This window comes from Myotis yumanensis, unplaced genomic scaffold, assembly GCF_028538775.1.
Source record: "Myotis yumanensis isolate MYYU_CA2020_CCGP unplaced genomic scaffold, mMyoYum1.0.hap1 SCAF_23, whole genome shotgun sequence".
Classification (NCBI taxonomy): Eukaryota; Metazoa; Chordata; class Mammalia; order Chiroptera; family Vespertilionidae; genus Myotis; species Myotis yumanensis.
Window position 1 is genome coordinate 11,872,794 of NW_027223774.1, and position 70,433 is coordinate 11,943,226.

Consider the following 70,433-nt stretch of genomic DNA (forward strand, 5'->3'; position numbering starts at 1 on the left):
TGAGGAAAGGATATGTAACACACACAATAAGTAAAATAAAAACACTACATTCCCACAACCCAGACACACGGAGGTGTTAACCAGGGGTGGATCTTAGTGTTTCTCCAAGCATCCTTCTAAATCTTTTCCGTGTGTGTATATACACACAAATGCACACACGGTGTGTGTTTTTTATCGAAATGAAATAAAATTTTAAATATCATTCTTCTGTTTTTTTTTTAATCCTCACCCAAGGATTTTTTTTTCATTGACTTTTACTTTACTTTATTTTTTGAAATATATTTTTATTGATTACAGAGCAGAAGGGAGAGGGAGAGAGAGATAAACACCAATGATGAGAATCATTGATTGGCCGCCTCCTGCAGGCCCCACACTGGGGACCAAGCCCACAACCCGGGCATGTGGCCTCGACAGGAAATAAACCTTCAGTGCCCAGGCCAATGCTCTGTCCACTGAACCAAACTGGCTAGGGCTCAATTGATTTTTTTAGAGAGAGTGGGAAAGAGAGGAAAAGACAGAGAGAAAGACCTATTGGCCTCCTGCAGGTGTCCTGACCAGAGTGGGGGTAGGAGCCTGCAACCAAGATAGTGGCCTTGACTAGAATCGAACCTGGGACCTTTCGCTCTATCCACTGAGCCAATGTTATCCTGTACGGAAAACCATCCCTGCTGTCTCTGTGAGTCCAAATGTCCTCTTCTTATAAGGACACCGGTCCTATTGGATAAGATCCCACCCTAACCAGGTCATTTTAAGCCAATCACCTCCTGAAAGTCCTATCTCCAAATACAGTCCCATTCTAAAGAATTCAAGGTTAAGGCCTCAATGTGTAAGTTGGGAAGGGGACACAATTCCGGCCACAAAAAGTCTTAATCGACTATTGTTAAACATGTTCCAAACATACGCTATTATAATGGTACTGGTTAAAAGAGTTCTTCAGAAGCCTGTGTCTGACAGTTCCAATATTTTGCTGTTTCATGGTCATTATTACTGATGTTTCTCAATATGTTGTTCTTGTGTTTGACTGTGCAGGGCAGTGTAGTTGATCATTTGTTTTTAGAAATAATTTTGGATGAAAGGTGATGGTATCGTCCCATAGAGGGGATTTAGGTTTGTTTCTGCCTTGTGTCTGCAGGGAGCTGCATCTCAATCCAATTTCAGAAACTGATTATTTTTCTGGGCCACCTAGAGAATGGGAAACTGAGGCGGGGCAACTTACTACTAACTTCTCTTCTCTCTTTATTCCTAGGACTGAGCCCTTCATTGAGCTCACACCATTGCCCTCCCACTTGCTATTGTCACTCACTGGCTCACAGAAGACACCCTTCCCCTGGAAGACAGCACCGCCCTGGCCATCCTCACCCCTCAGCTGTGCAGCGGGACCCTCCTGCTTGCCTCCAACCCTGCTGCCGGCACCACACCAGCGAGACCCTCCGGCCTGTCTGCGATCTTGTGGGCAACCCTGGAGACGACGGTGACCACGTGTCTCACCAGTGTACCCGTGTCACTGCTGGAGAGTCCCCTCTCTTTTATATGACCTTCTGGGGGAAGACAAGGTGACTATTGACATCAGCCTGGGCCTGCCTTCACACACCCTCTCAGCCTCCCAGTGTCTCACCACGTCCAACCACCTACCCCTCCTCATTTGGTTTTCCCTGGCTGGCTGCTGGCCCTCTGTGTCTGCCCTCCCCCTGCCTTGGCCTCTCAGCTGTCATCCATCACTGCCTCTGACCCTCTGCCTGAGACACTGCCTGAGTCCCACCCCTGTCGCTTCCCTTGGACCCCTCACCTGATCCCTCCCGCCACCACTGAACCTGATCCTACCCACACGGTGTATATCATGAGGCCCTTTACCTTCTATACATGTTCACCCTGGAATTAGAATCAATCCTGTGGTTTTGGTGTTTATTATTATGTTAGTGTTTAGAAACCTTTGCTTGGTCACACAGCATTTGACCATGCTCATTTCAGCCTGTGTGTGTGAGCACATTGGGCCCCAGCCGGTACAGCCGGATCAGGAGCTCCTCATCCTCAGCACAGCCAGGTGGATGGAGACAGGGACGTTCCTGGCTTGGTGGCCCATGTCCTGGCTGGGGTCTGGGTCTGGGAACCCAGGGAGGGTGGTGACTGTAAGTTGGAGAATGTCCTGGCCTTCAGCTTCCACCTCTCACAGAGCCGGTGAGGAACTGTGGTCACTCAGGGCTGAGTGCCATGAGGATTCAGGGGACATGGGTGCAGGGCCCCCTCAGCAAGCGGCCCTCATCCTGAGAGGTGTTCAGACAGACTCTCCTGTTGGCCTCCATCAAAGCACAACACGATGGAACTTTCATTCACCCTGGCCTCCGCTCAGAGTTCTGTGGTCCGTTGTTCCCAGTTGGCTTCAGAGTCAATCCAGCAGATAGGGATCCTCTACAGGGCGGGGCTCCCATCTCTGCCTGGATGCCTGGGCCCTGTGTGCGCACGTGCGTGTTTAGCTGGAAGCCAGAGATGAGATGCTGGGGTGAATGAATTACAGTTGCAGGTGTAGGGAGGCCCCAGGTGTGTAGAGGCTCCGTGTGTCTCTGGGATGCTCCTCCCAGATAAGTCCTGCTCACAACTCAGTGCTGTGTCTGGGAGAACAGAGGCCAAATGGGCCCCTGGTTCAGGGACTCCACATCCTTTCAAGACAAAGTGCTGCTGCATGTGGTTTGCCTGCGGTGGGCGGGAGCTTGCCCACACCACTGGGTGAATGGGCGAGGGTGTGGAAGTGGGCACTTTCCCACCTGAATGACAATGATCTGGCTGTGAGTGGGGAGGGCGCCCTCGCCTGTGGTGCGCATGCGCGGGTCTCCGCAGCTGGCGGCAGGTGGCGCTCAGGCTTCCTCTCCAGGGAAGCCCCAGGTTCCAGTGACTCAAGCACCTGGAGAAGATTCTGGGACCCTGAGGGCCTCTGTCCAGGGTCCTGGGCTTCCCTTCTCCCGCCCTAGGCCCAACCCTCCTTCCAAGCTGGGCGGTTCCAGATCCTCCAGGTTCTGGGGAGTCTTTTTTTCCCAGCCCTTTGGATCATCCGGTGGACACCAATGTCCTCCCTCAACCCGGCCCCTCCCTGTGTGCTGTGGTTCGGAGAGTCCAGGACTTCAGGAAGGGTTTCCATGGCTCTTTGGGGTGAAAGTGGACAGTGAAAACTTCCCAAAATAGGCGACATGAAAGTGGGTGAGAGGGCCACGGTCGGTCCAGGCGGGACACGGGTTTGTTGATGCAGAGGGCGGGCATATCCAAGGGCCTAGAGTCAGGGGGGTTTGAATACCTTTTAGGGGTCATTAGACTGGGGTTTTGGTTTTTGACTTTTAAATCAGGTTATATGTACACTTTTTAGAGTGGACACAGAACATGCTGGGAAGGGTAGACCTCAATAATGTCAAGCGACGTCTCAGTTGGGGAAACATTGTGTTTTGCTTCCAATTATTTGCTTCATGTGTGTACTTTTATCAGTGAATCTTTTTCAGTGAAAATATTTCAAAGATGTTTTTTAATTTTCTTACAAAACGTTTGGCAAAAGCATTTAACAGTAGACATGGAAAGTGACATACTGATTGGAAACTCGGTGAGCAGAATAATTTACTCCCCAGGGACTGTACATGGTGAGCATCCCTTGCCCTTATTGGGCATTTCTAAGTTTTGATTAAAGAAATATTTTTGCATCTTTCAAGATTTTTTAAAATTGATTTCAGAGAGGAAGGGAGTGGGAGAAAGAGGTAGAAACATCAATGATAAGAGAGAATCATTTATTGGCTGACTCCTGGATGCCCCACCACCACCACCACCGCTACAGGGCATGGAACCCGCAACCCAGGTGTTGACCAGGCATTGAACCATGACTTCCAGGTTCATAGGTTGACACTCTACCACTGAGTAACACCAGTCAGGCTTGTTTGTAAAAAATTCTCACCAATGATATGTTTTTACTGGCTTTATAGAGAGTGGGAAAGGTGGAGGGATAGAGAGAAACATCTCTTGTCTCCCGTACGTGCCCCAACCCGGGATGGAACCCGCATCCTTTTTTTGTATGGGACAGCCCTCCAACCACCTGAGCCACCTGAGCTTGTTTACTTTACTTTTTAAAATATATTTTATTGATTTTTTGCAGAGAGGAAGGGAGAAGGATAGAAAGTTAGAAACATCGATGAGAGAGAAACATCGATCAGCTGCCTCCTGCACACCCCCCACTGGGGATGTGCCCGCAACCAAGGTACATGCCCTTGACCGGAATCGAACTTGGGACCTTTCAGTCCACAGGCGGACGCTCTATCCACGGAGCCAAACCGGTTAGGGCGTTTACTTTACTTTTGACTGTTGACTTATAAAAGTCCTTATTATATTCTGAATAAAATTCTTTTATTGGGCATGTGATTCGCAAATATCTTCTCCCTTAGAGTGAGTTGTCTTTTCACTTTCTTGATGATGTCCTTTGAAGATTTTCATTTTGATGAAATCTAATTTGTCTATTTTTACTTTTTTCTCCTCTGCTTTTTGGTGTCCTCTAAGAAACCACTGCTTTACTCTAGGTTACAAGGATTTATTCCTAGCTTTCTTGAAGAACGTTTTAGTCTTAGCCTTTTCATTTAGTTCTTTAATCCATTCTGAAGCAATCCTTTTCTCTGGTGGGAGGAACAAGTCTGATTTGGTTCTTTTGCATGTGCATGTCAGTTGTCCCAGCAGTATTTGTTGAAAATACAATCCTTTCTCGTTGAATTATCTTGGCACCTTTATGAAAAGTCAGTTGCCTAGCCCTAGCTGGTTTGGCTCCGTGGATAGAGGGTTGTTCTAGGGACTGAAGGGTCCCAGGTTTGATGCCGGTCAAGGGCACATGCGCAGGCTGCGGGCTCGATCCCCAGTAGTGGGGTGTGCAGGAGGCAGCCAATCAATGATTCTCTCTCATCATGGATGTTTCTATCTCTCCCTCTCCCTTCCTCTCTGAAATCAGTAAAAAAAAAAAAAATATATATATATATATATATTTTTTTAAATATACTTTATTGATTTTTTACAGAGAGGAAGGGAGAGAGATAGAGAGTTAGAAACATCAATGAGAGAGAAACATCGATCAGCTGCCTCCTGCACATCTCCCACTGGGGATGTGCCCGCAACCCAGGTACATGCCCTTAACCGGAATTGAACCTGGGACCTTTCAGTCTGCAAGCCGACGCTCTATCCACTGAGCCAAACCGGTTTCGGCTATATATATATATTTTTTAAAAAAGTCAATTGCCTATTCATGTGAGGGTCTATTTGTGGAATCTCAATTCCATTATGTTGCTGTCATCATTATGCCAGTCCGCACTGCTCTCACCTATGGTAGCTTTACAGTGAGTTTTTTTTTTTTAAACATATTTTACTGATTTTTTACAGAGAGGAAGGGAGAGAGATAGAGGGCCAGAAACATTGATGAGAGAGAAACATCGATCAGCCGCCTCCTGCACATCTCCCACTGGGGATGTGCCCACAACCCAGGTACATGCCCCCGACCAGAATCGAACCCGGGACCCTTCAGTCCGCAGGCCGACGCCCCATCCACCGAGCCAAACCGGTTTCGGCTTTACAGTGAGTTTTGAAATGGGGACGTTTAAGTTCTGCAATGTTTTCTTCTTTTTCAAGCTTGTGTTAGCTATTTTGGGCCCCTACATTTCCTGATGAATTGGTATCAGGTAGCCACTTTCTACAGGATAGAGAGCTGGCTTTTGATAGGGATTATGGTGAATCTGTAGATCAATTTGTAGTTATTTCCATTTTAACAGTATTAAATCACCTGATCCAGGAACATGGAAAAATAGTATTATTTCATAAAATAGGTCACATGACATCATTTAAATAGCCTTTTGTGTGGTAAGAATGTAATAAACTATTCCCAGTTCTCGTTTTCTGTTGTGGTCAAGAAGGTGTTAATATGTAAATTAACTTGGGACATAAATCACCTTGTCCAGGGTAGTTGTATTGTATGTTCCTGAGTCTTCACTTTGCTCTGTATTTTCCTCCAATTCACTCTAAGGGAAGTTCTTGTGATGACCTCTGTCCCCAGAGCTGGTCCTGGGATCCAGCTGTTAGGTTGGATCTAGACTCCTGCTTATCCTTTGGCTCCTCCTCCTTGTTGAGGCCGCTTCACTCCACTTTCCCAGCTCACCTACAGGCTTGAGAGGATCTGGGGGAAACGTTTAAGGTCACCATCTACCTGTGTTCTTGTGTATCACTGTCACCTCCCAGTTGTGTTTCCCTAAGTCACTCCAAGAGGAGGGAGTTGGGTCTCTCTTTACTGAGACGTGGGTTTGAGTTCAGGTTATGGCATCAGCTGAACCTGTGCATAATGTGGCCACTTCCAAGAAACTTGCTCAAGGCTGGGACACCCATTCACACCAGTGCCCCACCTGGGGCCTCCCCTGCACCCCCCCCCCCCCCCCCCCGCCACCACACCTAGTAGGTAACTGTGGCAGGTGAATCAGAGAAGGAAACCTGGGGTTTCCACCTGCCACAGGCTTCCCCAGCCTGCATTCCTGACCTGCTTGGAGCAGAGATGACATTCCTCACATTCTTGTCCGTCCCCAGGGAGGGGCTCCCTGAAGTCAGGTGGAAAGAACACCCGGGTCCTGCCAGGAGGGAGGCTGTTTAGCTGCTGGGCCACATGAGGCAGTGGAATGACTCATTTCCTTCCATACTTCTCTAAGGTTTTGCTGAACATGGCTCAGTTGTTTCTTTTAATATAATTCTTTTTATTGATTTGAAAGAGAGAGAGAGAGAGAAACATCAGTGATGACAGAGAATCACTGATAGGCTGCCCCCTGGGTGCTGGATGGAGACCACACAGGTAATGTGCCCTGACTGGGAATCACACCATGACCTCCTGGTTCAGAGGTGGACACTCAACCACTGAGCCACACCGGCAGGGCCAGTCCAAATTTTTTTAAATAAAAAAAATGTCAGTCTTTTCAGTGTGACAGTGTTGTCTCGGGCATGTCTGGAGTCAGCACGGAGCACGTTCCTCCTGCCAGAGAACTGATCAGCCGCCAGCCCCTGTACTAAGGCCCCTTGTGCTTACATGGGGGTGAGTGGTTTCTGTCTGCTGGCAGGAGCCCGTTAAGCAGGAAAGGATGTGGGGAGCCCCTCCAGGCGGTGATCAGGAAAGCCCAGCTGCAGGGACTGGCCTCAGCCTGAAGCCTGAAGAACGCAGGGGGCCCAGGAGCACCTCCCTGCAGCAGCCAGCACAGGGCAGGCCTGTGCCCTGGGAGTCCCCCTGCATTCCTGACATGCTTGGAGCAGAGATGACATTCCTCACATTCTCGCCTGTCCCCAGGGAGGGGCCCCCTGAAGCCAGGTGGAAAGAACACCCCAATGCTGCCAGGAGGGAGGCTCCGCCTGTGTAGCTGCTGGGCCCCAGGGAAGCCAGCGGGGAAGCCTGTGGCAGGCGGAAACCCCGGTTTCCTTCTCTGACTCACCTTCCAGAAGCACAGGCCTGCCAGCAGCACCTGGAGCTGGGGGCACGTCTCACCTGGGGTGCGTCCAGCAGAGCCTCACACCGGGCGGCTCCCCTTTCCAGAGGGGCTGGGCCTGGGCCTGAGGGAGACGCCTGGCTGGTGCTGGGTGCGAGTCCAGTCCAGACCGTGCCTGGAACTGCACAGGGGCCCCAATCCAGGGTCTTCCTTCCATAGAGGGAGCTGGGCAGAGGGGTTTCAATATCTCCTATTTCCCATGAGACCCCGAGTGACCTCTGGTCTTTGGAAGGTACAGTGCCCCCAACTACTGGGCCCTTGGCTGTGGCCATGGCAGTGCTGTCCCTGACATCACAGAGCTTAAGTCCAGTAGCGGTAGCCGACTGGCAGAGACCACTGAGACTGGGCAGAAGAAGCTGCTAGAGCACTTTTGTTGTTGTTGGTGGTGGGTTTGGGTGCCTAGTAACCCTGGCTGGATGCAGGACAACCCCTCAGGCAGGAATTTATATGAACATCAGGAGGAATGACACAGCACTAATTTATACACAATGAGGTTTGTTATGCTCACAGGAGACAGCAATAGGACTCCCCAAAGGAGAAGGGCTCCGGTTTCCTCTGGAGTGAAGTAAAGGGGAAGGGGGGGGTGATGGGGGGGAGCATTGGGGGAGGGGGTGTTAACCTTGGGTCTATTTTGGCTGGGAGTTGGGCAGGTCTTGCTTTTTATGGTTGAACTTCCCTTGGGATGAGGGGAGGCAGCCCAGAGGTCTTCCTAATGGCTGACCCAGATGTGGGGCTGAAGGAGGGAGCATGGGCCCTGAAAGCTGCCAATCAAACATCCAACAGGGAGTCTGCCTCTTGATTCCAGGGAGTGAAAGTAACTCTGTAAAGAGTGTTTGTTCCCTTGGTTTCATGTCTCCATTGATGAAGTTCCTTCTGTTATTCCCGTTTTTATTTATTTTATTTATTTTTATTTTTAAATATATTTTATTGATTTTTTACAGAGAGGATCAGAGAGGGATAGATAGTTAGAAACATCAATCAGAGAGAAACATCGATCAGCTGCCTCCTGCACACCCCCACCGGGGAAGTGCCCTCAACCAAGGTACATGCCCTTAACCGGAATCGAACCTGGGACCGTTCAGTCTGCAGGCCGACGCTCTATCCACTGAGCCAAACTGGTTAGGGCATTCCCGTTTCTATATCCCTGTATAAATCTGAACTCACTCTCAAAATGGTCTATATAGTGACCAGTAGGCCTGGGGGCGGTGGCTCTAGATAGTATTTCTTCCAGGTGGCTATTATGTGTCTCCCAAAAGTTCATTTCCTCTTCTTCTTTTAATGCTCATGCAAAAATATTTTTTCCATGCATTTTTGTACAGAGACTGGGTTGGGGGGGGCGGGGGGGGGGGAGATAAACACAGATGTGAGAGAGACACATGGATTGGTTGCCTCCAGCAGGTGCCCTCTGACCTCGAATGGAACCCCAGACCCTTCCTCTGGGTGCCGTTGCTCTAACCACTGAGAGAAACAGGCCAGGGCTTCTTATTTTTAAGAAGATTTTATTTGAGACACACTGACTCCATGTGCCAGGGAACAAAATCTCAAATATTCTTATTTTGAAACACACAACACTAGAAGGAGGAGAGGCCCAAGTCCTCTTTTTGTTGTTGTTGTTGATTTTGTTAATACTCACCTGAGGATATTTTTCCACTGATTTTTAGAGAGAGTGGAAGGGAGGGGAAGAGACAAGGAGGGAAGCATCAATGTGAGAGGGACCCATTGATTGGTTGCCTCCCGCACACGGGATCGAGCCTACAACCGTGGTGCACGCCCTTGACAGGAATCAAACCCGAGACCCTTCAGTCCACAGACTGAGGCTCTGTCCACTGAGCCAAACAGCTGGGCCCACATCCTCTCTGATGGTGCAGAGTTGGACCCACATTTCCCATAGAAACAAGACAACTGCTTAGGTACAGTCCACAAAATAAAATCAGTTTCTGAGCAGTGTTGATGGGAATCTATACACATTTAAAGTGAATTCAAATACTTTTTTTTTATACTCACTGGAGGATATTCTTCCATTGATTTTTAGAGAGAGTGGAAGAGGGAGGAAAAGACAGAGAGAAACATTGACGTGAGATAAACACATCAATAGGATGCCTCCTGCACCTGCCCCGACCAGGGCCCTGGCCAGGGAGAAGCCTGCAACTGAAGTACGTGCTCTTGACCAAAATCAAACTCGGGACCTTTCGGTCCTCAGGCCAACGCTCTGTCCATTGAGCCAAACCGGCCAGGGCCCAAATACTTTTTATTTCCTAAGAAAGTCTTTTAATTTTTTTTTACAGCAAAATTGCCTTAAGGCCAATTAGTTACGGGGCAAAAATGTTTGCAGTAAAAATGGTTGCAGCAAGATGTCTATGCAAAAATACCAGGCACGTTATTTCTTGACACCTTGGGAGGAGACAGAGGGAGGGTTCAAACCTGGGCCCTCTGACCCCAAGGCCTCAAGCTGTTGAGTGAGAGTCTCTCAGTGTCCACACCTCTCAGGACCAGCCATTGCCCTCCAACCATCAGAGCCCCCTGACCTCCTGCCCTGGCCCAGAGTCTGACTCAGCTGTTCTGGGAGACCAGGCTCCATGCTCAGCAACTCCAGCTCCAACCTTGCCCCAGGGAACATGCTTCTTTCTCACCCTGGCTCCCTGCTCCACCTCACCCTCTTCCTGGCACACACCCTGGCTGGTGCCAAGCCTGCTCCCAGCCTCCCCAGAGGAGCTGGCTCACATAGAAAGACCAAGGTTCCCAGCATCCTCATTCACTTTGGATTCTGAAAGAATTGTCAGCTAACGAGGTGGCCACGGAGGGGGCAGGAGAGTGTGTGGGGTCGCAGTGAAGGGGCGGTGTGTGGGGAAGGAGAGACCCTTGGGGCAGCAGGACATGGGAGCCATGGAGGGTGATGGTGAGTGCCTGTGGGCCCACTGATGGAAGGGGGTGTCTGAGGGTGTGCCGGATGGGGGTGAGGAATGTGGGGGTGGACAGGGAGGGTGGTAGGTGTTGGGGGGCATCAGGTCTATGCTGGCCTTAGGAAACATGTTCCATTTTCTGTGACAGTTCATATAAGATGGCTGCTTGGTTATGGGTGCCCTGGGTTCTTGCAATCTTCCAGGATACACATCAAGGGAGGTCACCCGAAACCGATACCACAAAGGTTTATTTAAGCTCCTGCACCGGGAAGCCAGCACTACAAAGGGAGAGGAGACAGGCTGCTTCCCGTCAGAGCCTGGGGAGAATGGTGAAGAGGCTGAGGTGGCAAAAGTGCCCGCAAGTATGTAGAGCAGGGGCTGTGGGCGCTTGCACTGTGGAACTACATGCTTCTTCTTGCCTGGCGCGTCCTATTAGCATGTTAAAGCCCCATCCAGGATGTGTGTTTTAGTATTTAAATGAGGGACGGTCACCAAAAGGACAGTGTTTGTTGCATGAGGAGCTGAGCCCTGAAGTGAATCTTGTAGAGGATCTTATAGAGGATCTTGCAGGCTCCTTCAGGTCAGTCCCTGGTTGGCTGTTTGTCCTAAGGGGAGGGAGGTCCTGAGGGGAGCAGCCTGCCTGTCTCAGTGTTATTCTTAAGCCTTTGTAAGCGTTCACCGATGATGCCAATGAGCCTCGAGTTTTCTTGATGAGAAGTATTTAAACATGGCCTGAATGTCCTATCACCTATTTAAGAGACTATGGACATGTTATTTTTTTTCTTAATCCTCAACCCAAGGAGAGTGTGAGAGGGAGAAAGAGAGACATGGATGTGAAAGAGCCCCATCCATTGGTTGCCTCATGCAGTCCCACCAACCTGGGAGGGGATGGAGCCAGCAGCCCAGGTACATGCCCTGGACCAGGAAATTGGCATTTCTTCCTGCCATCAGCCCCTCACTGGCTTCCCCTTTTGTCCAGGACCAAATGGGCTGAGCCTCCCTCCTGGCAGCAGGAGGCAGTTATCTCCATTGGTTCCCAGAAGGCTCTCCCAGGGGAAAGCAGGAGTTGGGTGGAGAACCAGCTGAGGGGGAAAGAGGCAGGTGAGCAGGATGTCACTGAGGAGGAGGGGCTGGGACTCCTGGGCCACATGCCAGCCTGCACAGGCAGCCTGCTCCCTGCCACAGCCAACAGGGAGCCCCCAGTCCAACCTCAGGGTTTCTGGCCTGATCTCTGCTACCTGCAGCAGGGCGTTAGGGACCATGACCTGGATGGGCACCCAGACCCTTCCTTGTTCTTTAGAAGGAGGCTGACAGGTTCCCTGGCAGGTGTGTGCAGGCTCAGGCTGGGGCTCCAGAGGTGCCCAGGACAACACTGTACAACAGGGAAACTTCAAAAATTTAAAAATTAGAGTCTATGCAGCGAAAGCATAGAGAAGCCCCCAAGGACATGAGCCATCCCACCTTCCTTTGTGGGTGGGGCCACCACAAGTAGATACCAGGTGTGGTGGGGACCCTGGGGTGGCACGGTGCCCCGTCCATGGACATGGGTCTTTGAGGTGGCACATTGTGCACAAGTTCAGATGATGTCCACCCTCACTATAAACTGAGCACAGACCCAGCTCTGTCCAAGGAGATTTCAACTCCCTCCTCCCAGGGGGACATAAAGAAATACAAGTAGAAGCTGACGGTGATGCCGGAGAGGACAGGTAGATGGATGGCCTTGAGTGTGTCCCCCTCATCCTCTCAGGCCTGTCCGTGAGCATGGAGAGTGGAGTAGTGCTGCCTGGACAAGGAGGAGGAGCCACAGACACACAGATACATTGGAATCCATCAAAGGTAAGGTTTCACTTCAAAAAGCACCATCAAGAGAGTGAGCCCAGTTGGTGTAGCTTAGAGCACAAAGCATCTTCCCCTGGACCAAGAGGTTCCAGGTTTGATTCTCTTTCAGGACACATGCCCAGGTTGCAGGCTTGACCCACAGTAGGGGGCATGCAGGAGGCATCCCATCAATGTGTATCTCTCATCGATGTTTCTATCTCTCTGTCCTTCTCCCTTCCTGTCTGAAATCAATAAAAATATTTATGTATATAAAAAAGAAAGTGAGCCCTAGCTGGTTTGCATCTGTGGATAGAGCGTCGGCCTGATGACTGAAGCGTTCCTGGTTCGATTCCGGTCAAGGGCACATGCCCAGTGGGGGATGTGCAGGAGGCAACCAATCAATGATTCTCTCTCATCATTGATGTTTCTTTCTCTCTCCTTTTCCATTCCAGTCTGAAATCAATAAAAGTATATATTTTAAAAAAAGAAAGTGAAAAGACAATTCCCAGTATGAAAGAAAATATTTGCAAATCATATGCCTGATAAGGGAACTGTATCCAGAATATAGTAAAAACTCTTCCCAGTCAACAATAAAAAGCCAAACAACCAAGTAATAAGTGGGCAAAGGATTTGAAGACGTTTCCCCAAAGATGACAAACAAACCGACACTCAACCCATGAAGAGACGATCCACATGCTGAGTCATTAGGGAAAGTGAATCAAAACCACAAACCTCTTCACACCCACGGGTACAAGTGTGCATTCATAGCACAATTACTCTTAACAGCCTCAAGTTGGAAAGGACCCAAATATTTATAAGCTGGTGAATGGTGATGTGCGGGCCTCCGCTGTGGATGCCACAGGGTAGGAACACCTGGGGCCCTGGCCTGGGCCATTGGTCCTTGTGGCCAGTCCCGCAGGCATTTCCTGGATGGCAGTCCCGTTGTGGATGGACCAGCCCTCGGAGTTATTATGATTGCAGGACACGCCTCCGCACAAGCCATCAGAGAATCTTAAGAACAGGATTTATTACTCACAGATGCCGGAGGGCACACGGCAGGCCAGAGGGCCGCACAGCGAGTGGAGAGAGGGGAGGAGGGTGGACCTGCGGGTCTGCCTCTATTAGGCTCCAGGGGTGGGGTGTCTAGGTTTGGAGGGTTCACTGTTTATTGGTGAATTTAATGCAATAAGAGCAGGAACTAGAGCACAGGGTGGGAGGCACAGGGGTCACCAAGCTGTCAGTTACCAAGGTTACCCAGGACTTTCTACAGGGGATCCTCATGGGTGTGAGCCGCCCGGTTCCTTATCTGCTTGTTTTGCTGGTAGCTGCCTCCTACACCTGGCAATTGTTCCTGGTAGATGACTGTCTTGATTTGGATGACATTTACAATGCCAATCATTAACATTACAATCAAAACATTAATGCCAGGCTCAGGCACTTGCACCACAATGAATGAACAAGATGTGCTGTGTCCATACAATGGAATATTATTGTCACTAAAAAGAAGTGTAACACTGATACATGCAACAACACGGATGAACCTTGAAAACCTGACACTCCATGAAAGACACAAATGACCACCCAGCACATGATCCCACTTAAATGAAAAGTGCACAGACTGCTTGTCTGCCGTCTCCCGGCGTCCCATGTGAGACTGGATCTGGTGGACCTGCTTGTACGTTTGCTGGTACAGCGGTTCCATGTCGCCGGCCCAGGCGGGTCCGGCTCTGGCTTCCTCCGAACCTGATTCTGCTTCTTGAGTGTGTCCCTCATGGGTGTGAGGAGTTTAAATCTCTATTTTATTTATTTCCATGTGGAGGATTCTGGAAAGGGACAGGTCTGGACTTAGTCACACGGAGTAGAGAGAAAGGTAACAGTGGCCAGTCCCTGAGGCTCTGGCCTCCTCCTATGGGGCAGGGTTGACCCTCAGAGCCCCCCAGTCAGTGGGGGCGGTGGGGGACTTAACAGCTTGGAGATGGTTGAACCTTCAACCAAAGGCCATTTCAGCTCTAGTGCCTCAGTCTGGGCCGCACCCAGGACACCAGCGTTTCCCAAAGGGCGGAACAGAACGTGGGGGGTGGGAGGGGCAGGCTCCTCTGAGCCGGGTTTGGGGAGACCCCACTCAGGGATCCAGAAGTCCCTGTATTTTCTGTTCAGTTTTCATATGGTTGTTTACAAATAAAATTAATACACGGAAAATAGTTTTCATTCCTTTCACAAATTAGAATCTGGAGAGGACCAGGCATTTGCAACCTCTGTCCAGGGTCCTGGACATCCCCCGTCCAGGCCAATTCACTCCCGTACAGGCTGGGGGTCCGGGTCTCCAGGGTCCCCTGTGATCCTCACCGCGTGTCCTGTGTGCCGCTCCTCCCTGAGCCCCGTCCCTCTTTAGGGAAGTCTGACCTCACACATCACAGAGCCCGACCCTGTGACCGCGGTTCCCGCCCGTGTCTGTGGCTGGGTGAGCCCTGGAGCTCAGGGAGGAGTTTCCACCCGCGGTTTGGATGAAAGTCAATTGGAAATGCTGGCACCGCTTTGGACGCCTCCCAGACCGTCTTTAGGAGGCAAGTCAGTTCTTCCCGTGAGAGTTCCAGCCTCCCACACCACAGCTCCCTGGCCGGCGGGGACACGTGGAGAGCCAGCCCTGGGGTTGGGGTGCAGGAGAGGCACCTTTTCCTTGCCCAGCGCTGGGGACTCCTCCCTGGTCTCACTCACAGCGCCTGCCCGTCCTGCGCCCGCCTCCCGCCAGGGGGCGACTGGCCTCACCTTCCTCTCCTGGGCCAGGCAGGTGGTGGGGGACAGATTCAGCGCAAAGCCGCTCCCTCCCTGTGGCCGCGCCCCCCTCCCTGTCCTGAGCCCTGGTGAGGTGGAAATAAGAACTGGATCCCGGTGACCCGGATGCAATTGTTATTCAGTGAAACCCCAGATCATGGGGAACACCTGACATTTGTTCTTACATGAGAAACGCGGACATTCCTTGTGACCCCGGGAGCCAGAGAAAGGACCCCATGTCCACCACTTAGGACCCTTCCCAACAGTTCATGAGCCAGGACAGAACAGGTAAAATTGCAAAGTTTATTAAGTGCCCTGTGTTTGATACTGGGTGGAGAGAGGAGCCGAAGGTCATGGGGTTCTGCTTCATGGTATTAGCTGTAGGGGTTGGGGCCCTCAGACCTCCATCAGCAAAACAATCTCTCATGATTGTCCAGAATCAGAGAAAGGGGGCCGGTCATCACTTAGGACAGAGTTAGAGGGCAGGAGGAGCTAGCATCAGTCGGACACGTTGGCTCTGAGAGTCTCCTGTCCCCACATCCCTGCAGTCCCAGAGCTCAGTCAACACCAGGCCCCGTCTCCAGGCTCAGTGAGGAACAGAATCTGCAGTCACCTGGTCACCCGTGCTCGGTCATCTGACACTGCGGAGAGAGAAGGCCAGAAATGCAGGGACAGACGGTTATGGACAGAGGAATAAAAAAGTGAGACACAGAAGGACAGCAAAGAGGATGAGAGAGAAATAAAAACCAAAGGGGAGAGAAACAAGGAGAGAAAAGGGGAGAGATTGAGTAGAGCAGGTGGACAGGGGTAGGGGACAGCCAGAACAGGGCAGGGAGGTTGTGTCATGGGCAGTCCGGGTTTCCACACCCTCCCCAGTCCCCAACAAGCCCTATTCCTGTGAAGGAAACAGGATCTTACCTGGAACAAACCCTGTCACCCAAGGATGGGCCCAAGGAACACGCCTGGCCTCTCACTTTTACCACAAAGGTCTCCTGGGGTCTGAATGACCAGGGACAGCACTGCTCCAAGCAGATCCTGAAGGTGCAGTTTCCACACTTCCGGGAAGTACTCAAGGGCACCACAGCATTGTCATAGCAACAGTGCTGCTGGGGGTCGTAGAACCTGTCCCCACATCTTGAGTGTGACTGGCACAGCATCAGGTGAGCACCCGTGGGGGACACTGGAGGAGACAGAGCTGGTGTGGCCCAGATGGCAGGGCAGGCAGGGCCCATGCAGGGGTCCTCTGGATGCCACCCACCACCCGAGTGCCCCTGTCCCTCCTGCACTCACCTGGGGCTCCCTGTGAACAGAGGAGGCTGATGATGCAGAGAGAAGCCGAGACAGCTGTGGGGGAGGAGCTGGATGAGGTGCGGCTGAAGGGGCAGCCATGGGTCCACCTCAGGGAGCCCTGCTTGGGTTATGGGAAGGTCTGGGGAGGTGGTGGGGGGTCTCTGTTCTGACTGAGGCTCAGGGAAAGGATAGGGGCATCCAGGGTGGGATCTGGTCACCTGTGTTCAGGAGTCCTGGGATTATGGACCTGTGGAATGTGAGGGGTGCTGGAAGGGTTCTTGGGAGAAATGAGTTTAGGATTTGGGGCGATGTGGGTGGTCAATGGGCAGGAGTTGACAGCAGGAGGCCCAGGTGCACTCAGGGGGCTGAGCTGACTGGGTTGCTATGGAAATGACCCACAGGAAAGTCTAGAAGACTGGGTTTGGGGTGGGAAAGTGGGGTAAGGGTGGCATTGGGCATGAGTTTCAGAACAGAATCTGAGATGTGGATGGAGATGATATTGGGGAGATGGATTGGGTAAGACCTGGTGCTAAGGAGGAGAAGTAGGTTGAGGTAGGGATGGGGTGGTGGCTGAGATTGGAGCTGGGCTCCGAGGGAATTGGGGTTGGGTCCTACTTACCCACGATGTAGCATCGGGGAGTCATGGCTCTGGGTTGGCTGCAGCGGAATCAGAAGAAGGTCTGCAGTTCCCAGCAGGTGCTTTTATGTCTTTGATAAGGGCGGTGATGTCATCGAAGCTCCTGCCTTCTGGCCAGGCCTGCAGAGACACGCTGGGCCCTTAGGTCAGGAGGATCCAGACATCATCTCTGGCACCATGGAATCCTCTGAGAGCCAGGACCCCGCCCCCCGCTCTTCATGATACTTTCCCCAAATGCCTCCTACTCATGCCCAGCACCAGAGCCTTCTCAGCAAGCAGGACACACCTCAGAGCCATCCCCACTCTTCCAGGATGAATCCACTAAACAGCTTTTCCATTTCATCTTTTAAGTCTTTTACTTTCCCCACTTTCTTTCGCACATTGCTAACCTCTTACATCCTTATGAGTGAGGGGTGTGCTCTCAGCTCCCTGACCTCACAGCTCTGACCAGGAGCTGCTCACGAAACCACAGTTCAGGGTACTGAGATGAAGGTGGTGAGTTTTTATTCTTGGAAATTCCAGGTTGAGCAAGGTTGGGTAAAGGAGGAAATATTGGGGAGGATGCTGGGGTGGCTCATGAAACAGAAGGTTTTTACATTTAGTTGAACAGAGCAGCCTACACTCCACACAAGCAGGTGGAGGTCAGAATCACACTCTAAAGTGAGGATACTCATAGAAAGTAACATTCCAGCAACAGAAATAATGACACGGATCACAGTGGTCAGCATCAGGGGTGTGGACAGCTCCTCCTGCTCTCTGGACACAGGCACCCATTCAAATATTCTTACTCTTCATGTTTATATGTGTGGTAAAATACACATAACATAGCTTACCACTTAACCAATGTAAGTTCCGTGGCAGCCAGTGCATTCAAGATGCTGTGTAACCATCACCAGAATGTCTTCAACACTCCCTACACCCCCCACACCCATTGAGCCATCATTGCCCATTCCACCCTCCTCCCAGTCCCTAGAAACCATTAACCTGCTCTCAGTCTCCATGTCTTTACCTATTTTGATTTTTCAAATGGATGGAAAGGTACAATATGTGCTGTGTGTCTGGCTTCTTTCACTTATCTCAAAGTCCCCAGGATTCGTCCATGTTGTACATGGATCAGTCCTTCATTTCTCAGGAGAAATAGCATTTTATTATATGTACATACCACCTTTGTTTTCACCATTTACTAATTGATGGACATTTGTGATGTTTCCACCTTTTGACTCTTGCGAATAAGGTTGCTATGAACACTCGTGTACCAAGAGATTTTTGAACACCTGCTTCATTTATTTGGGTTCTATACCAAGGAGTAAAATTGCTTGTTCACATGCTAATTCTATGCTGATTTTTGGAGGAACAAACAGTTTTCCAGTTTTGTACCACATTACATTCACACTAGCAAAGTGTGAAGTTTACAATTCCTCCACACCCTTACCTCATCATCTTTCTCGTAAATGTGAAGTTATAAGTCCTAGTAGTTCTGATTTCAAGTTCCCTTTCACAATGACTTAGAGGAGAATGATTCAAGCTGATGACACATAAAGGATCTAAACTCATCTCCTATGGACACAATAGTCAGCTATGAAATACACACACTCACACAAAATATAGGAGACATCAAAAACATAAAACATGGGGGAGGGGAATAAGTATGTGGGGAGGGAATTTAAAGCGCGTTCCAACTTAACTTGCTATTTACTTAACACAGACTGATATACATATGGGCTAATACATGTGACCCTCATGAAACCCTCAAAACAAAAACATACAGTGGGTACACAAAAGATAATGAGAATGAAATCAAATCATACCACTGAAAAGGTAATCAAACCAGAAGAGAACTGGAAAAGAAGAAACGGAGAGGAACTACAAAGCAACCAGAAAGCAATGAACAAAATGGCAAAAAGTACATCCATAAGGGTCTAATGCCTTCTCACCCCCCAATAATAAAGCCACTTGAGCAGAAAGGAGGGCATCAGATACACCTTGGAGCCATCCCCACTTTCCCAGATTGAAAGAGCAGATCATGCCTTATCCACCTCACCCCAAAAGTCTTCTCCTTTCCCCAAGGTCTTTTGCAAATTTCAGACTCTCCTGAAGGAGCTCATCAGCAACCTGTCCTACCTCACACTCCCAACCTAAGGACCAGGGAGTAGTCACTGCTCACCTGACCACGGTGGGTGTTATTCAGGTGGAAGAGACCGTCATAGTCAGTGACCTTTTATTTATATACTAGAGGCCCGTTGCATGAAGATTCGCCCAATAGGCCTTCCTTCCCCTGGCTGTCGGCACCGGTTTTCCTCTGGCACCCAGGACCCAGGCCTTCGGTCTGGCCACAGCGGAGAAGCCAAGCATCTTTAGTCTTCAGTCATCTTCAGTCTTTGCTCGGCCAGAGCCTTCAGTCTTTGTTCTGTGCCTGCATATGCAAATTAACCCACAATTTTCTTGGGTTAATTTGCATACTCATCCTGATTGGCTGGTGGATGTAGCAGAGTAATGACCGATTTACATATTTCTCTTTTATTAGTGTAGATTATTAGTGTAGATTTGGAAATTCTACTTTGAATAAGTGGACAAAATGAGAAACTTGCCAGGTTTCTGGGGTCCCTCCTGAAACCAAGACAGGAACTCAAATGCCAAAAGGACACTATGTCTACTTCTGTTTTGTTTTTAGTTGTCATTTATTCAAGGACACGCAGCTTGTACATCTCAGGTACAACTGCAGGCTCTGAGATTCATGCTGAGGCTGCCCTGCAAAGGTCACTCTTTTCATTTGGTTCGCAGAGAAGGAGAGAGAGAAGGGGAGGGACAGGAAGAGGAGAGGAGACTCTGAATGAGAGAATGGGAGAAGTTGTGCAGGACACTTGGTAAGCAATTAATGACTTAGAAGTGATTGATGTAACCCATGGCATTGTCATACTTATTTGTATCACTAACATTCTGGACAAAAATGTCTAAAGACTCTCCCGTAGATCATGACCCTGTAGGAGTGATGGCAACAGGACCAGTGAAAGGTTTCCACTGTTTCCTTCAAAGGAACTCATCTTCTTTGTCCTGAATATGCTTGATCTGTGGGGGAGGGGAGAGGTTTTTCCTCTGAGAGAGCCACATGGGATCAGGAGGGAGGGAGCTGCTCCCCTGAGGGAGGCTGACGGTGCACTTTATTGCCTATCTTTCTTTCACTTTTGACACCGTGTGTTAGCTGCATGATGCGATATCTGTTTGTTCTAGTAGACGCAGCCAAATCAGTAATATCAGTAAATATTAAAATCAGTAATAAAGAAAGCTCGATGCCCAGGTCCAACTGGCACACTCCAGGCAGGGTCTGGATGTAGGTAGCCTGGATTTCTAGCCTGGGTTGGGCCCTTGCATGTGGGATGGAGGAGCCAGGGACATGATGCTGTAATCAGATGATGCAGAGAGCTTATTCTGCACAGGGGGGCTCTTAGGCCTCCCAGCCTATGAGACCCAGGCTTCAGCTGAACAAAAGCATTACAGGGGACAGGGAGGCTGCCTGGGAGAGGAGAGGTTCAAACTTTAGGCACCAATTCCCAGAAAGTCGGTATGTCAGGACAGACATGTTGAGTTAGATACACCCTGGACACAGTGCTTTCAGTCATTCATCCACTCCTTCATCCATCCACTTATTGACTTATTCATTCAACATTCCCTGAGCACCTGCTCTGTCATCAGCCTTTTGCTAGTTGATGTTGGGGACCCAGTGGTGACTTAGTCCCAGGCCCTGTCCTTCTGGTTCTCACATCCATTGGTGGACACAGACCACCCCACACAATAGTGACCTAGAATTTGAAGGGCTGGGAAAGGGGACCAAGGGCATCAAGGGTGGCTTCCTGGAGGAGGGAACATCTGAACTGTGATTTTAAGAGTGAGCAAGAACTGTGACTATTTCAGTGGGGTTCAGCCCTGGGAGAGCAGAGGGAAGGGCTGGGTCAGTCACCCTGTGGCCTTGATGAGGATTCTGGACTCCATCTGAGTGCATTGGGAGCCACAGCCGGGTCCTAAACAGGGGATGGAAGTGGTGAGATGTGAGTCTGTGGAAGATCCCAGTGTCTGTCTCCTGTGAGGGAGTGGACAGGAGGCAGGAGACCCAGGAGGAGGCATCTGCAAGCAGAAATACCAGAGTCTAAATGCCTGTGCTCTCCCAAGGGGTGGGGGAAGCACGCTCCTCTCCCTGCTCTTCAGCCCCCCCTCTATTACACCTGCCGGGTAGATAAGTATTCCCCAAACTGTGAGCCATGACACTGTTTCAGGCTGTAAAATCAATGAGTTTGTCAAAACAGATACTCTAAAAATTAAAATAGAGTTTATTGAAAATAGAATGTGAACCATTCCTGGTTAATTCTATCTGTTTTTGAACTGTCTATAAATAATGTAGCATTTATTTTTCCCAGTGAGTCACGTACAGATACTTAGTAAACACGAGAATGGAAAGGCTCCGGGCACAGACTTGCAGTCTCCTTTCCAGACTTAACTGTCCCATCATGTCTTGTAAAAAAAAAGGGGGGGCGGGGGCAGGGATCAAAGATAGGCTCTGCACCCAACTAGGTGTCTCTACCAAGAAGAGTGGAAAGAGTGGCCCGGATGCCATCCAGACCTAGAGAGAAACAGGTTCCCTGGGGCAGAGTTGGGGTTGGCGTCTCTCAGCCCAGCCCGCCCTCCTGTGCTTGGATCCTGGTCTCTGTAGCAGCTGAGTCATGACTTGGGTGGAAAAATGTAGAAATCAGGGCAGGGCACGGGGTCTCAGAGGCTATGCTGGTGAAATGGGCATTGAGGGCCAGTCCATGGACACTTGGAGCTCCTGACTCGACAGTAATGAGGGTTTCAGGTCAGACAGTCCTGGGTTTGAATCTTTACACTTCTGCAAAGGGTGCAATAGGCTACTTACAAGATTGGCTCTTCATCTTTCTGCATAAGAGGAAGATTTCATTTTTCGTGTGACTGACAGCTTTGAGCCCCAGCACACTCCCACTGCACATGGGAGCTGCACAAGTGAATACACGTCAAACCCTCCACCCAGTCCACATACAGGAACCTAACTCTGGCCCCAGGCCTTAGGCAAAAAAACCAAAAAAACGGCGAAAGTCAACATCCCCACTTCGTGCCTATTCATACCTGTTTCACACAGGAAAGAACATGAACCCTTCCCTCAGGGTAATGTTGTTGCTGTTCCTTGGATCAAAGATAAGCATTACTTCATCTTCAGTGGTGCCCGTGTGCCATTCTGTCATCCAGGCAGGCACCTGTGCAGTAGAGAACGCAAAGCCCCTATAAACAATCCCCAACAAGCTGCCTCTACATCCCCCATCTCTGTGCTGCCCCTTCTGGGTTGTCTGTCTGGGATGAGTCTGGCATCTCTACTGGACCTAGAGCCTCATGGGGACGGGACCAGGGCTGCCTTGGTCACCACCATGTTCCCAGTTGTTCCCACTGCAAAGGATGCTCAGGGTCCCATGGGGAGCAGGAGTCTATGGAGACCCCATTGGCTGAATTCTCTCTGCTCAGTTCTCTCAGGAAGATCCTGACATGAGGCCTCACTGCCGGTCACAGACACAGTGATGTAATAGCTATTTTCCTAGTGAGTCACCTGTCCCAGGCTCAGCCCCTCTGGAAAGGGCAAGTGGGCTCAGATTTCAGGCTCCCCTGGAACCAACCCCAGAGAAGACATTCCCACAGCTCCCTGTGGTGCTGGGAGAGCTGTGAATATGAAATGTGAAGCAGACAAAATGCTTCCCTTTACCAGCAGGTGTAAAGAGGCTGGATTTCCTTCTGGGTGCATAGGGTGTTATTTCCACATTCCATGTGGCCTCAGGGAACTCCTTCCAGGGAACAGGCAGAAATTTGGTGGAAATTCCTGTTTTCATAAAGAATGTCAGGTATGTGGGATGTGGCTGAGGAGGAGGGGCAGACCCCTCAGTGTCAGAGGGCCCGTCCTCCAGTGTCTGATTAGGTGGAACAGTGCCCTTGGCTCCACCTGTGAACCTCAAGCTTGAAGGCTGGTCTCTGCTACATGCAAAGGCCATTCCTTACAGGCCAGCACCCGGATGCTCAGGCCGGATCACTTCCTGCCTCAAATGCTCTGCAGCAGTAGCAGGAACATCAGGAAACAGAAAGCACTCAAATAGAAGGAGCTTTAGTACAGGATTGGGGTCTGACCAGCACCATGCCAGGCTCCCACAAATGTCCTGAAGGAACAGCTCTGAACTAGGAACTTTACATTTTTTAGTGAGACATGTAAGTGGAAACTGTTCAGCATACATATTACAGAAGTATCCCAAACACAAGGGTAATCTTGCCTTCAAATGTGAATGGAGAATTTTTTATTAGATACTAGAGTTCAGTAGATCTACTACGTCTGGATGCTGGGATGACTGTTACTTTTTTGGGGGACACTTCTCTATAGTGGCCACATTGTGCACAGGCCCAGGTGACCTTCACTCTCTCCATCACCCAGTTCCAACTTCCTCGTCCCAGAGGGACATAGGAACACAATTCGGAGTGAACAGATACGCTAAGGAACACAGGCAGATGATGACATTGGAGATCTCACAAAAAATGCTCTTGAAACATTTGGTAAATGTGGTAGTGTAACCTGAGTACCACTACCATCACTTGGACATAGTGTATTTTGGGAGAGACGACACTATTAATACAGGTTGTTGGCAGAACCTCAATGAGTTTTAAAGGACAGAAAATTGACGAAGTTATACCCCATTAAAGTTGCACCTGGCCTGAAGGTAATTAGCAGGACTGGGGTGGGAGGCACTGGGAGAAATGCCCAATGTGGTGAACACAGTGCAAGAGACACAGAGACCAGTGCTGATGGTCAGAGACTCACCACCCGATGAGACAGAAGCTGACTTGGTAGCCTGGATATCATTAAACCCGGACTAAACAAATCTGAGACGGAGGTTGGGGGGCGGGGGTGACAGAGAGAACAGTTGACCTTGAACAAAGTGGGTTAAACTATAGGGGTCCACTTATGCAATGATTTTTTTTCAATAAATATAGTCATTCCTCATATCCCTGGGATCCCCATCTGAAGATTCAAAGATCTGTGGATTGAAAATAGTATTTTCCATCCACTGCTGGGAATCTGCCTATGTTGGGGGGCAATAGTGTGCATTTTTCTAGCCATTTTATATAAGGGACTTGACCATGCATGGGTTTTGGTATCCACTGGGAGTCCTGGAACCAATCCCTCCTAGATACGGAGGACTGAAGTTTTGGGGGAGTCAAAAGTTATATGTGAACCCTGGCCAGTTTGGCTCAGTGGATAGAGCGTTGGCCTGCGGACTGAAAGGTCCCAGGTTCGATTCCAGTCAAGGGCATGTACGTTGGTTGTGGGCATATCCCCAGTGGGGGGTGTGCAGGAGGTGGCTGATCGATGTTTCTCTCTCATCGGTGTTTCTAACTCTGTCCCTCTCCCTTCCCCTCTGTAAAAAACCAATAAAATATATTTTTTAAAAAAAGTTATGTGTGAATTTTCAACTGCAGGAGGGTCAGCAGCCTTAAATCCCATGTTCTTCAAGGGTCATCTGCAGTGCAAATTGGACAAGGAGAGGAGCCAAAGAACAGCTAAGTGTCTAGAGCTCCACCTGAGAGCTGGATTCCAGGACTTTCCAATGGAAGAGAGAGGCGGTCATCAAGGGGAACTTCATGTCCTTAGAGTGAATGTTCTGGTAAAAAGAGATTGTTGAACACCAACCAAAGGAAGGTACAACTATCTTTGACAAGATCATCATTACTACGTTAGGCCCTCAATGGCTAAATAACAATGCCTCATGGCCATAACAGTTAAGCAGAAACCAAAATATTTTATTCTTATAACACAGAAGAGCAAATTGTATGATTCTATTCAGTTTATATCCAGAAAAGACAAACCCTTAGAGACAGAAAGAAGATGAATGGTTGCCAGAGGATTGTGAAAGGGAGAATTGGCAGTGGCTGCTCTTAGTCATGGGATTTCTTTTGGGGATGATGGAAATTTTCTGGAATTAGATGGTAGTGACGGTTGCACAACATTGTAAATATACTTTAAAAAAATTGGGTTGTAAACTTGCTAAAAATAAAAGTTGAAAGGGTAGATCGTACATTATGTGACTGTTACAGCAATAGAAAAATAAAAAATAAAATAATCTGAGCGTTGGAACCAAACCAAACCACGCAGCGCCCCATGTATTGGGCACTGCCATTGGGTTTCAAGTCCATAACACTCAGTGGCCCTACAGGGAAACGGAACCAATGTGAGCACACGTGCACATTCTTAAAGACTGGGTGCCTGGTGCATGCACATTTTTTGTACCCTAGTTTGTTTTCTTTAACATTATATTGTGAACATTTTCCATGTTATTAAAATATCTTTGACATCTATAAGATAAGGATGTTGACTAAGTAGTTCTTGTGATAATACTCTGCCAGTAGAAAGTCTGAAACGATTTTATCGTTTCTCATACAAAAGTATTTCAAACTATGTTAAAAAAGGAAAAGTGTGAGGAATTGATATATGAAAGGTAAAACAAACAGCAAGAAGTTTACACTGCTCATACAATGTTCAACATATTTCAGGCATTGTTTATAATCCTTTAAAAATAAAGATTCATTTGGTCTGGGGTTTTTTAAAATATATATTTTTTATTGATTTCAGAGAGGAAGAGAGATAGAAATATCAATAATGAGAGAGAATTGTTGATGGGCTGCCTCTTGCACTCCCCTCCCCTCCCGCCTTTCCCCCACACACTCTGGGGATCAAGCCCACAACCTGGGGATGTTCCCTTGACTGGAATCAAACCCAGGACCCTTCAGTCCACAAGCGGATGCTCTATCCACTGAGCTAAACCAGCTAGGGCTCATTTGGTCTGGTTTTCATCACCATTTTACATGGAGGAAACTGAGGCACAGAAGGCACCACACACCCAAGGTCACATAGGAAGGGGCAAGGTCAGGGCCTCACCTGGGCCCTCCAGGGACAGAATGCCTGCTCTCGTGTACTCCCTGCTTCCATCATGTCCATGCAGACATGCTTTTATAAACAGAAAATTCTGGAAGGTCACACCAGAAATTATAGTGTATTCAATGCTAGAATGGAAGAGAAGCTTTGCTTTTCATTTTATTTTTGTGCTACTAGGATTTACAGAGAGCATTTTTTTACATATGTCAAACAATGGAAACCCTCAGCTGTTCCAAAATGGAAAAAATGTAAGAATAAAAAAACACAAAGATTAGTACTAAATCATCCACTTATGTTTTCATTTGTACCATCCCTTCAAATAAAGTAATCTGGTACTCTCTGCCACCCCCTCCCCCCAAATACAAAGATTAAGTATAAAACTTTAAATAATATTAGAAAAGAAAAATACATATTTTGACCAAAATATGTAAAAATCCCATATTTTACGAAAAAAAGGAAGCAAGCAAATGACAACAGGCAAAAACAGATATATTCAAAATTACACTGCTGATGAAATCTCCAATCCCTGTTTGACATAACAGTTCTAATGTTAAATGTCTTAAATGATATTGTGTGAAAAATATTTTGTTTCTTGAAATAAAGTTTTAGTGTAAAATTCATCTAATGTACAAAAGTCCATATAGGAACATCAGTAAATGTGGGAAGAGATCATGTTCCACAACTTAAAAGTAGGTGAACTTGTTGAGATCTATAGTTCAAATGTATTTCCTACACTTGCACACACAACTATACATATATCCCTTTATTTTAAAAAAGCAATAAAACAACTCTGGTTACCTGAATGCTACTTTGTAACCCACATTATGCCCAATGCGTTCCATTCGCCTTTAGCACCCGCAGCTGGGCGCTCCCAGCGCCGCCATCCTGACGCCTCCCTCCAAGTCCCCACCTCTGTCTCTCTCTTTCTCTATCTCCCTTCCTCTCTCTCTCAAATCAATAAAAACTTTTTTTTTTTTAAAGGATTGAGTTTCTGCCAACAACTCTCTCACAAAATATACTATGTCCAGGGAGACAGTAGTGAGACTTAGGTTAATGGTTAATAATGAACTAAGTTTAGCCCTAGCTGGTTTGGCTCACTGAATAGAGCATTGGTCTGCGGACTGAAGGGTCCTGGGTTCAATTCTGGTCAAGGGCACATGCCCCTTTATGTGCTTGCTCCCCAGAGGGGAGCATGCAGGAGGCAGTCAATCAATGATTCTCTCTAATCATTGATGGTTCTATCTCTTTCTTCCTCTCTGAAATCAATAAAAAATATTTTAACAAATAATAATAATGAACTAAGTTTACCTAATGACTCCAGAGGATTTGGGGTGATAGCTCCAAGGCCTTCATCTGCCTTGGTTCCTTACCATTACTCTTCACACCAGGTGATGGGGAGAGTGCAGGTCACCTGGGCCTGTGCACAATGTGGCCACGCCAGGGAAGTGTCCCCAAGAAAAGTAACACTCAGCCATCCCAACATCCAGACGTGGTAGATCTTCGACTGAAATTCTCCATTCACATTTGAAGGCAGAATTACCCTTGTGTTTGGGATACTTCTGTATTATGTATGTTGAATAGTTTCCACTTACATTTTTTTTTAAGGTTCCCAATTCACAGGTATTGTTTCAGGTCATTTATGGGGTCCTGGCATGGAGCCAGCAATGCAGCCCTGGCATGGTGTTGGTCAGATCTCATTCCTGTACTAAAGCTCCTTCTATTTAGAGTAGTTTGAGTGCTTTCTGTTTCCTGATGTTCCTGCTACTGTTGCAGAGCATTTGAGGCAGGAAGTGATCGGGCCTGAGCATCCGGGTGTTGGCCTGTAAGGAATGGCCTTTGCATGTAGCAGAGACAGCCTTCAAGCTTGAGGTTCACAGGTGGAGCCAAGGGCACTGTTCCACCTAATCAGGCACTGGAGGATCGGCCCTCTGACACTGAGGGGTCTGCCCCTCCTCCTCAGCCTCCGTTTGACCCAGCAATCCCATTTCTGGGGATATTTCTTAAGAATCCTGAAATACCAATAAGAAAGAATATATGCATCCCTGTGTTTACAGCAGCACTATTTTCAACAGCTAAGATCTGGAAACAGCCCAAGTGTCCATCAGTAGATGAGTGGGGAAAAAGTGAAGGTATATTTGCACAATGGAATACTATGAGCTGTAAAAAAAAGGATTTCTTAGCAGCATAGATGGACCTGGAGATTATTATACCAAGTGAAATAAGCCAGTCAGATAAAAACAAATATCACATCATCTTGCTTATATGTGAACAAAATAAACTGGTTCAGATAAAATATGTTCAGATACATGGATGCATGGAACAGTTTGATAAAACTCAGATGGAATGGGTGTGGTGGTAGAGGTGGGGCAGAGTGGAGGGCATGAGGCGGGTGTGGGAGACATCTGTTATACTGTCAACAATCTACACTAATAAAAGAGAAACATGCAAATTGGTGTTACTCCACTACACCCACCAGCCAATCAGGATGAGTATGCAAATGAACCCAACAAAGATGACTGTTAATTTGCGTATGCAGGCCTGGAGCCAAGACTGAAGGCTCAGGCCCGAGTGAAGACTAAAGACGACTGAAGACTGAAGAGGCTTGGCTTCTCTGCTGCGGTCAGAGTGGAGAGGCCTTCAGGCTTGGCTTCTCGGCTGTGGCTGGAGCGAAAGCCTGGGTCCCGGGTGCCGGAGGAAAACCGGTGCTGGTAGCCAGGGGAAGGAAGGCCTATTGCACGAATCTCTTCATGCAACGGGCTTCTAGTAACACATAAATTTAAAATACAAAAATAGTCTCCAGCATCCTGCTGCTGGCACTGTGGTTCCAGGCCTGGTCTAACACTCCAGGGAAGCTCCTGGCACAAGAATATTTTTCAGCCAATCGATGATTCTTCTCATCACTGATGTTTCTATCTATCTCTCTCCCTTCCTCTCTGAATCAATAAAAATATTTTTAAAAAAGAACATTTTTCAATGTATTTTTTGTCCGGGAACATCTTCCAAATGTAATTAAAATCTCTTTCTCCTCTCTCTTCACTGTGAGCTCTTAAAATCTTCAGGATTCCATACTTGTTATTCCTGGGTGCTGCTCCTTTTATATTTTCACACCTGTCTCCTTATAATTTACTATAACATAATATATATATATTTTTTACTTACTGGCTACTCCTTCAACAAAGGCTTGGAACAAGCCTGCCCGAGAACACACTTCTTTATCCATGGATATATGACAAAGAATGTAGTGAGCCTCTGAAGCAGATGAGATAATTAGGAAATGAGTGTTGAAGCAATGAAACATGCCCTGACTTTACTTCCACAACTCTAAATTTTTCTCCTCTCACATTACTCTTTCTCAGCCCACTATTTTTTCCTCAAGTTATCATGATGAAAAGGACTCACAATTTATATAAATTTTTTGAAAACTGTGTTAGAGATAGAGAGGAAGAGACGAGAGAGAGAGAGAGGGACAGAGAGAGGGAGAAACTTCAACTTGTTGCTACACCCAGTTATGAACTCATTGGAGGGATCAAACCCACAACCTCAGTGCATGAGAACGAAGCTCTAACCAACTGGGTTACCAGGTCAGGAGGACTCATGCTTTTCAGACACAAGAACTTCAAGGTAGCCAAGGTTCCAGCAGGGCCACAGCTCATGTTAATTCTCTCATCTCTGAGATCTGGTGTCCTTTATTTTCCACATATCAAGACTTACCTGTTGTCAGGCTTCATGGAGCGTCTTCTCTCCAAGCTATTTACATAATGCTCATTGTATACCGCCATTAATCAACATTAATACCTCGCTGCCGTCTGATCTAATTCACTTCCAGAAAGAATTTGCAGTCCCCATGCAGACACTGTCACTGCACTTACATGTGAAATGATCATTTCTTAGCAAGGCTGTGAGATCCTGGGATCCAAAATCTTTATCCCAAGCACAATGCCCACTTTCCAAGCCTTCAAGGATGCCAACATTGCAGCCATCTTGCACCCAATGCAAACATAGAGGTACACAACCTCTATTTCCCGATACATGCTATGTTCTTAAGGAGTTCAAAATAGGACATATCTCAGAAAATTCAGTAAGAAATGTTAGGGAGGGAAACAATTATTTCCTGGAGTTGGAACACAAATATTGCCCCAGGGCCAGATGGTCTATATTCTGAGGAACTAAAAGACATGGTCTCACACCACCACCTGCTCTAGGGCTGTCTAATATCTCCCCTCCAGTTCTCCTCCACACCTGTCTGAAGTATTCTGACTCTCATCTCTGAGCAAATGCCCTGGGCCTTCTGATGTCCATTCTAAGAACTTGGCTGCCCATAAACTAAAGAGCCAGAAGACAGTGTGTTTTCTGAGTGAATCTTTGCATCTTCAGAACAATTGTTGGGTAGATATTTTTGACATTCTCAGAGCATGAGTTGTAAATGGGTTCTGTAGGAGTATCTTCCTGAGTTGATTTTGTGTGTGTGTTTGTGTGTGTGTGTATGTGTGAGATGTTTTTGATAAAGGTGGGTATCAAAACTTCCCACTGCATTTAATGAAAAGATACAATTAAGAGGTCAATAAAATATTGTAAAATACAAAAAAGCGACATAATCATGCTTGTAAAGGATCTCAAAGCTAAAAAATGAGGCTGATGTTATAAAGACTGAAGTTTGAGCTGTAGCTGCAACTGATCTGACATGAGGTCTATCTTTAGGGGACTATTGCTGTGACCATGGTTATTATTCTCTTTAAAATAATCTACATTTAATTTTTCTTATGGAGGTTATATATATCCTAAACAGTGGCCTCTCCTAACCAAAAGTTTGCGGGTTTGCTACCCGGTTAGGGCACATACCTGGATTGGAGGTTAGTGGATCTCTACTAACGAATGAGGAGTAAGGATGTCAGTTTTGCAAGTGTGCTGTGCACTGGGATCTAGGTTTGGGTTTTTTAGAAAAATCTAACCCAAAGAAATTTGGTGTAAGAAACATCATGGGCTCAACCTATGGTCCGGGAGGCAGGAAAGACATGGTGAGCACCTTTGCTGCATACAGCCACTCTGGACATAGAGGATAGAACATAAGCCCTGAGGCCTTTTCATGGGTGAGAGGCGAGCACGCACCCAACGAGACCCTGATTCTGCTGATCTCCAGCATCACTTCTGAGTACGATGTCCCAAAATTCACATCCTGTTGTCCCCTGTCCTGCAGAGTGAATGTCACAGCCATGTCCAGCAACACTCTGAGACACAAACCGAGGTATCAAATTCACCTCAATGGATGAATCAAAATCTGTCACCCAAAAGGTGGGTGAAGGTGAGGGGACCCAGCCCAAATGATCAAAGGCTCAAAGAGGCAGACGAATTAGAGCTCAGACTCAAATGTTCCCCTGGAAAAACCACAGAGCTGACGGGTGATGCTGTTCTCATTAAGACTGAGCGTAAATGCATAAATAAATGGAACCACAGATCGATGTTTCTTTCTCTCTCTGTCACTCTCTCTAATGCCAATAAATAAAAATTTAGTTTGGCTGGGCACCTCAGCTGGTTAGAGCATCATCCCAGTACCCCAAGGGTGTGGGTTTGATCTCTGATCAGTGCACATACAAGAATCTAGCAATGAATCAATAAGTGGAACAAGCCCTGGATGAGTGGCTCAGTTGGTTGAAGCATCGTCCCATACACCAAAAGTTTGCGGGTTTGCTACCCGGTCAGGGCACATACCTGGATTGGAGGTTTGATTCCCAGTTGGGGCACAAAGGGGAGTCAATCAATCAATGTTTCTCTCTCCTTTCCTCTCTCTAAAAATCAATAAACATATCCTTGGGTGAGGATTTAAAAAAAATGTGGAACAGTAACAACAAATCAATGTTTCTTTCTCTCCCTTCTTCTCTCACTTTTTAGAATTGATAAATAAAAATTTAGAAATAAAAAATTTTAAAATACTATAAATCAGAGATTTCTAGAATGTCTTCCTCAGGTTAAATTAACTTGCTAGAGCTATTGGAGGCAAAAGGACACCAGTTGTTACTAGCAATTTTTTTTTAATGTTTTATTAATTTTTTAGAGAGGAAGGGAGATAGTTAGAAACATCGATGAGAGAGAAACATCAATCAGCTGCCTCCTGCACACCCCCGACTGGAGATGTGCCCGCAACCAAGGTACAGGCCCATGACCGGAATCGAACCTGGGACCCTTCAGTCTGCAGGCTGACACTCTATCCACTGAGCCAAACTGGCTAGGGCGTTACTACCAATTTGACCTTGGTTCAGCAACCTTGGTTTTTGAGTTTGGCTAAGAAAAATATTCAGGGCCAAGGATCTCAAATCATAGTGAGTTTATTTAGAGAGTTAGGGAGATAGACTAAGTTAGCCAGATGGGCTGTGTGGGTTGAGGAAAGAAGTTATAGAGGCAAAAGAAGGGCCCTTGGAGCCTAGGAGGAGGAGAGTAAAGGCTTGTCCCTAAAAGAAGCAGGAAGTGGGTTCGTGGGCTCCAGAGAAAGCAAGAGCTGCCTGGGGCTTCAGTCCTTTTTTGATTCATGGTCTCCACTGATTTGTAGCCAGGGCAGAGGGTCATGAGTCATCGCATCCATTACATATCCACACCAGGCCATGCTGCTTCTCTGGGCCTAAAACTGATACAGAACTGATGTCTGACTTTATATAGATCATTTAGGGAGAGAGGGAGAAACATCAATAGGTTGCCTCTCCCACACACCATGCACCCCAATCGGGGATTGAACAAACCTGAAGCCTGGGCATGTGCCCTAACTAGGAGCTGAACTGTCCACTTTATGGTGCTCATGGCGCTCAACCAGCTGAGCCACACCTGCCAGGACAAAAGCTGCCCTCCTCTTAAAGAACACCTTAGAGGAAAGCACTCACAAAATTAGCTAAAACAAGATTCTTTTTATCAAACCTGTTGACAGATATGCTACCAATCATTGCTATTTGATTTATCTGAATGTTTTTCTTTCCCTTAAATATTTTAAAAGACTTTTTAGTGATTTTTTTTTCTTTAGAGAGGAAGAGAAATATTGATGTGAGAGTGAAACATCATCAGATGCCTCCTGCAGGCACCCTACTGGGAATCAAGACCCAAACTGGGCATGTGCCCTGACTAGGAATCGAACCCGTGACCTCTTGGTGCACAGGACGATGCTCAATCCACTGTGCAAAACTGGCCAGGCTTGGAGACATTTTATTGCCCATCAAGCTCAGCTGTTATGTCCCTTGTATAGATTAGTAAAGAGGGGAGTAATTTGGAGTTGGAGACAAGAGCACACAGATGCCTTTCCTAGTGCAAAGAGAGAAATTATAAAGACATAAAGTAAAGTCACAGTGACAGATATGGGCAATACTATGATGACCGGGATGGTTTCAGTTTCATGCATATGTCAACACTCATCAAATAGTATACTTGAAATATGCTCTTTACTAATTAAAACTTTTAAAAAATGGTTCAAAAATTTCTTTTAAATTTTGTGTCCAACACTTCTTAGAAAATAGGTTTGGCATCTCTCTATTCAATTCAGGTTCTCATATCCTCTGGAGGTCAAATCTTGTCTTAGTGGCATCAACTATACCAAACAATGAAGAATTTTCACCAAAATCAACAGAAATACTGGCTGGGTCACAAAAGTACATCCCTGGTCTATAGATACTTTCCTTTACCTTTGATTTCCTGCCTGGGCACTCTGATCATCAGGTAAAGATCTAAGAGGGTACCGAAATGCACAAAACCCTTTATTTTCAGTAACAGTGTCTTTGAGCACAGAAGATAAACATGCCTGGAGATCCTCAGATGTGTGAATACACTGGTCTTGCAGTCTTTTTCAAATGTTTCTGGATGCACCTAGAGAAGAGGCCGATTCCATCTAGTTGGCTGCAAGCTTCTCCAATCCCAATGAGGCTAGTGCCATGGTCGGTAAACCGTGGCTCGTGAGCCACATGAGGCTCTTTGGCCCCTTCAGTGTGGCTCTTCCACAAAATACCATGTGCCGGCGCACACATACAGTGAGATTGAAACTTCGTGGCCCATGCGCAGAAGTCGGTATTTTGTGGAAGAGCCACACTGAAGGGGCCAAAGAGCCGCATGTGGCTCACGAGCCGCGGTTTGCCGATCACTGGGATTGTGTAGAAGGCGTTCTGTAAGAACTATGGTCCTAAAACTAGTGAGCATCACCCATGGAATTGTAGACATTGAGACAGATAAAAAAAAACAAACAAAACACAAACAAAAACCCGGCCGGCATGGCTCAGTGGTTGAGAGTTGACTTAATGAATCCGATTCCAGGTGAGGAATGGGGCATGGAGAATGCGGTTGATCAATGATTCTCTCATCATTGGTGTTTCTATCTCTCCCTCCCTTTCCCTTCCTCTCAAAAAAAAAGACAACAAAAAAAAGACAGATGGCCCGTTAGAAGATCGTAAAAGAGCAATTCCCTTCAAATGTACTCACATACCCCTGACTGGTGTGGCTCTGTAATGAGAAAGTCCGCCCATGCTTCAGTGTGTCTCAGGTTCAATTCCTGGCCCAGGTTGGGGCACATGCAGGAGGCAACCAATGAATGGGTCTCTGTTTCACACTGTTTCTCTCTCTCTCTTTTTCAATCTCCCTCCCTTGCTACTCTCTCTAGAAATCAATGGAAAAAATATCCTCGGGTGAAGATTAACAACAACAAAAGTCCTGTCATACTGTGTGAAAAACAAAATGCACGCTGATCCTAGAAGCAGGTGAAGTTGTCACCCCAGCTAGGTTTTGAAAGTGATGTCTGAGTCTTCTAAAACGCATAGCATTCAGGCTTCACACGAGTACCAGGAAACCCTGCAGTTTTTCCTAGAATGATGTGGGTAGCAATGCTAATTTGGAATTTTGGCGGAAAGTTGTGAACTAATTTCCCCATCGTACTCAACCCTCAGAGGCAGAGAAAGGTTGAGACCCTCGTAAAAAATTGTTCACTTCCTCATGCTTGTAGAGCCCAAATATGCTTATAACCTAAACCACAAAGAAAACATCCAAAGTTATAGAGGACTTAAACAAAAAGGCCTTTATTATTATAAAAAACTAATCAGTTTTTTTAAAAAACACCCAACCAGTCTTTGGGTGACAGCAACAATGGAAATATTCACCAGACAATGGAAATATTCACCAGAGGTATCTGGGGCAATCGTGTCTCTGAAAAAATTTTTTCTGGAAGATGCCAGCTGAACTCAGAAAATGTTCTCTGGGGTCAAAAATGGGTTAGGTCCATGCCCCAAATAGTCAGAGTAAATGAAATGCAGGTCTCCTAGGGGCTCAGGTTACTCCTAATTTCCTCCAACTAATAAGGGGAACAAAGTCAGCTTCCCCGAGGACATGAGCACGGTGACTGATGAACAGTGTGGGGCCTTGCTCAGTGTTGGCTCAGGTGAAACGGATTCTGTCACAGGAACTTTCAGTGACACTAAGCCCTGGGCGGGTTAGAAGGTAGAATGTAAGGACACATGCTTCCCACATAATTAAAATTATGGAAAACCTCCCTACTTTTGAGGATGGGATTTATGAGATGAAAGTCAGACCACTGAAGCCTAAATTTCCCGCAGTGCTGCTAACACTGAACAAAGTAACTACATTCCCTACAAATCTAAAAACTCCCTCAAATGCAGCGGTTCTCAACCTGTGGGAAGCGACCCCTTTGGGGGTCGAACAACCTTTTCACGGGGGTCGCCTAAGACCATCGGAAAACACACATATAATTACATATTGTTTACAGTAGCAAAATTACAGTTATGAAGTAGCAATGAAAATAATTTTACGGTTGGGGGTCACCACAACATGAGGAACTGTATTAAAGGGTCGTGGCATTAGGAAGGTTGAGAACCACTGCTCTAATGTGTACTCTCATGTTTCCAGAGAGTAGAATTTTTACTAAAAGATTACCCACATTCACAACACTCAAAAAGCCTTTCTCCTGTGTGAAATTTGATGTTTATGAAGATGAGAGATCCTAATAAAAGATTACCCACATTCATGGCACTCATAAGGTCTTTTTCCAGTGTGAACTCTCTGGTGACAACAAAGGCCAGTGCAACAGGCAGAAGATTTCCCACAATCACTGCACTCATAAGGTCTTTGTCCTGTGAACTCTCTGATGACAACAGAGCTGAGAGCTAAAGGCAAAAGATTTCCCACAATCATTGCACTCATACGGCTTTTCTCCAGTGTGAACTCTCTGATGACAACGGAGGCTGGAGCTATGGACAAAAGATTTCCCACATTCACTGCACTCATGCGGCTTCTCTCCAGTGTGAACTCTCTGATGATAACGGAGTTTCGAGTTACACATAAAAGATTTCCCACATTCACTGCACTCATAACGCCTTTCACCCGAGTGAATTCTCTGATGAACATGAAGGTAGGATTTTGTGGTAAAACGTTTCCCACATTCACTACACTCATACGGCCTTGCTCCAGTGTGAACAGACTGATGACCACGGAGTCCAGAGCAATAGGTAAAAGATTTCCCACATTCACTGCACTTGTAACGCTTTTCACCAGAGTGAATTCTCTGATGAACATGAAGGTAGGATTTTGTGGTAAAACATTTCCCACATTCACTACACTCATACGGCCTTGCTCCAGTGTGAACAGACCGATGACCTTGGAGTCCAGAGCAATAGGTAAAAGATTTCCCACATTCACTGCACTCATACGGCTTTTCTCCAGTGTGACTCCTTTGGTGTTGATTCAAGCTCCACTTCTGGCTAAAGGACAGCCCACATTCTCCACACTCATAAGGCTTTTCTCCAGTGTGAATCCTCTGGTGTTCATTCAGGTTATCTTTTCTTCTAAAGGACTTCCCACATTCACGGCACTCGTATGACTTTTCCAATGAGTGAACGTTCTGATCATGAAAACCAGAGATTCCTCTAAGACCTTTTTTACTTTCAGGGCCCACAAGACACTGCCTTCCCGCATGGCCAGCATGGTCTGGAACAAGAGTGTCATTGAAGCCAATCACTTTTTTACATTCCTTCTTGGTATGGTAATTCTTTCTGTTGTGACATATAACCCCGGCCTTCGAGCTTTCACTTGGTTTGACTGTGGTATGAGTAGCCTGTGGCTGAAGTTGCCCTGAGGCAGTAAGGATGCTGTGTCCAACCTTCTGACTGGTAACAAGTGTCTGGGACAAACTGTATGTGCAGCTCTTCGCAGGTGAGGCCCTGTCCACACCTCTTATCAAACGCTTGCCTCTCCTGTGCTGCTCATGGTCCTGGTGACACTTCGCACTGAAATAAAATGGTTTTGCACACGCACCGCACCTCAACAGTTTGGGGCTGTGTGGTGTTCCCTGCTGCTCAACCAACTGGAAAATGTCCCTTAAGACCGGACCACAACTCTCACAGGGGTGGCTGTTCTGGGAAGACAAAGGTACTTTGGTCTTCTTTGCCTGTGACAGTCTTACAGAAATGTTCTGTTCAAGGGATGCCTCCAGATCCCGTGTTCCACAGCAGCAACCTGAACAAAAGGAAGCACTGGTGAATTACATGTTGACCCCACAGCCAAAAGTAATCTCGTTGGGCTATGGTGGCTCAGTGGTTGAGGGTGGCTTATGAACCAGGAGGCCACAGTTCGATTCCCAGTCAGGGCACATGGGAATGCACACAAACCAATAAAAATTATCTGAAAAAGAGCAGATGATGTTTGAGGTAAATATAAAGACAGGTGCCTGGACCAATACTGGACAGCAGTAAAGAGAGGAAGAGGAAAGGCTGGCTGGGTGAGCAAACCTATGTGGAAATGGCATGGTTCGAAACACAAGGATTGAAAATGCCTGTTATCTGCAGAGCTTGCACTGTGTGACCCTAGTGGCGTGTTCTGTGGTGGAACTTTGTTCTTAGGAACCACAGCAGCCCCCGCAACACCGAACGTTACAAATCAGAGGACCCTATAGAGTATGTCGGCAGGAATTCCAACAAAAATCCCCTTGGCCACAACCTACCCCATGAATATAAGGAAAATCAAGATCTTAACAACTATAAGTAATACGCACACAAGGACAGAATAACTAAGAACATTAAGGAAATAATGAATGATCTGAAAGCAGAAAAAATATATGTTAGTATAGAACTTCAATATTCCCCTTTCACAAAGGCTAGGTCATCCTGTCTGAAATAAATATGGAATTACTGTAGTTTGACTACATTTTAGAGCAACTCTAATCCTGTATATATACACAAAACATTCTATTCAAACGCAGAAGAGGAATTCTTGTCAAGCCACACATGAAACATTCTCTACGTAACAAAGTTGTTACCAAAAGGGACCAGGATGCAGCAGGTCTACCTCAGGACAGACTCTACTGGGTGGGTTCTTGATTTTGAGTAGGAAAGATTTGTCAACAGGAGTCCAGGTGATTTTGGGAGTGCATCTGTTAAAGCTAGGGACATAGAAACAAAGAAAGAACTTTGAGTAGAAGAAGCAACAGGGGAGCTTTGGCCCCTTAGAAAGGTTGCAGGAAAGCAGTGAGTCAAGGCAGGGCTGCTGTTAGGTCACTGGGATGTCAGAGACCAGGGGAACATGTAGATAAGATCAGGTGTAAGCCTGGGGTGAGCTGCTGCTGCCAGTTGCTCCTCTGGTTGAATGTCCAGTGAGAACGCTTAGAGTTTAGAGAAAAGGTAAAAGTTTAAGCTAGGAAAGGGGCATGGGCATAGCCTAGAGTGAGCTGGCACTGAGTCTCTGCCCTGAGGACCTCTTCTTTTTTAATTTTTCTTTATTGATTTTAGAGAAAGATAAAATGTAGAAAGTCATCATTTGTTGTTCCACTGAATTATGCATTCAGTGGTTGCTTCTTTTATGTGCTCTTATCAGAGATCTAACCCACAACCTAGATACGTTGGATCAATGCTCAAACCAACTGAGCTACCAGATCAGCGCTGCCCTGAAGGTTTTCTCTCTCTCTCTCTGTTTTTTTTTTTTTTGTTCCTGAGGGCGAGCATCTCAGGGGAAGGTTTCATAAGAATATTCATCAGCTTTTCAGGTGCACTTGTAATATGCTAATGGTTTAGAATTAGTGTACAAGGAAGTCTGGGTTTGTCTTTTTTTCTGTTTAATGTTTTATTTTTTATCTTGAGTCTGTCTGGTTCTAATGGGGCTTTTGTTATTTGTTCGTCTGACTTTATCTATCAGTCTGACTTTATCTATCATTCGGTTAACGTTATCTGTCCTTGGGTTACTGGTGCAAATGACATTTATTGGATCTCTGTTCTCTATTTTCGCAGACCAGGGGTGTTCGAGCTGTGAATTCTTTGATTAGAGAGGGAGGTGTAAACTATTTATTTTCACATGTTCTTATCTGGGGTAAATAGGCTCTTAGATTCACAAGCTGGCTGTAAGTTGTCCAAATTGTTTGAACTTGTTTAATTTTCTTGTCTCAGTTTCACTATCGCACATGCCCAAGAAGTTCTGTAGTTTCTTATCTGCCGCAATGGTAGGTCAAAAGAGAAGTCTCAAACTTGCAGAAGAAATCACTTCAAGATTCTCACCTGATCACAATATAAGAAACTAGAAATCAATTCCAGTTTCAAGAAAGCTGGAAATTTACATATATGTTGAAATTAAATATAACACACTCTTAAACAACCAGCGGATCCGTGAAATTAAATAAAGACCTCAAAGCGATCTAGAGGCACCCGGCCAGTGTTGCTCAGAGGTTGAGCGTAAACCTAGGGACCAAAATGTCACTGGTTATATTCATGGTCAGGGCACATGCCCAGGTTGTGGGCGTCAATCCCTTCTATGGGGCAATCAGGAGGTAGCCGATCGATGTTTCCTTGTCACTGATGTTTCTATCTCTTTAATCCTCTTCCTTCCTCTCTCTCAAAATCAATAAAAACATGTAAAATATATATGAAAAACAATATAAACATCTAGAGGCAATGTATACAGAAAGACAACTTACGAAAGCTTATGAATGGGGTGTAGGAGATGCAAGCCTAAGAGTAAATTGTATACAGATAAATGCCTATATTAAGACAAATCTGAAATACATAGCAGCCTAACCCTGCTCCACAGGAAATTAAAAACACATCAAGAAAGTAAACCCAAGGCTAGCAAAGGAAGTGATCAATGTTAGAACTGATATGCTTTATATATACATATATAATTAAAAAATAGGAAAGGCAAAAAGAGAAATATCATAACTAAGGGCTGTTCGTTTTTTTTTTTAAATTTGTGTACTTATTTTTTTCTTTGTTAATCCTCTCTGGAGGTTATTTTTCCATTACTTTAGAGACAGTAGAAGGGAGAGAGGAAGGGAGGAGGAGAGTGGAGACAGAAACACAGATGTGAGACACACAGACCAGTTGTCTTCCACATGTGCCCCATGGGGATGGGGAGTGAATCCACAACCCAGGCACATGCCCTTGACCTGGAATTGAACCTGACACCCTTGGGTCCCTGGGCCGACGCTTTAACCACTGAACAAAACAGGCCAGGACCAGCAGTTCTTTTGATAACATGCACAAAACTGGCTAAACGTTAGCTACATTGAAACAAGAGAAACAACACTCAAATCAAAGCAGAAATGAAAGACGTTACAGCAGACACTATGAATTACAAACCATCCTCAGAGATGCTGGCAGATGACATACAGACACTACATCCAGAAAATTGTCAAGATTCCACTATAAGTTTTGCAAATTAATAAAAAACTAAACGTACAAACATCACTTCCATTTTTATACACAAACAACAAAATCTTTGAAGATGAAATGAAGCAGTCAAATTTACAGTAGTATCAAAAACAACAAAACACACAAAATAAGTTCAAACAAACAGCTGAAAAGTGTGTACATTGAACACTATATGGACAGAAATGGAAGAAAACACAAATCACTGAAAAGAAATCCCATATTCTTGGATGTGAAGATCTAACATTGTTGAAATGCATTGGGGCTGCGGTAAGAAAACAGGGCAGTGCCCATATCCCGGCAGCTGTCCAGGAAAACGGGGAAGCAAGCTGTGCCCAGACGTGAGAACTAAGCACACTCTCAGGAAAGGAAGTTGGGGGAAATGGACAGCCTAGCCCAGGCCACTAGGGAGAGTGAGCATTTGTTGTTGTTGTTGAAGTGAGATGATGTTTATCAAAGCTTAGGACAGTGAGGAAAAAAGAAGGACCCTTAAAATCCGATGGGGGGAGATCCAAAGGGCAGCTCCCGCTGCCCACAGCTGCCTGGGTGCAGGACCCTTAGAGCTTAAAACAGAATAAACAGCCCTAGCAGGTTTGGCTCAGTGGATAGAGCATCGGCCTGTGAACTGAAAGGTCCTAGGTTCGATTCTGGTCAAAGGCACATGCCCAGGTTCTGAGCTCCATCCCCAGTGTGGGGCTTGCAGGAGGCAGCCACTCAATGATTCTCTCTCATCATTGATGTTTCTATCTCTCTCTCTCCCTGTTCCTTCCACTCTGAAATCAACAAAAAATATATTAAAAACAAAAAAACAAAAAACCAGAAGAAACAAAGTACAATCCTGAGGAAGGGGGAGGGGGTGGGAGTAGGGTGCAGGCGAGCTCAAAGAATGAACCAGAAGAGTGATATTCTTTTTTTTCTTAAAAATATATTTTATTGATTTTAGAGAGGAAGGGAGGAGAGATAGAAATATCAATGATGAGAGCGAATCATTGATTGGCTGCCTCCTGCATGACCCCTACTGGGATCGAGCCCGCAACCCAGGCATGTGCCCTTGGTGGAATCGAACCTGGGACTCCTCAGTCCGCAGACCGACGCTCTATCCATTCAGCCACACCAGCCAGGGCAGAGTGATGTTCTTACCCAGTGAGGATATGAGAGCAAAATTCTCCAGCATCACATCGAGGTATAGGCATCTCTGAGCCTCGTCAAGAAGCTGCCATTCTGTCCCCGAGAAGTACACGGCGACATCCTCAAAGGTCACACCAACCTGTCAGAATGAATACACTGAGTCAGTAATAGTCTGTCTGAGAACCCAGAATCCTACTCTTCCCCACAACCAACCACCTCCAGCCACCCCCCACCCCCCTTCACAGAAGACACCCGGCCTTGGTGCCAGCGCTGCCTGCTCTCTCATCACAGTCCCATAAGTCACTCTAATCACCCTCAGCAACAGGCAGGAGAAGGGGAAGGGGTGTGGAGGCAGATTAATGCCATCTAAGCTCTGGGCCATGCCAGAAGGCCTCCATCATTAATGCCACGCAAACCCACTGGGATGTCCCAGATCATTCCTGCAGGACACAGCAAAACGTGGGCTCCAAACCACACACCAGGTACCAGGACCGTCAGCCCCAACATCCTATCAGCTCCAGGTGAGCAGGTCTCCGCTGTGTCCCCGCCCAGCCCAGCAGTCTGGTGACCTGCAGACTCTCTACCCAGTGCTGCCCCTTTCCAGCTCTGTGACCTTGGGCAAGGAACCAACTCCCTGGTCCTCACTGTCCCCATCACCCCTGCTGAGGTAAAAATCATTCACACACGGAAAGAACTTTTGTGAGTTTATTGGAGCCAAACTATCTATAATTGCAGGGAAGCAGAATCTCAATGGATTAGGATAACGCTCCGGAGAACGGCAATTTTGCACCTTGTTTTATACATTATCATCCAAGGAGGAGATGTAAGTCGGTTACATGAAACCCACTGGTTATGGACTAGGGAGACAGGAGAAAGCAAAGCTGGGGAAACCGCTGGAATTGGATATACTAGGTGTACCGGTTAATAATGCGGATTTTGTAATCAAAGAAGACACGGTAATTTCAAGAGAAACATCAAAAGTGCTTTATTCAAAGTAATGTCCATCACCAGCTACACATTTCCCCCATCTTTCAGGTAATTTGTGGATATTGTCCCAACAGAACTTTTCTTGTTCTGAGGCAAACCATTCAGAGACTCAATTTTCCACTTCTTCGTATGTTTTGAAGTGCTGCTCAGACAGTGCGTGTGCCATCGACCGGAACAAGTGGTAATCGGAAGGAGCAAGGTCTGGTGAATACGGTGGGTGGTTAATACTTCCCAGGCAAGATCTTTTAATGTGTCTTTAACTGGTTTTGAAGTGTGTGATGGTGCATTGTCATGAAACAAAATTACTTTGCCATGTCTTCTGGCCCATTCTGGTCGTTTTACGATCAAAGCGTTTTATGATCAATTGACCTGGATGTTCTTTGTCTTTCACATCGAAGTCATCACTTTGAAAGAGTTTAAACCAGCGGTCACAAGTATCTTGAGATGGAGCATGTTCACCATAAGCCTCCCGAAGTATATGATAACTTTCAGCAGCACTTTTCTCCAAAATAAAGTAATGAATTAAAACTTCCTGCAAATGCTCTTTTTTTGGCACGAAATTCGACATTTTTAAGTGTAAAAATATCCATGATGTTAACACCTTCAGCAAATCTGACATATGAAGTTTTGAAGCTTGTTGTCAATACAACAAAATAGCATACATATCAAATCGCATATATATCAACATATGTGTAACTCCGCCTATTGAAAAAAATCCACATTATTAACCGGTAACTAGTAAAAAGTAAAATGAGCCTTAGCTGGTTTTGCTCAGTGGATAGAGCATTGGCCTGTGCACTGAAGGGTCCTGGGTTCGATGGCAACCTAGGGCACATTCCCTGGGTTGCGAGCTCAATCCCTAGTAGGTGGCATAGCAGAGGCAGGTGATCAATGATTCTCTCTCATCATTGATGTTTCTATCTCTCTCTTCCTTTCTCTCTGAAATCAATAAAAATATATTTTAAAAAAGTAAAAGACACTTAATTCTTTTACTTAGGTGGGTGCAGGATAATTAACAGTCAATAATCTATAATAATAAAAGTGTAATATGCTAATTAGACCAGAGAGCCAAACTACCTTCTGGATGTCATTCCGGACGTCCTTCTAGACTAAACTACGGCAGTGGGGCCGAGGCAGAGGCAGTTAGGGGCAATCTGTCAGGCAGGCAAGTGTTCAGGGGTGATCAGGCAGGCAGGTAGAGTGGTTAGGGGTGATCAGTCAGACAGGTGAGTGGTTAGGGACAATGAGGCAGACAGAGTGGTTAGGGGCTATCAGGAAGGCAGGCAGGCCAGCAGTTAGGAGCCAGTGGTCCTGGATTGTGACAGGGATGTCCAAGGGGTCCCAGATTGCGAGAGGGTACAGGCTGGGCTGAGGGAACCCCCCTCCCATGCACAAATTTTGTGCACCGGGCCTCTAGTAAACATTATAACAATAACAATGAAGGAATTTATGGCCTCAGTCCTGGAGCCCAAGTGCATTTGGCTATGCCCTGAGGGAACTGGAAGGTTAAGTTACAAGTTACCCTGGCAGTTCACAGGCAGGTTATCTTAGATGCAAAAAGACAATAGGCTCACTTAAGGTAAAGAGTGAACTTTGTCAGGGAAGAGACTGGCCTAGGGCATGACTACCTACTATAAGCTGCTTTTAGTTAAAGTTTCTTGTGTGTGTGTGTGTGTGTGTGTGTGTGTGTGTGTTTTCAGTCTCTATGCAGTCGCCACTTTCGATATCAGGGTTCTCCCCTGCAAGTTTTCTGTTGATTATTCAGGAAGTTTTTCTGTATTTTAGTTGTAATTCCAGTATGTCCCGGGGGCTGAAAGGGTGAGGGCTAGGCCCTCCATCTTGCCCCAGGGTAAGGGCTACGTCCTCCATCTTACCTTGGCCACGTGCTTGGCATGGAGCTTCTTCCCGGAAGTCTAAGACTCTGCTAGCCACACCCAGGAACAAGACACCGACTTGCGCCTGGCCAATCGGCAGAGCACAGTCCTTTCTCCTCCCCTTACTCCAACCCCCCCTTTAAAACCCGTCTCTATGCGAGGTTCTGTCTCTCAGCCACTTGGCTTGCCGTTGTGTCGGTGAGTGTGGTGGACGGGGAGCTTAAGCTAGCTTGAAATATAAAGGACTCTTTGCTTTTGCATCGGACTGGCTGGCTCCCTGTTGGTTTCTTGGGGATCCTGAAATCTGGGCATAACAGGGGCATGTAGCATCCACTTACTCTGCTGCCATTTTTAATCCTCCTTTAAAGTTTTAATTTCAGACCATCCTTTGTGGTTCCTTTATGACTTACAGGTTGCTAGACGGCCCTGAGGAGGCATATAAGACAATTGGGGGGCTAGCCATCTGAATCTGTGCCAGTAACCAGCACTCTGATGCATTCTTGCTATAATTAAGCCCCATTCTTTTTTCTTTTTTAAAAAGTGTATTTTATTGGTGGTTTTTTTTTCTTACAGAGAGGAAGGGAAAGGGATAGAGAGTTAGGAACATCAATGAGAAACATCGATCAGCTGCCTCCTGCACACCCCCTACTGGAGTTGTGCCTGCAACTGGGGTACATGCCCTTGACTGGAATCGAACCTGGGACCCTTCAATCTGCAGGCCGACGCTCTATCCACTGAGCCAAACCGGTCAGGGCTTAAGCCCCATTCTTATCTGTAAAGCTTGTCCAGCCTTGCAGAACCTGTTTCCCGGAATACTCCCATTTTACAGAGGCCACAAATCATGAACCATACACAACCCCAGAGGGGGGTGGCAACGCTGGCACCAGCCAAGCCTGGCCTTTGGGTGTGATCTCACTTCCCCCATCCCGAGGAGGGGGTGGGCGGCAGGACGGGACTGCAAAGCCCCCGAAAAGTCCGGAAGCTGGGTCCATATTTCGGGGAAAAAGAAACTAAGGGGGTAAAAGGAAAGCGTCCTCCATATTCATCACCTGGGCATTGGAGAATGACTCCCCAGTGCATCTGCAAATGAAGGGTTTTTCCTGACCCTTCCGAGTACCCGTGTTTTCCCGTCGCCTGGTAATTAATTTCTGCAACAGCCGAGCAGGCCTTCCCTGAGCTTGTCGGGTTAGCATGGGGCCCCTTTTCCCTCCACACCCCACTCTAGTCTGTTCACTCTCAGTGAAAAGAAAAAGAGGAGGGGGGTGTTGGGGGGGCTTGCAACCTAGTTCAGTATCTGGTTAAAACTGTCGTCTTACTTCCCACTTGGACTGACTTGAGCGGAGCTGCGGAAACCCTCAGGGGCCGCCAGGGGAGGAGACATATAGGTCGGAGCCTCCCCAGGAGCTCAGTTCAGGCTTTGGACTCGGAATTCCCTGGACTAGCAGATCTGCGAAATAAAAGTCAAACTTCCCGCCCTAACCGGTTTGGCTCAGTGGATAGAGCGTCAACTGCGGACTCAAGGGTCCCAGGTTCGATTCTGGTCAAGGGCATGTACCTTGGTTGCGGGCACATCCCCAGTAGGGGGCGTGCAGGAGGCAGCTGATCGATGTTTCTCCCTCATCGATGTTTGTAACTCTATCCCTCTCCCTTCTTCGCTGTAAAATAAATCAATAACATATTATTTTAAAAAATAAAAATAAAAGTTGAACTTCCCTCCCTCAGAGTGTGGCTGATCGTTCTCCCGTGCATTCTGCCACAACCTCCGCCGGATGGAAAAACCTTTTCAAACCCAAACACAGCCCCTGCCCCCACAGTTCACCACCTCCCACGGCCCCAAGGACCCTCAGAATGAAGGCACCCAGACCCTCTGCCTCCCAGACGATCCCAGACGAGAAGGGACTCCGACCCAGACTGTTTAGGGCGCAGGGAGGACGGACCCCAGGATTCCGCGTCCTCCTGGGTCAGTGGCCCCCGCGCTGCTCCCCGGCGGTCCCTCAGCCCCTCACCCCCTCCCACCCGCGTCACACCAGGGGTCACCCTCCAACGCCTCGCGGTACAGACGCGGGGCCTGGGCTGCAGGAGGGGACGGGTGCCCGCCCCGGGGCTGCAGGGTTGGGTGGGATCGGCGGGGAGGCCCGGGGACGCACTTACCACGGCCGGGCGCCTCCGAGCGGGCGCCGCCATCCGACTCTGCGGGCAGAGCGGGCGGGGGCGGGCGGCGGGCGAGGAGGGGACTCGGTCCCGGCCCTGAAGCGGGTCACTCGCGGGGTCGCCGACCTCACACCCGCTCTGTGCGGCTGGGACCACAACTCCTTGGCGCCTTCTCCCTTCTGTCACCTCAAAACCCACATTGCAATTCAAAGGACGAACGGACTCCGCGTAACCAGCAAGTTGGAACCGGAAGTCCCGCCCAAAATCCTGGAAATCCAACGGAAATGCTTTCGGCCTGATGTGTCATTCGCTCAACTAGCACTCGGTCTTCTGGGTAATGTAGTTCTCAGAGCTCCAGAGGGCACATTGTTCTCCATCGTGAACAACTAGGAAGTTTGCCATTGGAGGGATCCGATGCTGCTCCCTAGAGGGAGGTATTTGCTCCCGGTTAATTGCTGCAAAAACTCAATTCTGACCTATCTACCTGGAGATTGGTTTAGGGGTTCAGAACCACAAGAATGTGCCACCCCCGCCCCTTAGATGCCAATTCAAAGTCCAGATGTTATCTGTGCTTCAGAGAGAGGAAGAAGGGGGGGCGGGTGGGGCGGGGAGAGGCACATCAATGATGAGAGAGAATCATTGATCCATTGCCTGCTGCATGCCCTCAACTGGGGATAGAGCCCACAACCCAGGCATGTGCCTTGACCAGGAATTGAACTGTGACTCCTGACTCTAGGGTCCATGCTCAACACCGCCAGCTAGACACGAAAGGCTATTTTTAAACAGAAAGCCACATTCCCCAAATGGCATCACCCATGCTGAAAGCCTAGCTTAATACCTGATATAATTGTAGTTTCCACCATTTCCAGAAACAATCTTAAGTATCCAGTTTAATGTTTTCTGGTCAAGCACCAGTAATGGAATTATGTCTCATAAACTTTTTCCACCCCCCATAGAAAAAACAGGTAACGTTATGATAAAAAGTTTTCCAGATCTTTTTCCTATAGAAAAGGTGCCCTTTCTAAAAAAACAACAACAAAAAAACTGTGTTTTTTTAGTTTAGTGAATTATTTGCCTCCTGTAAAACGTTTTAAATAAGACCCCCTTTGCCCCCTAGGTGGAGGTAATTGTCTGAAATAAGTCACATTTTAGCTTCTTAGTCCCCACCTTATATGTTTCTACCGATAAAAATGTTCCCTCTTTTACAATTCTTTTTTTAAAAATATATTTTATTGATTTTTTACAGAGAGGAAGGGAGAGGGATAGAGAGTTAGAAACATCGGTGAGTGAGAAACATTGATCAGCTGCCTCCTGCACACCCCCCACCGGGGATGTGCCCGCAGCCAAGGTACATGCCCTTGACCGGAATCGAACCTGGGACCCTTCAGTCCGCAGGCCGACGCTCTATCCACTGAGCCAGACCGGTTAGGGCTACAATTCTTAATATACTGTTCAATTTGCTAGATGGATTGCTTCCCGTTTGTGAATCTGTTAAAGCAATTACATATTTAAATTTACTTCACTGAATTTTGTTTTTTAACACTATAAATCAATTATGGCCCCATAATGTCAATTATTTGAGTGTGACCTTGGTATGCCAAGGTTATGGGTTAGATCTCTGATCGGGGCATATACAAGCATCAATCAATGAATGCATAAATAAATGGAACAACAAATTGATATTTCTCTTTTTCACTCTCTCATTCTTTCAAGTCAATAAATAAAAATTTAACTTTATCCCTGACCAGTTTGGCTCAGTGGATAGAGCATCGGCCTGCGAACTGTGGGGTCCCAGGTTCGATTCTGGTCAAGGGCATGTACCTACTGCGGGTACATCCCCAGTAGGAGATGTGCAGGAAGCAGCTGATCGATGTTTCTCTCTCATTGATGTTTCTAACTCTATATCCCTCTCCCTTCTTCTCTGTAAAAAATCAATAAAATATATTTAAAAATTAAAAAAAAATTAACTTTGACTGGCTACCTCAGTTGGTTAGAGTGTCATCCCAATATGCCAAGGTTGTGGTTTTGATTTCCGGTCAGGGCACATACAAGAATCTGCCAATGAATGCATCAATATGTGGAACAAGCCCTGGCTGAGTGGCTCAGGTGGTTGGAGTATCAACCTGTACACCAAAAGTTTTCGGGTTCGACTCTCAGGGCATATACCTGGGTTGCAGGTTTGATCTCCAGTAGGGGCACATAGGGCATCAACCAATCAATATTTTTTCTAACCTTTCCTCTCTCTAAATATCAATAAACATATCCTGGGGTGAGGATTAAAAATACAAAGTGGGACAGCAACAACAACAAAAATCAATGTTTCTTCCTCTCCCTCTCTTTAAAATCAATAAGTAAAAATTTAGAAATAATAATTTAAAAAATACTATAAATCAAGGGTTCCTATAACAGCCTCCTCAGGTTAAATTAACTTGCTAGAGCTGTTGGTGGCAAAACCACACCAATTGTTACTGGCGATTTGACCTTGGTTCAGGACCTTGGTTTTTTAATTTGGCTGAGAAAAAAATTCAAAGCCAAGGAACTCAAATCATAGTGAGTTTATTTGGAAAGTTAGGGAGATAGACTAAGACAGATGGGCTGTGCGGGCTGAGGAAAGAAGTTACAAAGGCAAGAAAAGGGCCCTTGGAGCTTAGGAGGAAGAGAGTAAAGGTTTGTCCCTGGAAGAAGCAGGAAGTGGGTTCGTGTGCTACAGAGAAAGCAAGAGCTGCGTGGGTCTTTAATCCTTTTTTTATTTGTGGTCTCCACGGATTGGTTGGAGTCAGGGTAGAGGGTCATGAGTCATTGCAGCCATTACATAGCCATGTCTGGCCTTTCTGCTTCTCTGGGCATGAAGCTGAAACACAAGTGATGCCTGGAGATATAGATATAGGTATGGATATGGATAAGGATATGGATATGGATATGGATATAGATATGGATATAGATATGAATAGATATATACAGACATATATTATTTAGAGAGAGGGAGAGAGAAACATCAATGGGTTGCCTCTCTCACCCACCCACACACCCCAACAGGGGATGGAACAAACCTGAAAACTGGGCATGTGACCTGATTGGGAATGGAACTGTAGACTTTTGGTGCACAGGGTGGCGCTCAACCAACTGAGCCACACATGCCAGGGCAAAGCTGCCCTCCTCTTAAATAACACGTTAGAAAAAAGTCCCCCCCCCAAAAATTAGCAAAAACAAGCTGTGTTACCAAACTTATTGACAGATACTCTACCAATCGTTGCTATTGAGAATCTCTGAATCTTTTTCTTTTCCTTAAATATTTTTAAAGACTTTTTAGTGATTTATTCATTTATTTATTTTTTAGAGAGAGAGGAAGAGAAATATTGCTGTGAAAGTGAAACAACATCTACTACACCCTCCCCCCCCCGCACCCCCCCCCCCCCCCACACACACACACCTTCTGCTGGGAATCAAGACCCAAACGCGGCATGTGTCCTGACTGGGAATGGAACCAGTGATCTCTTGGTGCATAGGATGATGCTCAATCCACTGTTCCACTCTGGCTGGGCTTGGAGGCCTTTTATTGCCCAACCGCTCAGCTATTATGTCCCTTGTATAGATGAATAAAGAAAGGAGTAATTTGGGTTGGAGACAAGAGCACATAAATGCCTTTACTATTGAAAAGAGAGAGAGAAATTATAAAAAGACATGAAGTAAATGCACAGTGACAGCCATGGGCAATGCCATGACCATGGTGATGGTTTCACTTTCATGCCTATGTCAAGACTCATCAAATACTACACTTGAAATATGGTCTTTACTAATTAAAACGTTTGAAAAATGGTTCAAAATGTCAAAATAAAATTTCGTATGTCCAACACTTCGTTTGGCATCTCTCTATTCAATCCAGGTTCTCCTATCCTCTGACTGGGTCACAAAAGCTACATCCCTGGTCTATAGATGCCACTTCCCTTTACCTTTGATTTCCTGCCTGGGCACTCTGATCATCAGGTAAAGATCTAAGATGGTACCAAAATGCACAAAACCCTTTGATTATTTTCAAGGACAATGAGTTTGAGTGCAGAAGATAAACATGCCTGGAGATCCTCAGATGTGTGAACACGCTGGTCCTGCAGTCTTTTTCACAGAAATGTTTCTGGATGCACATATAGAGGAGACCAATTCCATGTAGCTGGCTCCAGGATCCTTCAATCCCGATGAGGCTAGTGATTCTGTAGCAATCATTTTGTAACCTCTATGGTCCTAAAACCAGTGAACATCACCCATAGAATTGCAGACATTAAGCCAGAAGACCCACAGTAAGATCTCAAAGATCAATTCCCTTCAAATGTACTGGCCTAGCCCTGGCCTGTGGGACTGTGTGGTCAGAGTGTCTGCCCGGGCATCAACATGTTTTGGGTTAGATTCCCAGTCAAGTGCACAACATTCTTTTTGAAAACAGGAAGTCCCACCAAATTTCTGCCTGTTCCCTTGAAGGAGTTCCCTGAGGCCAGATGGAAATAACACCCTATGCACCCAGGAGGAAATCCAGCCTCTGTACATCTGCTGGTAAAGGAAGCCTGTGACAGCACAGAATGCAGCATTTTGTCTGCTTCACATTTCAGAATCATGGGTCACCCTGCACCACAGGGAGCTGTGGGAATGTCTTCTCAGGGTTGATTCCAGGGGAGCCTGAAATCAGGGTCCACTTGCCCTTTCCAGAGGGGCTGAGCCTGGGACAGGTGACTCGCTAGGAAAATAGCTGTTACATCACTGTGTCTGTGACCGGCAGTGAGGCCTCATGCCAGGATCTTCCTGAGAAAATTTGGTGGAGAGAATTCAGCCAATGGGGTTTCCAGTGGACTCCTGCTCCCCATGGGACACTGAGCATCCTTTGCAGTGGGAACATGGTGGTGACCGAGGCAGCCCTGGTCCCGTCCCCATGGGGATCTAGGTCCAGTAGAGATGCCAGACTCATCCCAGACAGACAACCCAGAAGGGGCAGCACAGAGATGGGGGATGTAGAGGCAGCTTGTTGGGGATTGTTTATAGGGGCTTTGTGTTTCCTACTGCACAGGTGTCTGCCCTGGATGACAGAATGGCACACGGGCACCACTGAAGATGAAGTAATGCTTATCTTTGATCCAAGGAACAGCAACAACATTACCCTGAGGGAAAGGTTCATGTTCTTTCCTGTGTGAAACAGGTATGAACAGACATGAAGTGAGGATGATGTTGGCCGTTTTTGTTTGCTTGTTTTTTTGTTATTTTGGTTTTTTTGCCTAAGGCCTTGGTCCAGAGTTAGCTTCCTGTATATGGGCTGGGTGGAGAGTTTGACCTGTGTTCACTTGTGCAGCTCCCATGTGCAGTGGGAGTGTGCTGGGGCTCAAAGCTGTCAGTCACACGAAAAATCAAATCTTCCTCTTATGCAGAAAGATGAACAGCGCTACTTGTAAGTAGCCTATTGCACCCTTTGAGGAAGTGTAAGGATTCTAACCCAGGACTGTCTCACCCAAAACCCTCATCACTGTTGAGTCAGGGGCTGCAAGTGTCCATGGACTGGCCCTCAATGCCCATTTCACCAGCACAGCCTCTGAGACCCCCTGTCCTGCCCTGATTTCTACATTTTTCCACCCAAGTCATGACTCAGCTGCTACAGAGTCCAGGATCTAAGGCCAGGAGGGCGGGCTGGGCTGAGAGACGCCAACCCCAACTCTGCCCCCGGGAACCTGTTTCTCTCTTGGTCTGGATGGCATCCGGGCCAACCTTATCACTCTTTTTGATAGAGACACCTAGACGGTGCGGAGCCGACCTTTGATTCCCACAGGAAGCGCCTGGGACTGAAGACGTGAGAGCTGAACCCTTTTACTTCTTTGGGGAGACAGTTAAGTCTGGAAAGGAGACTGCAAGTCTGAGCCTTTCCACTCTCATGTTTACTATATCTGTACATGACTCACTAGGAAAAATAGATGCTACGTCATTTTGTCACTGATAGTTGAAAAACAGATAGAATTAAGAATGTTTAATATTCTATTTTCAATAAACTCTATTTTAATTTTTAAAGTATCTGTTTTGACAAACTTACTGGTTTTACAGCCTGAAAGAGTGTCATGACTCACAGTTTGGGGAATACTTGTCTACCCGGCAGGTGTAATAGACGGAGGGGGGGGGGGGCGCTGAAGAGCAGGCAGAGGAGCGTGCTGCCCCCACCCCTTGGGAGAGCACAAGCATTTAGACTCTGGTATTTCTGCTTTCAGATGCCTCCTCCCGGGTCTCCTGCCTCCTGTCCACTCCCTCACAGGAGACAGACACTGGGATCTTCCACAGACTCACATCTCACCACTTCCATCCCCTGTTTAGGACCCGGCTGTGGCTCCCAATGCACTCAGATGGAGTCCAGAATCCTCTTCAAGGCCACAGGGTGACTGACCCAGCCCTTCCCTCTGCTCTCCCAGGGCTGAACCCCACTGAAATAGTCACAGTTCTTGCTCACTCTTAAAATCACAGTTCAGATGTTCCCTCCTCCAGGAAGCCACCCTTGATGCCCTTATCCCCTTTCCCAGCCCTTCAAATTCTAGGTCATTATTGTGTGGGGTGGTCTGTGTCCACCAATGGATGTGAGAACCAGAAGGACAGGGCCTGGGACTAAGCCACCACTGGGTCCTCAGCATCAACAGCAAAAGGCTGATAACAGAGCAGGTGCTCAGGGAATATTGAATGAATAAATTAATAAGTGGATGGTTGAAGGAGTGGATGAATGACTGAAAGCACTGTATCCAGGGTGTATCTAACTCAACATGTCTGTCCTGACATACCGACTTTCTGGGAATTGGTGCCTGAAGTTCGAACCTCTCCTCCTCCAGGCAGCCTCCCTGTCCCCCCGTAATGTTTTTGTTCAGCTGAAGCCTGGATCTCATAGGCTGGGGAGGCCTAAGGGCCTCTCTGTGCAGAACAGCCTGTCTCCCAGCCTCATCTCCTCCTCCTCTCCATCCTACACACATTGGACCCAACCCTGCCTGGTTGAGCCAGTTGGACCAGCGCACAGATCCTTACTGATATTACTGATTTGGCTGCATCTATTAGCAGAAAAATAGTGCATCATCGTGCAGCTCACACAGAAAGATAGGCAGCAAAGAGTGCACCGTCAGCCTCCCTCAGGGGAGCAGCTCCCTCCCTCCTGATCCCATGTGGCTCTCTCAGAGGACAAACCTCTCCCCTGAGCAAGCATATTCAGCACAAGGAAGATGGATTCCTGTGGAGGAGACAGTGGAAACCTTTCACTGGTCCTGTTGCCATCACTCCTACAGGGTCATGATCTATGAGAGAGTCTTTGGAATTTTTTTCCAGAGTGTCAGTGATACAAATAAGTATGACAATGCCATGGGTTACATCAATCACTTCTAAGTCATCAATTGCTTACCAAGTGTCCTGCACAACTTCTCCCACTCTCTCATTCAGAGTCTCTTCTCCTCTTCCTGTTTCTCCCCTCTTCTCTGTCCCTCTCCGGGAACCAGAGAAAACAGTGGCCTTTGCATGGCAGCCTCAGCATGAATCTCAGAGCCTGCAACTGTGCCTGAGATGTACAAGCTGTGTCCTTGAATACATGACAACTAAAAACAAAACAGAAGTAGACATAGCGTCCTTCTCGCATTTGAATTCCCATCTTGGAGGGACCCCAGAAACCTGGCAAGTTTCTCATTTTGCTCACTTATTCAAGTTAGAGTTTCCAAATATATAGTCCCTATCAGCTTCCACTCTGCACAAGCAGGCAGAAGTCAGAATCACATGATACAGTGGAGATACTCAGGGAAAGTCGCATTCCAGGAACAGAAACAATGAAATGGTGTGGACGGTTTCTTCTGCTCTCTGGACATAGGCACCCCATTCCAATGTATCTTCCACCTGAATAACACCCACTGTGGTCAGGTGAGCAGTGACTACTCCCTGGTCCTTAGGTTGGGAGTGTGAGGCAGAACAGGTTGTTGATGAGTTCACTCAGGAGAGTTTGAAATTTGCAAAAAAACTTGGGGAAAGTAGAAGACTTGTGGGGTTGGGTGGATAAAGCATGTTTTGCTCTTTCCATTTGGGAAAGTGGGGATGGCTCCAAGTTGCATCCAATGCCCTCCTTTCTGCTCAAGTGGCTTTATTACTGGGGGTGAGAGGGCATTAGGCCCTTATAGATGTACTTTTTGCCATTTTGTTCATTGCTTTGTGGTTGCTTTGTAGTTCCTCTCTGTTTCTTCTTCTCTTGCTCTCTTTTCCTCTGGTTTAATGACAGTGTTTAGCATTTTATTTAGATTTCACTTTCCTTATCGTTTGTGTATCTACTATAGGTTTTTGTTTTGTGGTTATCACGAGGCTCACACATATCAGCCTATATGTATACCTATTTGTAAAAAAAATGTATTTTTATTACTTTCAGAGAAGAAGGGTGAGGGAGATAGAAAAGAAATATCAATGATGAGAGAGTATCATTGATCGGCTGCCTCCTGCTCGCCTCCTACTGAGGATCGAGCCTGCAACCCAGGTATGTGCCCTGACTGGGGATGGATCCGTGACCTCCTGGTTCATAGATCGATGCTCAACACTGAGCCACAACTGCTGAGTTGTACCTGTCTATTTTAAGTAGATAGCAATTAAGTTTAAGCACATTCTAAAGCCATTTTTTTAATCCACCCCCATGTTTTATGTTTTTGATGTTTCATATTTTTTTGTGCATTTCTTAACTAATTATAGTGTCCAGGGGAGGAAGTGAATTTAGGACTTTTCTATGTCACCATCTTGAATCATTCTCCTCTAAGTGATTTTTGAATCGGGAATTCAAATCAGAACTACTAGGGCTTACAACTTTACTATAATGATGATAATTCTTAAAATAGAACAAAAGTGTTGATAAGAGTGTGGGAAATTGCAAACCTCATACGTTGTTAGTGTGAATGTAAAATGGTACAAGCACAGTGGAAAACTGTTCCTCCAAAAGTTAAACATAGAATTAGCATGTGAATGAACAATTCTACTTCTGGGAACAGAACCCAAATAAATTAAACAGTTGTTCAAAAATTGCTTGTTCACAAATGTTCATAGTAGCATTAATCACAAGAGTCAAAAGGTGGAAACATCACAAATGTCCATCAATTAGTAAATGGTGAAAACAAAGGTGGTATGTACATACAATAAAATGCTATTTCTCCTGAGAAATGAAGGACTGATCCATGTACAACATGGATGAATCCTGGGGACTTTGAAATAAGTGAAAGAAGCCAGACACACAGCACATATTGTACCTTTCCATCCATTTGAAAAATCAAAATAGGTAAAGACATGGAGACTGAGAGCAGGTTAATGGTTTCTAGGGACTGGGAGGAGGGTGGAATGGGCGATGATGGCTCAGTGGGTGTTGGGGTGTAGGGAGTGTTGAAGACATTCTGGTGATGGTTACACAGCATCTTGAATGCACTGGATGCCACTGAACTTACATTGGTTAAGTGGTAAGCTGTGTTATGTGTATTTTACCACACATATAAACATGAAGAGTAAGAACATTTGGATGGGGTGCCTGTGTCCAGAGAGCAGAAGGAGCTGTCCACACCCCTGGTGCTGACCACGGTGATCCGTGTCATTATTTCTGTTGCTGGAATGTTACTTTCATGAGTATCTTCACTTTAGAGTGTGATTCTGATTCCAGCCTGCTTGTGCAGAGTGGAGGCTGACCAGGTTAAACTGAATCTACAATAATTTTTAAAAAAAATTCTATCACTGACAGTATTACAAAGTCCTGTGGCATGGCCTCGACGCTGGCCACAGGTCAAGGGCGAAGCAATGTCACCAGCCCTGTGTACCAAGCTGTTGCCAATGGGATTCACCAGCCACCTTTCCGTCCCCCCTCAACCCAGCCCCAGCACCAACCCAAGTCTTCCCCTCACTATGGTCTGTGCCCATGGACTATGCATATGTGCATATAAATTCCTGGGTTATGCTCAGCCGGCATGGCTCAGTGGTTGAGCGTTGACCTATGAACCAGGAGGTTAGGGTTCGATTCCCGGTCAGGGCACATGTTTGGGTTGTGGGCTTGATCCCCAGTCTGGGATGTGCAGGAGGCAGCCAATCAATGATTCTCTCTCATCATTGAAGTTTCTATCTTTCTCTCCCTCTCCCTTCCTCTCTGAAATCAATACAGATATTAAAAAATTCTTGGGTTAATCTCTTCCTGTCCCCTCCTCACACTGCCCTCTGAGACCTGTCAGTCTGTTCCATGCATCAATGCCTCTGGACTTACTTTGTTCATCAGTTTATTTTGTTTATTTGATTTTACCTATTAGTGAGATCATGTGAAATCTGTCTAGAGATTTTACTGCCTCAAAGTTGCTGCCAAAGTGAAAGCTGCAACTTCCCTACAGGAGTGCCTCCACCCACATCCTCAGCCTTGGATTCACCATATTAGCAAATGATTTAGTGACTGCTTCTCTGGCAAATGATGCTCCTGCATCAAGAGTTGGTTTGTTCATTAAAACAGGCAGTGCGTCCCAGGAACTTGACAACTCAGAAACCTCCCATTGGCTTCCTCTTGCATCCGGTCTGACTACAAAAGGAGTGGCATCTTTCACGATAAACCATGGAATTGAAGCAGTCGGTGGTAAACTCATGGTGACTTCAGCAGGGAAACTGTGGAGTGCAGGTGGGGGGGGGGATGACATTAATATTCGAATGGAGTTCCTGCCTGGTGTCCCCACAGCACCTGGATGTCATTGGTGGGACGTACCGGCCCTTCAGTCTCAGCTAAGGACGGACACAGCTGTGGCTCTTCAGAACCCACAGGCTCCTATCATGGAAAATTTGCATGCCGCAGCTCACTGAAATGCCTTGTCTAGTTCCTTGTATTGTTTGGATTATAGGATTAGAAACATGACACCAGACGAGTTGAATTACCAAGTTCAGAACCATTTTTCAAGGATAGGAATGGCTTTGGTTGGACTTGGTATGAGTCATCCTGTCAGAAGCAAGTTGCTGAAAGGTTCCTGAACATGAGGGGTGGGCTTGGTTTACCTGGTGCAGAGGGAGACACCATGGAGGTGAAGTCAGAGAACAGAATGGAGACAGTCCCCTCAGTGCTGCTTTTGTAGCAGAAAGTGCTGCCGCAGGAAGTGCAGAGGCAAATGCATTTAGTGTCCTCCAGCATGGCCTTGCCGCTGGGCCACAGGTCAAGGGGGCAGCAGTGCCACCAGCCCCCTGTCCCAAGCTGTTGCCAAGGGGATTCACCAGCCACTTGACCTTTCCCCCTTTAATGCCAGTTACTCGGATTCTGGACTCTTTGGATTTACACTATCTCCCAGGCGGCAGCTGCTGGAGATGTTATCAAGGCTGCTTACAACCAAGCAAAAACAATTGCTCAAGGAAACCTTTCCAATAGTGATGTCCAAGCTGCCAAGGACCAGCTGGAAGCTGGGGACCTAATGTCAGAGGCGCCGCCCTAGGGTGTCCTGGTGAAGTCTGGCCTAGACTCTCGTTGCTGCTTCCTACTTGTAACCAACCGCAGCCCCTCTGATTTCCAAGGCAGCTGACGCTGGTGCCACAAATGCTGGGAAGAAGTTAGTTTCTGGCCTGAAGGCAAGACCCAGTGAAGCCGGTGGAAACTGGGGGCATGCACGTTTTGTTGATGAGCTGTAATACTGAAATGCGTCCTGAGAAAGAGCTGGACACTTTCTCAACCCAGAGCAGTGAACACATGGAACTCACAAGTCTATAATGTAGCATTTATCTTTCTTTTCATGAGGAGAAATATCTTTAAAAGTATTAAGACACTGCACCAGCTTGCTGGCCAGGCCGAGTGACTCTACCTGTGCATGAATTTTGTGCACCAGGCCTCTAGTAAAAATATATATTTTTTAAAAACAACACTACAAGGTATAAATGCAGGTGATTGTCCCCAGCTGACCTAAAGTCCATAAACATTCTAAGTGTTAAAAAGACAGAGTGAGAGTAGGGAGACAGGCAAAGACCATCATGCATGATCCCTGGAGCACATGGATGAGGAGGGGCACAGACACTGATGTGGAGGAACAGAAAGTGGGGGAAAGCAGGGAGGCCTGCAGCTGTGGGACACACGGGCTGAGCCACGGAAGACACTTTGGGCTGTCACAGAAGCTGTAAAAAGTTGTAGGCGATGAGGACCATGCAAGGTGTACAGGGTGTGTGGCCCCCATCCCTCCCACTCAGGAGCTTCCTGTCTGCAGAGGTTGCAGAGCTTCAGCCTGCCTTTCCCAGATGGCATTGCAGCTGGGATGAATTTGAAGCTCTGGGCAGCACACCAATGCAGTCACCACATGATTACCCAGCAGCAACTGCAAGTCCAGGCAATAGCTTTGAGACGCAAAGGCTGCTAGGGCTGTAAAGTGATATCCAGACCCTGAGTCACATCAGCAGTGCTGTTCAGGGAGTCACAGCCTAGAGCCTGCTCCTCCAGCCCCTCCCATGACAAGTAGGCCCTTACTTCACTGTTTTACTGGGAGGGAACCTCAGGGCTGGCTTAGGGAGTGGGGGTGGGTGCGGCGGGCAGACCATCCATTCTGCCATCCATCCTTTGGTCATCAGAAGTCCCTTTGCAGGGAGAGAGGTCAGTCACTAAATCCTGATGATGGGATTGGAGCCAAGGAGTGACACAGCTTTCTCACCAACCAGAAGAGGAGAACCGTCTGTCCCTGGGGAGCCCCTCTCTTCCTCCTGCTGCACACCTGGCATTCTTCCTATACACCCTGAACCACCACACTTCTGCCTGTGCCCTGGGAAGGGATCCCTGAGGCCAGATGGAAATAACACCCAGATGCTAATTGGAGAGATAATGAATTAATTCCTGGGGCAAAGGGGATGCCAGGAGGGAAGCAGGTGAAAGAAGGAAATGCCAGTGTCCTTCTGGGCTTCAATGCAGGCACCCAGCTCCGCCAGTCTCAACCAGGAGACCCGGAGTGTGGAAGGGAAATAAGACACCAACACAAAAGGCAGGTGAATGGCCAATGGAGGCCTTCGGTTGCCGTTCCAACCTATTTATTTCCTTCAAAGTTATACAATCAATCATTGTTCCTAAGTGTGGTTACTAAAACATAAGTGAATTACATAAAACCATCATTAATCAATATTGCCCCGTTACCAAGGTAATTATTAATCAACTTTGCCCCGTTGCTCCAGCTACTAATATAAACTTGCCCCGTTTCCCAGATTACCCTTAACCATAGTTGGTTCCATTTCCCCAGCAACTGCCAACATACCTGAGAGGGACATTCAGAGGTCATTCAGTGGCCACGCACCCGGAACCAGCAGTTTGCTGCGGCATCTACAGGTAGGCTCCCACACCGGAGCAGCAACCTGGGTCTCATCCAGGGCGTCTGTGAGCAGAGCCTGCCTGTGCTTCCCAGAGGGCCTGTGCCAGGGGGGCTTGGAGGCTCCTGCACTGGGATTCAGGCATCCTGGGTCCTGTCCAGTCTGTGCCCCTGACCAGTAGGATGGTGGGTCAGTGTCCTGCTTGGATCCAGGGAGCAGGATGAGAGAGTAAAACAAATGGCTGTTTGAGGTCAGGATCTCACACTTGATAACCAAGAGAGCCAGAACCTTTTCTAGCCACTGGTAGAGGCCGGATCCCACCATCTAATGGCGGCTTCAACCAAGACAGGCCCAATCCTGCCTCACTGAGGTGGGCTCTCACGCAGAAGACAGAGCTGTCCCCAGAGAGTAAGGTCCCACGGTGGACACAGTAGGAAGGGGGTCTCTGAGGGAGCTGTTGGTGGGAGTGGACAAGGCTGTGTGCTAAGGCTTCTCTGATGCCTTGAGAAGGTCTCCTGAAGGGTGCAAACCCCACACTCGCACCCCAGAGCCTCAGTGCTGTTGAGTTCCTGGCTGACAGTGTCCACAGAGCTCAGGAGCAGCTGTCTTCTCATCAGCACAGCCTCCCAGACCTCTGCTCTGCCCTGATGTCCCTCCCCCTCTCTGTCTTTTAGTGACTCAGCTGTGTGATCAGGAGTGTGGGCTGTGCTGTGTCTATTCAGACACAACCTGAACTGTTCCCCAGAGAAAGTTTCCTTTCTCACTCTGCAGGCAGCCCAGATTTGGGCAGAGGCCATTGGCCTGGGTCCCAGGCTGCCTGGAGCTGTGTCAGGAAATGGGTGGTTCTTCACCTTCTTTCAGTCTAAAATGGGCGCACTTATTGGAGGAGGCTCATCTGGGCCTGGGCTCCAGGTGGAAAGAGTCTGGGAGAGCGAGTGCTGCAAGTTCCCTTGGGCAGAGACCAGGGAGGCAGGAACCTTCCAAACTCAGAAAGAAGGTGTAGATGGCACGTCAGCCTACAAGAGTGGCAGGTCGCCCTTCCCAGGCCCTGAAGAGAACCCTGTCCTTGCTGGAATGGGGCTGGGGTGTCCCTGAGGATGAATTCCCGCAGGAGCTGGGGGAGGGGCTCCCAGTCCTCACTGCATGGGGTGACCTGAGCTCACACAACTCAGTGTCCCTCAGGGGAGCCATTCATTCTCACCTGCTGTGTTCACATCCTGACCCCAGTGTCACTTTTTCTTTTAGGGGAAATCACACATCCATCCTCCTCTGAACATGATGCTAAGGTCAAAGCCTTGGAGAATCTACTGAAGGTGGTGGAATTTCTCTCACAGAACTTTAGGGACCAGTAATACTGATAATGACATTGATCACACCACCCCACCGAACTAAGATTTCTATCCCCTGCCTCTCCCTCCCTCTTGCCCTCTTGCCCTCTTGCCCTCCAGCCTCTCTTGAACTCCATGAAAATTGAGGCTTTTGAATAGCCTACCCACCCCTGCCTCACTTGTGTCAGAAACAGCCTGGGCCATATAAGGTGCTAAGTGGACATGTTCTCCTCTATAAATGACACTAATGAAGACACAGAGAAGGAGGCCAGTGAGAGGACTCTGGGGGAGTGAGAAGTAGGGTTCCTCCAGGGCCTTTCCCCTGGTTCTGTTTGATGAGCCACCCCAGCTTCCTCCCTACATTTTTCCTCCTTTCCCCAACCTTGTTCAACCTGGAATTTCCAGGTGTAAAAACTCATCATTTTCACCGGAACAAGCTGAGCTGTGGCTTAGTGAGCAGCCCCTGGTCAGGGCTGTGAGGTCAGGGAGCTGAGTGCACCACCCACCCAACCCCAACCCCAAGGATGTAAGAGGTTAGCAATGTGGGAAAGACAGTGGGGAAAGTAGAAGACTCATAGGATGTGATGGAAAAGCTGTTTGGTGGATTCATCCTGGGAGAGTGGGGGTGGCTCTGAGGCGTGTCCTGCTGGCTGAGGAGGCCCTTGTGCTGGGCATGAGTGGGAGGCATTTGGGGAAAGTATCATGGGGGGGGGGGGTCCTTCCTCTCCTGGCTCTCAGAGGATTTCATGGTGCCAGAGATGATGCCTGGATAATCCTGACCCAAGGGCCCAGCGAGTCTCTGCAGGCCTGGCCAGGAGGCAGGAGCCCGATGACATCACCGTCCTTATCAGAGACATAAACGCACCTGCGGGAACTGCAGACCTTCTCCTGATCCCGCTGCAGCCAACCCAGAGCCATGACTCCCCGATGCTACATCCTGGGTAAGGAGGACCCAACCCCAATTCCCTCGGAGCCCAGCTCCATTCTCAGCCACCACCCCATCCCTACCTCAACCTACTTCTCCTCCTTAGCACCAGGCCTTACTGATCCATCTCCCCAATATCATCTCCATCCACATCTCAGATTCTGTTCTGAAACTCATGCCCAATGCCACCCTTACCCCACTTTCCCACCCCAAACCCAGTCTTCTAGACTTTCCTGTGGGTCATTTCCATAGCAACCCATCAGCTCAGCCCCCTGAGTGCACCTGGGCCTCCTGCTGTCAACTCCTGCCCATTGACCACTCACATCCCCCGAATCCTAAACTCATTTCTCCCAAGAACCCTTCCAGCACCCCTCACATTCCACAGGCCCATAATCCCAGGACTCCGGAACACAGGTGACCAGATCCCACCCTGGAAGCCCCTATCCTTTCCCTGAGCCTCAGTCAGAACAGAGACACACACCCCCACCTCCCCAGACCTTCCCATAACCCAAGCAGGGCTCCCTGAGGTGGACCCATGGCTGCCCCTTCAGCCGCACCTCATCCAGCTCCTCCCCCACAGCTGTCTTGGCTTCTCTCTGCATCATCAGCCTCCTCTGTTCACAGGGAGCCCCAGGTGAGTGCAGGAGGGGCAGGGACACTCGGGTGGTGGGTGGCATCCAGAGGACCCCTGCATGGGCCCTGCCTGCCCTGCCATCTGGGCCACACCAGCTCTGTCTCCTCCAGTGTCCCCCATGGGTGCTCACCTCATGCTGTGCCAGTCACACTCAAGATGTGGGGACAGGTTCTACGACCCCCAGCAGCACTGTTGCTATGACAATGCTGTGGTGCCCTTGAGCACTACCCGGAAGTGTGGAAACTGCACCTTCAGGATCTGCTTGGAGCAGTGCTGTCCCTGGTCATTCAGACCCCAGGAGACCTTTGTGGTAAAAGTGAGAGGCCAGGCGTGTTCCTTGGGCCCATCCTTGGGTGACAGGGTTTGTTCCAGGTAAGATCCTGTTTCCTTCACAGGAATAGGGCTTGTTGGGGACTGGGGAGGGTGTGGAAACCCGGACTGCCCATGACACAACCGTCCTGCCCTGTTCTGGCTGTCCCCTACCCCTGTCCACCTGCTCTAGTCAATCTCTCCCCTTTTCTCTCCTTGTTTCTTTCCCCTTTGGTTTTTATTTCTGTCATCCTCTTTGCTGTCTTTCTGTGTCTCACTTTTCCACTCCTCTGTCCATAACCGTCTGTCCCTGCATTTCTGGCCTTCTCTCTCCTCAGTGTCAGATGACCGAGGACGGGTGACCAGGTGACTGCAGATTCTGTTCCTCACTGAGCCTGGAGACGGGGCCTGGTGTTGACTGAGCTCCGGGACTGCAGGGATGTGGGGACAGGAGACTCTCAGAGTCAACGTGCCCGTCTGATGCTTGCTCCTCCTCCCCTCTAACTCTGTCCTAAGTGGTGACCGGCCCCCTTTCTATGATTCTGGACAATCGTGAGATTGTTTTGCTGATGGAGGTCCGAGGGCCCCAACGCCTACAGCTAATACCATGAAGCAGAACCCCATTACCTTCGGCTCCTTTCTCACCTGGTATCAAACACCCGGCACTTAATAAACTTTGCAATTTTACCTGTTCTGTCCTGGCTCATGAACTGTTGGGAAGGGTCCTAAGTGGTGGACATGGGGTCCTTTCTGTGGCTCCCCGGGGTCACAAGGAATGTCCACGTATCCCATGTAAGAACAATGTCAGGTGTTCCCCATGATCTGCGGGTTTCGCTGAATAACAATTGCATCCGGGTCACCGGGATCCAGTTCTTGTTTCCCCTCACCAGGGCTCAGGACAGGGAGGGGGGCGCGGCCACAGGAAGGGAGGGGCTTTGGCGCTGAATCTGTCCCCCACCACCTGCCTGGCCCAGTAGAGGGAGGTGAGGGCAGCTCGCCCCCTGGCGGGAGGCGGGCGCAGGGCAGGCAGGCGCTGTGAGTGAGACCAGGGAGGAGTCCCCAGCGCTGGGCAAGGAAAAGGTGCCTGTCCTGCACCCCAACCCCAGGGCTGGCTCTCCACGTGTCCCCGCCGGCCAGGGAGCTGTGGTGTGGGAGGCTGGAACTCTCACGGGAAGAACTGACTTGCCGCCTAAAGACGGTCTGGGAGGCGTCCAAAGCGGTGCCAGCATTTCCAATTGACTTTCATCCAAACCGCGGGTGGAAACTCCTCCCTGAGCTCCTGGGCTCACCCAGCCACAGACACGGGCGGGAACCGCGGTCACAGGGTCGGGCTCTGTGATGTGTGAGGTCAGACTTCCCTAAAGAGGGACGGGGTTCAGGGAGGAGCGGCACCCAGGACACGCGGTGAGGATCACAGGTGACCCTGGGGACCCAGACCCCCAGCCTGTAGGGGAGTGAATTGGCCTGGACAGGGATGTCCAGGACCCTGGACAGAGGTTGCAAATACCTGTCCTCTCCAGACTCTTTAAACTGGATATTAAAACTATTTTCCGTGCATTAATTTTATCTGTAAACAATCATATGAAAATGGACAGAAAAGGCAAGGACTTCTGGGTCACTGAGTGGGGTCTCCCCAAACCGGGCTCAGAGGAACCTGCCCCTCCCTCCCCCACATTGTAAATATAAGCTGCTGGGGAATAAACAGCATGTACAGCAAAGCTCCTCGCCATCCTCAGCCGTTGTCTCCCTCTCCTCTAAAAACACACCATCAGCAGTGCCAGTGTGACCTTCCAGAAGGTTCTGTGCCTGGAAGAGCATGTCTGCAGGGACATGATGGGAGTAGCAGGTGCTGGGGGAGCAGGAACTCTGCAGCTGGAGTGCCCAGGGCAGACCCTGCCCCTGCTCTCACCTATGTGATTCTGGGAGTGAGGACTTTCTCGGTGCCTCAGTTTCCCTCTTTGTAAAAAAGACTACGAAAACCAGATTAAATGAATCAATATTTGTAAAGGATTTCAAAACATGCCTGGAATATATGAAATGTGTCAGTGCTTGTTGAAAAGTAAACATTTTTTCTCTGTTTTAGCTTACACGTATAAATAACTTTAATTATTTTGCCTTTTTAGTTTAAAAATATTTCCTTTTTAAAAAAATATATTTCTTTATTGATTTCAGAGAGGAAGGGAGAAAGAGAGATAGAAACATCAATGATGAGAGAGGATCATTAATTGGCTGCCTCCTGCACACCCCCTACTGGGGATGGAGCCTGCAACCCAGGCATGTGCCCTTGCCCGGAATCAAACCTGAGACCCTTCAGTCCTCAGGCTAATGCTCTATCCACTGAGCCAAACCCGTTAGGGCAGTTTAAAAATATTTCTGGGTGGGCACGCTTTCCGCTGCTTGCGGGAGGTTTTGTTCTGGGAGCAGAGTGGCCTGCGGTTTGGAGCTCGCAGAGGGGTCGTCCTCTGCTCCGTGGCCGCGGTCTCCACCCTGTTCCCGGGCCGGCTTCCAGGCACCATGGCTTCCCGCGGGAGGAAGCGGAAGGCCGAGGCGGCGGTGATCGCGGCAGCAGAGAAGCAGGAGACGCTGGCTGGCGGCCAGAAGGAGGTGGAGGAGGCGAAGGTCGTTATCGAGCATTGCATGAGTTGACGCGTGTACTGGCGCAATGCCGCGGCCCTGAGCCAGGCGCTGCGCCTGGAGGCCCCGGAGCTCCTGGTGAAGGTGAACCCTGCCAAGCCCCGGAGGGGCAGCTTCGAGGTGACGCTGCTGCCCCAGGACGGCAGCAGTGCGGAGCTCTGGACTGGGATTAAGAAGGGGCCCCCACGCAAACTCAAGTTCCCTGATCCGCAAGGAGTCGTGGAGAAGCTGAAGAAGTACCTTCCGGAGGAGGCTTGGGCTGAAATCCTCATGCTGAGCTTTCTGTTCCTGGTGATGTTGGAACATTTATGACGGGACATGGCCAAACTACAGTTATGTGCCTGAAGCTATAGTTTCTTCCCCTGCAGAATTGATGGTTCAGTTGTGAGGCAACACTCTAGTAAGGCATTGAAAAGTTCTTGGATTTGGTTTAATAAAAGTTGAAATAAAGTTCTTGACTAATAAAAAAATATATTTCTGTGTGAGGACCCATAGATTCAACGCAAACTTTCTAATGGCAGAAAATTAGTGCAGCGCCTGCATGTCTCAAGATTGTAATCCAATTAAAATACCAACGGCATATTTCACAGATCTAGAACGAACTCTCCAAAAATTCATCTGGAATAAAAAAAGACCCTGAATAGCTGCAGCGATCTTGAGAAAACAAAGTAGGTGGGATCTCAATACCAGATATCAAGCTGTATTACAAAGCCACTGTTCTCAAAACTGCCTGGTACTGGCACAAGAACAGACATATAGATCAATGGAATAGAATAGAGAGCCCAGAAATCGGTCCGAACCAATATGCTCAATTAATATTTGACAAAGGAGGCAAGAGCATACAGTGGAGCCAAGATAGTCTCTTCAATAAATGGTGTTGGGAAAATTGGACAGATACATGCAAGAAAATGAAACTAGACCACCAACTTACACCACACACAAAAATAAACTCAAAATGGATAAAGGACTTAAATGTATGATGGGAAACCATAAAAATTCTAGAAGAATACAAAGGCAACAAAATCTCAGACATATGCCAAAGCAATTTCTTCACTGATGCAGCCCCTAGGGCACTTGAAACTAAAGAGAAAATGAACAAATGGGACTACATCAAAATAAAAAGCTTCTGCACAGCAAAAGAAACCATCAACAAAACAACAAGAAAGCCCACTGCGTGGGAAAACAAATTTGCCAATGTCATAGCTGATAAGGGCCTAATCTCCAAAATTTATAGGGAACTCATACAACTTAACAAAAAGAAGATAAACAACCTAATCAAAAAATGGGCAAAGGATCTAAATAGACACCTTTCAAAAGAGGACATTCAGAAAGCCAAGAGACATATGAAAACATGCTCAAAGTCACTAATCATCCAAGAGATGCAAATCAAAACAACAATGAGGTACCATCTCACACCTGTCAGAATGGCTATCATGAACAAATCCACAAACAACAAGTGCTGGAGAGGATGTGAAGAAAAAGGAACACTCGTGCACTGCTGGTGGGAACGCAGACTGGTGCAGCCACTATGGAAGACAGTATGGAGTTTCCTCAAAAAATTGGAAATGGAACTCCCATTTGACCCTGTGATCCCACTTCTAGGAATATATCCCAAGAAACCAGAAACACCAATCAGAAAGGATACATGCACTCCTATGTTCATAGCAGCACAATTCACCATAGCTAAGATCAGGAAACAGCCCAAGTGCCCATCAGTAGATGAATGGATTAGAAAACCGTGGTACATCTACATGGTGGAATACTATGCTGCTGTAAAAAAGAAGGAACTCTTACCATTTGCAACGGCATGGATGGAACTGGAGAGCATTATGCTAAGTGAAATAAGCCAGTCAATGAAGGAAAAATACCACATGATCTCACTCATTCATGGATAATAAAGACCATTATAAACTTATGAACAAAAATAGATACAGAGGCAGAGCTGCCTCAAACAGAGCTGCAGCGGGAAAGCCGGGGAGGTTAGGAGGCAGAAGGGGAGGAGGGTAAGAGAGCAACTGAAGGACTTATATGCATGCATATAAGCATAACCAACGGACATAAGACACTGGGGGGTAGGGGAGGCCAGGGGATTGTCAAGGGTTGGGGGGAAAAAGGACACATTTGTAATACCCTTTGTAATACTTTAAGCAATAAAAAAATAAAAATAAAAATAAATAAAAACATGAAAAAAAAGATTGTAATCCAATGTCTTTTTTTAAAAATATATTTTATTGATTTTTTACAGAAGGGAGGGAGAGAGATAGAGAGTTAGAAACATCGATGAGAGAGAAACATCGATCAGCTGCCTCCTGCACATCTCCTACTGGGGATGTGCCTGAAGCCCACGTACATGCCCTTGACCAGAATCGAGCCTGGGACCTTTCAGTCCACAAGCCAACGCTCTATCCACTGAGCCAAACCGCTTTCGGCTAATGTCTTTTTTAATAATATATTTCAAATACTCTACTGACATGGAAAATGTTCACATCATGATGCTAAAGGGGGAAAAATCTAAGATACATAATTGCATACACCATTATCCCAGTGTGTTTTCCCGCCCATTGATTTTAGAGAGAGGATAAGGGAGGGAAGGAAGGAAGGAAGGAAGGAAGGAAGGAAGGAAGGAAGGAAGGAAGGAAGGAAGGAAAGGGACAGAAAAGGAAGATCTATTGTTCTACTTATTTATGCATTCATTGATTGATTCTTGTATGTGCCCTGATCCAGGATCAAACATAAAACCTTATCAGATTGGAAGCACATTGTAGCCAAATGAACCACTCAGCCAGCACAGCCCAGTTTTAAAAAATTCCTGCACAGGTGCTCCTGGTAACTCGGGTTTTTTTTTTAGGGCCAGCAAATCAAAGGGGCTGCCTGACTCAACTTTACTTCAATGACAGCCATGTAGCTAATACATCTATGGCTGTTCTTTTTTCCCAGTGCATAGTTTTCATCTTTTATTAATATTTTAAAGTAAAATTCACATAACAGAATTTCTGATTGGATTATTTTAATCTATGGATTGTAAATGTCTGTCCTATATAATAAAAGCCTAATATGCAAATTGACTGAACAGCTGAATGACCAGGCGCTATGACGTGAACTGACCACCAGGAGGCAGATGCTCAATGCAGGAGCTCCCCCTGGTGGTCAGTGCGCTCCCACAGGGGGAGTGCCCTCAGCCAGAAGCCCGGCTCACGGCTGGCCAGTGCAGTGGCCATACCGGGAACCTCTCCTGCCTCTGCAGCAGGGCTAAGGAGCAGCCAGCAGGTGGGCAGTAAGGAACCAGGGGTCCCAGAGTGCAAAAGGGATCCCAGACTGTGAGAGGACTCAGGCCGGGCTGAGGGGACCCCCCTTCCCCGCCCCCAGTGCAAGAATCTCGTGCATCAGGCCTCTAGTGTATTTATAATGTTGTGTAACCACCACCACTAATTCCAAAACATTCCCATCAGCCCAACAAGAAAGCCCAGACCGATTAGCAATCACCCCCATGACCCTTTCCCCTGCCCCTTCACATCCACTGATCTGCTTCCTGTCTCTATGGATTTGCCCATTCTGGACGTTTCATTTAAGTGGGATCATGTGCTGGGTGGTCATTTGTGTCTTTCATGGAGTGTAAGGTTCTCAAGGTTCATCCATGTTGTCGCATGTATCAGTGTTACACTTCTATTTAGTGACAATAATATTCTATTGTTTGGACACACCACATCTTGTTCATTCATTGTGGTGCAAGTGCCTGGCATTAGTGTTCTGACTGTAATGTTAATGATTATAAATGTAAAGGTCATCCAAATCACAGACAGTCATCTACAAGGAACAAATTGTCAGGTGTAAAAGGCAGCTACCAGCAAAATAAGCAGATAAGGAACCGGGCAGCTCACACCCATGAGGATCCCCTGTAGAAAGTCCTGGGTAACCTTGGTAACTGACAGCTTGGTGCCCCCTGTGCCTCCCGTCCTGTGCTCTAATTCCTGCTCTTATTGCATTAAATTCACCAATAAACAGTAAGCCCTCCAAACCCTAGACACCCCACCCCTGGAGCCTAATAAAGGCAGATCTGCAGGTCCACCCTCCTCCCCGCTCTCCACTCGCTGTGCGGCCCTCTGGCCTGCCGTGGGCCCTCCGGGATCTGTGAGTAATAAATCCTGTTCTTAAGATTCTCTGATGGCTTGTGCGGAGGCGTGTCCTGCAATCATAATAATTCCGAGGGCTGGTCCACCCACAACGGGACTGCCATGGAGGAAATGCCTGTGGGACGGGCCACAAGGACCAATGGCCCAGGCCAGGGCCCCAGGCATTCCTACCCTGTGGCATCCACAGCGGAGACCCGCACATCACCATTCACCAGCTCATCGACATTTGGGTCCTTTCCAACTTGAGCTGTTAAGAGTAATTGTGCTGTGAATGCACACTTGTACCCGTGGGTGTGAAGAGGTTTGTGGTTTTGATTTACTTTCCCTAATGACTCAGCATGTCGATCATCTCTTCATGGGTTCAGTGTCTGTTTGTTTGTCATCTTTGGGGAAACGTCTTCAAATCCTTTGCCTACTTTTTGCTTGGTTGTTTGGCTTTTTATTGTTGACTGGGAAGAATTTTTACTATATTCTGGATACAGTTCCCTTACCAGGCATA

The 70,433-nt window shown here is 47.5% G+C and overlaps 3 protein-coding genes and 2 pseudogenes across 5 annotated transcripts; 3 read left to right on the forward strand and 2 right to left on the reverse strand.

Moving 5' to 3' along the window:
* Positions 1 to 15,329: 15,329 nt before the first annotated feature.
* On the reverse strand, positions 15,330 to 22,112 carry LOC138999972 (insulin growth factor-like family member 1). Of its 3 annotated transcripts, none has more exons than XM_070402206.1 (5): positions 22,062 to 22,112; positions 16,914 to 17,051; positions 16,295 to 16,348; positions 15,923 to 16,184; positions 15,330 to 15,645 (listed from the first exon to the last, which is right to left on the reverse strand). In XM_070402206.1, the coding sequence occupies exons 2-5, from the start codon at positions 16,936 to 16,938 to the stop codon at positions 15,636 to 15,638; spliced, it is 351 nt and encodes a 116-aa protein (XP_070258307.1). In that variant the 5' UTR covers positions 16,939 to 17,051; positions 22,062 to 22,112; the 3' UTR covers positions 15,330 to 15,635. The 3 variants fall into 3 exon arrangements, with proteins under 3 accessions (XP_070258307.1, XP_070258306.1, XP_070258308.1); XM_070402205.1 differs by lacking the exon at positions 22,062 to 22,112 and adding an exon at positions 19,096 to 19,223 and having other exon boundaries at positions 16,914 to 17,071; XM_070402207.1 differs by lacking the exon at positions 22,062 to 22,112 and adding an exon at positions 19,096 to 19,141.
* Positions 22,113 to 35,894: 13,782 nt separating this feature from the next.
* On the reverse strand, positions 35,895 to 46,924 carry LOC138999456 (zinc finger protein 547-like). The gene is made up of 3 exons (XM_070401569.1): positions 46,691 to 46,924; positions 41,691 to 41,817; positions 35,895 to 37,377 (listed from the first exon to the last, which is right to left on the reverse strand). The coding sequence occupies exons 1-3, from the start codon at positions 46,721 to 46,723 to the stop codon at positions 35,981 to 35,983; spliced, it is 1,557 nt and encodes a 518-aa protein (XP_070257670.1). The 5' UTR covers positions 46,724 to 46,924; the 3' UTR covers positions 35,895 to 35,980.
* A 9,060-nt stretch (positions 46,925 to 55,984) lies between these two features.
* Positions 55,985 to 58,134, forward strand: LOC139000349 (cytochrome b-c1 complex subunit 2, mitochondrial-like; annotated as a pseudogene).
* Positions 58,135 to 62,218: 4,084 nt separating this feature from the next.
* LOC139000364 (insulin growth factor-like family member 1) lies at positions 62,219 to 63,555 on the forward strand. Its single transcript, XM_070402594.1, has 4 exons — positions 62,219 to 62,243; positions 62,808 to 62,861; positions 62,972 to 63,233; positions 63,509 to 63,555. Exons 1-4 carry the CDS (start codon positions 62,219 to 62,221, stop codon positions 63,516 to 63,518), a joined length of 351 nt encoding a protein of 116 aa, XP_070258695.1. The 3' UTR covers positions 63,519 to 63,555.
* Positions 63,556 to 65,684: 2,129 nt separating this feature from the next.
* On the forward strand, positions 65,685 to 66,254 carry LOC138999774 (selenoprotein H pseudogene; annotated as a pseudogene).
* The last annotated feature ends 4,179 nt before the right edge of the window (positions 66,255 to 70,433 follow it).

Excerpts from the sequence above, each read along its gene's own strand:
- LOC138999972 (XM_070402206.1), bottom strand. The coding sequence starts at position 16,938 with ATGACTCCCCGATGCTACATCGTGG. Across the intron at positions 16,349-16,913 it reads TCCCCGATGCTACATCGTGG|CTGTCTCGGCTTCTCTCTGC; the intron begins GTAAGTAGGACC and ends CCTCCCCCACAG. Across the intron at positions 16,185-16,294 it reads CTGTTCACAGGGAGCCCCAG|TGTCCCCCACGGGTGCTCAC; the intron begins GTGAGTGCAGGA and ends TGTCTCCTCCAG.
- LOC138999456 (XM_070401569.1), bottom strand. The coding sequence starts at position 46,723 with ATGGCGGCGCCCGCTCGGAGGCGCCCGGCCGTG. Across the intron at positions 41,818-46,690 it reads CTCGGAGGCGCCCGGCCGTG|GTTGGTGTGACCTTTGAGGA; the intron begins GTAAGTGCGTCC and ends TCATTCTGACAG. Across the intron at positions 37,378-41,690 it reads TGCTCTCATATCCTCACTGG|GTTGCTGCTGTGGAACACGG; the intron begins GTAAGAACATCA and ends CCTTTTGTTCAG.
- LOC139000364 (XM_070402594.1), top strand. The coding sequence starts at position 62,219 with ATGACTCCCCGATGCTACATCCTGG. Across the intron at positions 62,244-62,807 it reads TCCCCGATGCTACATCCTGG|CTGTCTTGGCTTCTCTCTGC; the intron begins GTAAGGAGGACC and ends CCTCCCCCACAG. Across the intron at positions 62,862-62,971 it reads CTGTTCACAGGGAGCCCCAG|TGTCCCCCATGGGTGCTCAC; the intron begins GTGAGTGCAGGA and ends TGTCTCCTCCAG.